The sequence below is a fragment of the Urtica dioica genome, chromosome 8 (assembly GCF_054948205.1).
Source record: "Urtica dioica subsp. dioica isolate 48M chromosome 8, U.dioica_male_clone48M_v1_H2, whole genome shotgun sequence".
In the NCBI taxonomy this organism is placed as follows: Eukaryota; Viridiplantae; Streptophyta; class Magnoliopsida; order Rosales; family Urticaceae; genus Urtica; species Urtica dioica.
The window spans coordinates 37,415,726-37,487,814 of record NC_142763.1 but is presented as its reverse complement, the minus strand read 5'-3'; positions in this window follow the sequence as shown (position 1 = coordinate 37,487,814).

The window sequence follows — 72,089 nt, the reverse complement described above, 5'->3', positions numbered from 1 at the left end:
AAACATTATTCGATGTTTGCGGAGGACGATCTGACCATAGCGGATTTATGGGGGATTCAGCAGAAAGAGAATAAATCATTGAAGGATTTCATGGTACGTTACAAGGATGTGCTCTCTAAAATCTCTAACGTATGCCACGAATATTCCGTAACCTCTCTAAGGAACGGGTTAAGACACGAATCAACGCTGAAATTAGAGATGACTGTTAATCGTCCCCCTACCTTGGAAAATGCGATTCACAAAGCCGTGAATTACGCAAAAGTCGAAGAGGAGAACGTTTCCTATGAAAGGCAGCGTGTGTTTGAGAAGAAACCGCCCTCGAATACTTGGGTGCGGACTGTCAACGCTGGGGGAAACCCCCGCATGGCCAATCCTCACGACGCTATACCTCATGCCAGAAAGAAACACGCCCCTCCTAACTGCACCTTCAACATCGGTGAAGACAGTAAGGATGGAGGTCCCCAGACAAAGAAGTGGACACGGGACCCCCAACGCTTATTGCAGTTTCCATAAGACTAACAGCCATGACATGGTTAATTGCGAGACCATGAACAGGGCTTTAGCAGAAAAATATGCAAATGGGGAACTAAAGGACGTTGACCTAGGACCCCCACAAAAAAAGAAGGTCTTTAACAACAACAGAGGAAGGGGCAACCATTCCCCTATGAGATCGAGACCTGCCAATGAAGGGGAACCAAATTCCCCGCCGACCATCGCAAAACATAGAGTTGACTTCATAATGGGCGGTTCAAAATTCTGCAACAGCTCGGTCAACTCAATCAAATCTTACCAACGTCAGTTGAGTAACCAGACCACCAGAATCAGACCGGAACAAGACATCCAAATCTCGTTCTTCGAAAAAGAAGCCTTGGAGGCAACAAATCCGCACGATGATGCACTCGTGATCATGATCGACGTGTCAAACTGTGACGTCGCCAGAGTCCTAATCGATGGAGGAAGTTCCGTAGACCTTATCTTCAAAGATACCCTAGCTAGGATGGGAATCATCGAGGAAGAGATCGAAAGAGAACAAACCCAATTGACAGGCTTCAACGAGTTAATTACTCCATCATTGGGAATGATCAAGTTGCCCGTAAAAACGAACGAAATTAACAAGATAGTAGAATTCCGAGTGCTAGACTATCTCTCCCCCTACAATATCATTTTAGGAAGACCATCGATATATAGGATGAGGGTCGTGCCCTCAATCTTTCATCAATGTATTCATTTCCCTACGCCTGAGGGGGTAAAAGAGATCCGAGGCAATTAGGCGACCTCCCGTAGCTGCTATCTCACTAGTCACAAACATTATGTTAAAGTGACTAAAGAGGAGCAATAACAATTAATGAACGTGGAATCGGCTAAGAAGGTTGCTGACCTGGAAGAGTCCGACTCCCTCGATGCTCCGAGTACTGAGATGACAATACAAATACAGCTCGATGGCTCCGATCCCTCCAAGCGCGTTGGGATCGGAGCCGAGCTTAAAGGAAGTATCAGGCGAGAGCTGATTTGTTTCTTAAAATGAAACAAATCCACCTTCGCCTGGACGACCGAAGATATACCGGGCATTAGCATCGAAGTTACGTCTCACCAGCTTAACGTCGATCCTAGCTTTAAACCCGTAAAAGAAAAAAGACGAAAGCTCGGTCCAGAATAAGCGTCTATACCATAAAATCGATTTTCGACAGGGCACGGGTTGTTAACGACGAAGTTGAAAGACTGCTCGGTGCAGACTCAATCCGCGAAGTAAAATATCCAGATTGGCTGGCAAATACCGTCGTCGTGAAGAAAAAGAATGGAAATGGAGGGTATGCGTTGACTTCACTGATCTGAATAAAGCATGCCCCAATGACAGCTTCTCGTTGCCCCACATCGACCAGCTGGTCTAGGCAACCGCGGGACATAAGATATTTTTGTTCATGGATGCGTTCTTAGGATATAACCAAATCCTGATGCATCCAGACGATCAAGAAAAGACAGCTTTCATTACAGACCGAGGCACATACTGCTATAAGGTCATGCCATTTGGACTGAAAAACGCTGGCGCAACCTATCAAAGGTTAGTCAACGAAATGTTCAAAGAAAAGATAGGTAGAACAATCGAGGTATATATCGATGACATCCTCGTAAAATCCCTGAGGGAAAATGATCATGTAGAACATTTGGAAGAGTGTTTCGAGGTACTAAACAAGTACAATATGAAACTCAACCCCACCAAATGTTCATTCGAAGTTTCATACGGTAAATTCCTTGGGTATTTAGTTACCCAACGAGGAATTGAGGCTAATCCGGATCAACTACATGCCTTGCGAGAGATGCATTCACCCCGTAATAGGCGTGAAGTGCAAAGGTTGACAGGATGCATTGCTTCCCTTGACCGCTTCATCTCTCGATCCACTGATAAATGTCTTCCTTTCTATCGGCTTCTTAAAGGAAACAAGAAGCTCGAATGGGACAACAAGTGCAAGGAAGCATTCAAAAAATTGAAAGACTATCTATCGACGCCCCCAGTCTTGGCAAAACCCGTTGCAGGAGATCCGCTCTATCTATACGTCGCTGTTTCCTAAGCGTCCGTTAGCGGAGTACTAGTCAGAGAAGAACAAGGGGACCAACGACCAATATTCTATACAAGTAGGTCATTAGTTAATGCTGAAACTTGATACCCCGTTATGGAGAAGTTGTCTTGGGCTGTCATTTCCGCCACGCGGAAACTTCGACCATACTTCCAATCTCACGCTATAATAGTAATGATGATGCATCCGCTGAGAAGTTTTCTACACATCTCCAATCAATCCGGAAGGTTGACTAAATGGGCCGTAGAACTGATGGAATACGATAATGAGTATCGAATGAAGACGTCCGCAAAATCACAAGTTTTAGCGGACTTCATCAACGAATTCCCGAGGGAAGATCCCGTCGTGACTAAAGTCGAAGGAACCTAGACACTTAAAATGGATGGGGCATCGTCAAAACAAGGGGCATGAGTAGGAATACACCTGAAATCCCCTCAAGGTGAGATCATAGAACAATTGTTCAGGCTTGACTTCATTCCATGCAACAACAAAGCCGAATACGAGGCACTAATCTCCGGTCTTAGGTTAGTCACAGTGGTCGGATCAAAGAAAGTGGAAGCCTTCTGCGATTCTCAGATCATAGCAAACCAATATTCCAGAGAATACGAGATTAGCGACGAGCGAATGGAAGCTTACTTGAAAGTTGTAAAGGATCTTACGAAACATTTCAAGGAATTCTCCCTAACGCGAATCCCTCGAGGCGAGAATACTTCGGCAGACGCGTTGGCTGCCTTGTCATCTACCTCGGATCCGGACCTCAAAAGGATCATACCACTTGAAACAATCAAACAACCTTCTATAAACATGAACGTTGTCACAATCATAGCAATAGAATGGGGGATTGGAGAAATGAAATATTGCATTACATCACAACTGGTATGGTCCCGTCCGAAAAAATGGCAAAACGCAAACTCGTGCTGAAAAGCGCGAGATTTTGCATCATAGACAGAAGCCTGTTTAAGAGAAGCTTCGTAGGACCATACCTTAAGTGCATCAGAACGGAGGAGTCTAAACGAGTCCTAAAAGACGTACACGAGGGGGAATGCGGAAATCATGCAGGTGGACGTGCACTCGCCATTAAAATAAAAAGGCAAGGTTACTTCTGGCCTACCATGCTGGCAGATTGCGAGGCGCATTCACATCGCTGCAATCAATGCCAACGGCATGCGCCCAATATAAGAAAACCCGCAGAAGAGTTGTCCTTCAGATTTGCTCCATACCCATTCATGAAATGGTCAATGGACATCGTGGGACCGATGCCGATCGCTCCTAGCGGTTTTAGGTACTTGCAACTTTTAACAGACTATTTATCCAAATGGGTTGAAGCTGATGCCTTCCTCTTAATAAAAGATGTCGACGTCACAGCATTCATCTGGAAAATATAATCTGTCGGCATGGAACTCCCCACGAGATCATAACGGACAACGGATCACAGTTCATATAAAAAAAATTAAGGAATTTTTGCTTCCACAATAACATTGAGGTGATGATGTCAACACCACGATACCCTCAAGGAAATGGACACGCGGAGGCAGCAAATAAGACCATAGTAGATTCCATAAGGAAAATGCTCGATGCTAAGAAATGACGATGGATAGAAGAGCTACCTAGTGTGCACTGGGTCTACCGAACTAGTCCGCGAAGGCCGACAGGGGAAACTCCATTTTCCCTGGTCCATGGAGTCGAATCAGTCATCCCAGTCAAACTCCAAGTGCAAACCCTTAGACTGATGCATGCGCCTAGGGATGAGCAAAAAAATGATGAATCACTATGCGACGCCTTGGATCTTGTAGAGGAAAAGCGGGATTCAGCCCTGGTACGGCTATCCCACTATAAGCAATCCATTGTCAGATTCTACAATAAAGGCGTTAACACGAGAAGATTTGATGAATGGGACTTGGTCCTCCGAAAAGTCTTCCAAAACACTGCTGAGGCTAACGCCGGGAAACTAGGCGCTAATTGGGAAGGCCCTTACAGGGTCACCAAGGTTGTGCGTCCCGGAGTCTATGAACTTGAAACGCTGGACAGTGTCCCAACTTTAAGATCATGGAACGTCTCGAACCTCAAGAAATACTATTGCTGAAAGCAATAAGAATCGAACTACGACCGACTTGATCCATGTACAAGGGTACGTAGGCAGTTTTTTCTTTACAAAAAGCACAGTCCCCACACAACGAAAACATGCACTTCATCTCAGATTACGGACCCTGGACTAAGCCCGCAGTGTACCCATTCATGACTTAGGCGAGGTCCGAAACTTCACCTCGTCATTCCACGTAACGCCTGAATAAGTGGTCGTCCCCTCGATAGGGCCGACCTCGCCCAAGTCGTTCTAAGTGAAACATCTATGGATCTCGGGCACCTAAGAGACTTGACTACGTAAGGGTAAAGTTCGGTTGATTACTCGAGCCTAAGTGAAACATTTTAGACGTCTGGCGACCTAAAAGACTTAGCAAATATTATGTTTCGGCCTAAGGACACGTTTTAGATTTTGACGATCTAAAAGACTTAGCGAATTCTAAAGATAAACATAATAAAGTGACTTTGGCCTAAATTTATAAGGGAAACATTTTAGATACTGACGATATAAAAGACTTGACAAAATTTAGATGGATCCTAAGTTATTTCACACCGCGATCGAATGTCATTTCAAGGTATCCTAAAGTATAGTTAGGCAACCTGAACGACTTATCAGTATTATGAACATTCATTCATTCACGAGTTTTGGGCGAGGTAATATGCTTGACAAAAAATATCGAAGAATAAAAGCATGGAATAAAGCATAATAATAATAGGGGTACCGAAGCCCCCTATAATTGTTCAAAAATATTAAAAAGGTTTTGCCTAAAACAAACGGACCCGATAATGAGAATAAGAACATAAAAGACGAAATAAAAGATAGCAAAAAAATGATAACTTCTTGAAAATGGCGAGCTTGGACTTAGGTCTGCCTAGGGGCCGGGGTTTCTCGCTCGGCGCACTCGGGACGTTGTCATTCTCGCAGATCTTTGGGATGTTGGCGAGGACCTCTTCGGTCGAGTCCATCATCGAGCCGTGCTTGTCAAAAACAGGCAGTTCAGGGCGGACCTCAGGGTCGGTCGGGGCCTCGGGGGGCGAACTGTCGTTGTACGGGGTAAAAGAGATGTCTGTTGGGGAATCAAGTGCGTATCAGACACGAACAATCGCTCTGATACGGCTCGTTGGAGATGATTCTCCCATATAACCATATTAATGCGGAAAAATAATTAATTATGCTGATCATAAGCTAATTAAATAATGGTTATAATTAACAAGATCTAGTTATGTTTAATTAATTTAATTCACGAGAGCATATTTATCAAGCAACCGATTTGAGCAAAAACGAATACTTACATTGATATTCGGTTCAGCTACAGAACGCTCCTAACCCAATCGCGTACTCCTTGCGTCGTCTTGATGAAGGACTCGAGGATGACACCTTAGTCTTCCGAAACGTAATCTCCGAAACGAATAAGAAAGATGAGTGGGCAAAGTCTTTATCTCACTAGATCACGAAACTAGGTGTTTCGAGATCTCGCTCTTATTTTACTAAGCATGGAAACGAATTTTCGAGGGGAAGGAGAGACAGAAGTGCAAGGCCAAGGGAGGCTAGAATGCACGAATTTTTCACAAATTAATTGCTTATTTTTGCCTTCTCATGAACCCCTATTTATAGTAGTAAAATAAGATATTAATGGAACCTTCCAGAATATTTTATTTCCTTTTATTGTGTTCACACTAGTGGATTAAATCTAGGCCATCAGATCTCAACAAGTGAATCCTACTTTTTCTCTCATCCATCAGATCAAGATCTATGGGATATTATTCTCTATTTAAATAGAGAATATTTTATTTAGTGAGATAATAAAGGAGAATATATTATTTCCCTTTTGAATATATTCTCATATATTCTCCTAAATAATTTCCTTTAAATAAGGAGAGAATAAAAGACAATATCTTATATTATTCTCTCTCCATTATTTAAACAACTAAAGAGAAAATATTGGTAAATACCAATTTGAAATTTTCAAACTTGATGGCACACGACCAAGGTGATTTGCGCAATCCCTAGTGCTAAAAAACCTAATTCGACTTTTCTATGTGTGCAAGGCCCAATTTCTTAAAACTCAATTAATCATTTATTTACTTGGTCCAACAATAAACAAATAATTAATAATTGTTTATTTACTTGATCAAACAATAAATAAACAATTCTACCATAAATATTTATTTAATTCTGCGAATACTCATTTTCCAGAATTAATGCTGTCAATCACAATTACAGCAAGTGAGATCAATAATGATAAACATTATTATAAGAAAGTTCTTATCCGCCTTTATCAGAGCCGAATCGGGGACTATGGACCTAGTAATAGAAGCTTAACAAATCCGATGAAAAAGACGAAATAGTCATTTCTCTTTTTCCATCGGTTCGTCTAATCTTGGTCAAGTACTCCACCTTGTAATCCAAGACTGAACTCTCCTTTATACTAGAGTTATATTTACTCATCGTGACAAGTGTCCACGGATATAGTCAGTTCGTGATCAAGATCCTCCAGGTTCAACCCGTGTCGAGAGAAGTCAATTTATCCGTTATACTTCTCTTGATACATATCAGCCCTAAGCATTGTTGCTTCCCCAGCGAAAGATTCTTTCGAACGTTACTTACTTCGAAAGTGCTAGCAATCTATCGGTTCTGGAATCAACCCTTAGGTGAGTGAACATTAACCTTCTTTCAGGAAGGCTGGATTCCGTATCTGTAAATCACTTCCCACTCGAATCATGCTCTGAGAGACTCCCAAGACATAAGCTGTGATTAGCATGCGAATACCCGTTTTCCAGAATTAATGCTGTCAATCACAATTACAGCAAGTGAGATTAATAATGATAAACATTATTATACGAAAGTTCTTATCCGCCTTTATCAGAGCCGAATCGGGGATTATGGACTTAGTAATAGAAGCTTAACAAATCCGATGAAAAATACGAAATAGTCCTTTCTCTTTTTCCATCGATTCGTCTAATCTTGGTCAAATACTCCACTTTGTAAGCCAAGACTGAACTCTCCTTTAATACTAGAATTATATTTACTCATCGTGACGAGTGTCCACTGATATAGTCAGTTCGTGATCAAGATCCTCCACGTTCAACCCGTGTCAAGAGAAGTCAATTTTTTCGTTATACTTCTCTTGATACATATCAGCCAGAAGCATTGTTGCTTCCCCAGCGAAAGATTCTTTCGAATGTTACTTACTTCGAAAGTGCTAACAATCTATCGGTTTTGGAATCAACCATTAGGTGAGTGAACATTAACCTTCTTTCAGGAAGGCTGGATTCCGTATCTGTAAATCACTTCCCACTCGAATCATGCTCTGAGAGACTCCCAAGACATAAGCTGTGATTAGCATGGATATCCATTTAGCGAATGAGTCAAAGAGCTCAGTAACATGACCCAGTGTTCATGATCACTTCAGGATTCAGATCAAGTCTCACTGTGACCATCATAGCGACCTCGGTTAGTGTGTCGTAACGGTCCTTAAATGACACATCTACAACCAAGACATGTCCAAGTCGTACACTTACCACAAGTGTAGAATGCTCCCACATAGTGATCAGCCTTCACCTATGTGTTCCACATATATGACTTTAGATATACTTTTCCAGGCGAATATCAGTCATCGACCTCGTTTTACCTCACCGCCCGAACTCAAGTGCCCAGCACGTAACTCACTTTAATACGGAGGCTATGGAAGATAGTTGTTATTGATTCTAATTGTTTAGAAATCAACCCACTAATCATATAATGCTAATAAAGTAATCTTATTATCGAATTTAGTAATCATTTGTTCATTATCTTCAAGTGGGCAATATTCCCAACAATGTCATCGACATCCGGAATGACAACGACGGCGTACTCCTTCTCATAGTCGGCGATATCCGCTTTGGTATATGCCAGCTCGCTCGACTAGTCAGGGGCTGAGTTATGGATGACTTCGGTGATCAGCTCCTTATTACCCCCGACACTGCTCCAACCTCTTCAAGATCACGACCGCCACTTCGATCTTTTCCTGTTGAGCACGATACTTATATCTGCTCCCGGTTCTTCATTGACATCGCCTTCCTCACCGCCAGGACCGCCCTTTCCTTCTCGGCCTTGGTCGTTCTCTTCATCTTGGCGATCTCTTCCCTGGCACTGGCGAGATCCCTGTCCCTGTTGTTTACCCGAGCTTTGGCCACCGCGAGCTCCTTGGAGAGCGCAGCCGAATGGACACCCCATTTGTAGATGGCATTTTTGTCCTTCTCGACTTGGGCCTCGAGCTCCTTAATCCTCGTCTCCGAGGCTGCCTGCACCATCTTCGACCTCACCAGAAGGGCATCCTTAGCCAGGACATCCTCCTGGAGCTCGGTCACCTTCTCCCCCATTCCTTTGAGCTCGGTGCAAAGGGAGTCCGTCTTCTTCTTCTTTGCCTCTTCAGAGTTGGCCACTGCGGCCCGAGCTCTCTTAATGTGTTCCTCATAACGGAACACACCGCGGTTGAACTAGTGAGAGAGCTGCAAACACAAAAGTAAAATCAAAATCTATACAAAAATCCCCAAGTTTTTCAGTCCGCCTATTTTGAAGCCTTTCACAAACTTACTGAGATGATCTGTTGGGCCATGACACGATACCAGTCCACCTCGACGAGCAGGGGCACCTTGGGTAGCGGCAAGATGTCTATAGTGAGCTGCCTGATGAGCCCGGTGGACGATTACAAGTCATCGCAGAGTAAGGTGTCGCGGTTATATTTGAAGTGAATGTTGTACTTCTTCTTCGGTTTCGAAGAAGAACCCACCTCATTCATGGACTTTGTCGTGGTCGCCCCGCTCGAGTGAGTCTCCACCAGACTCCTCTCACCAAGCGTCGGCCTTCTCCTTTCTTGGGCCGCCCGAGCCGTCATGGTCAATGACTTTCCCTTAGCCACAGTAGTCGCGGGCGCCGATTTGGTCACCCCGTCCCCATTCTTCGCGGCCTTTCCAACCGCGCCTTTCCCATCTCCGCTCTTCTTTTTCTTCTTCCTCTTCTTCTTGGCTCCCTCCTCGCCAGGCAGTTCGCCTTCTTCTTCTCCTTCTTGGCTGTCATTTCGACGAGCCGGATCCTTATTTTTCCTGAGACCCCCAGAGGGCTCAGCCGATATGTCCATCTCCCCGACCGGTGCAGTCGGAGCAGACTCAGGGGCTTGACCGCCCTGGGAAAATTCGGTGTTCGCCGCCACCGGGACCGCGTTGTCTTCAACCTCGACGATCGGGATATCACCGGGGTTGCGGACCGCAACCCCGGTGATCAAAACTTTGGGCTCCTTCGAAGGACCCGATGGCGTGGTGGTTGAAGAAGAGACTCCGGCAGCAGCCTTCTTTTGACGCCTGGCGTCACGAGCAGAGACGTTGGTGTTCATGTTATCCCAGACGACTAAAAAAAGAGAGGAAACGAACTCTCAGACAAAAAAACTAATAAAATAAAATAATGAAGATAAATAAAGATTTTAAACTAATGACGAACTAACCTTCTAGGGTTGCAGAGGAGGTCTGCCAAAGTCCAGCTGAAATGAATCTGTCTTGGGTGATAGAAGTCCACTCACCGCGTCCTTCATGTAGAAGTGCGAGCTTCTCGTCAAAGAAAGGACTCGGAGGTGCTTTGATTTTCTCTTAAAAAAACAGATAAAAAAAATCACAAAGTATAATACTACGACCCCTATAAATATATAAACAATAAACATAAGTTTAATCGGCATACTCGAAGAGCTCGCCCACTTCGACTTGAATCGAGGAGCTCGGTCCCCGAGAGAATGCTCGTTGGCGATAAAGTAAAAATATCGCCGACCCCTATACTTATCCTTCGAAGGGAGGGCTGAGATCACTCCATTGCCCGCCGCCTTCGAGAGATAAAAGCACTTGAGGTCGTGCTTCAAGTTCGTCTTTACGACGCAGAGACGGACGAGGTCCATCACGTCAAGGTCAACACTCTTTTCGTGGGCCACGACCATCAGACCTAGAACCATCTGAACGAAGTTCGGGCACATATGGGGAAGGGTCAGCCCCAAGGTTTCGACATAATAAACAAGAAGTACCGGGATCGGGAACCGAACTTCGTATATGCAGCATCAGTTATCAAGAGTAGTCTTCGCCGTCGCATAGTGCTGAGGAAGAATAAGCCCTATTTTGGGAGAAATTTGATATTTCTGTCGAAAAAGGGCAAGATCTCTACTCTTGACAGACGACAGCAGGCATATGTCATCAAGATTCGAAGGGTTGGACCCCGATGGAGGTATTTATGAGGATGACATTTTTGTTTTGAAGAAAAAGTGTTTGAAGAAATTTAAAAGATTTGAAGGTGTTTATGTTCGCAGGCCGAACTAAAAGGAAAAGCTTGGGTTCGTCTGACGAACTGAAGCGAAGTCAGAAAAAATATGAATGTCTTTGGAGTTTGCTAGCCGAACTGAAGAGACTCGAAGTCGAAATCGTAAAAAGAGTTTAAAATTTTAGAGAGAAAAGTAAGTTTTTTTGCGAAGAGAGAGAAAGAAAAGTTACCTTTTTGCACCCAGTTCGCTGAAAGTTATAAGTAAGTGATGAGTCTTTCCGAATTTCCCTTATTTATAAGCTTTTATATTAAATCGAATTCCGTGAAAAGAGTAATGATTACGGGTAAAATAATGTAAAATCGGTTTAAATTCTAAGTGATTCCCTGACCCTTCGACTTCGTCTTGCGTAAGGCACGTGATAGTGTGCCACGTGTCCAAAGTGAACACCGAGAACGCGACACGAGTCCATGCCGCGTCAGACTCTCGTTTTTACGTGCGAATTCAAAAAAAAAATTAATTTAAATTTTTCCCCCTTATATTTCAGGAACCCTAAACGATTTCGCTCCAATATTTAAAAAAAATTATTCGGAATATTTTCAAAATATTCGGCGGCTAATTGTGGGGGTAAAAAATCAATTATTAAAAATATTTATCTCGATTGGGCTTTAGTCCGACCAAAGCCCAATACCCTCTTTGTATATCAATTCACGGGATCAATTTTGGGCCTAGTTCGGTCTCGACAGATCGGCCCAAGCCGAATCGCACTTTCCAACTCTTCGAAGGACTCCAGCTCGACTACGTCCACCTGGCCAGAAGAATCGGTCACAGTCAAAGAGGCGACCTCGCCGCGAAGACCGGATCTGAGACGACTTCAACCCCGACGAGGAGGACGGATCAATCAGCACGAGTCTTCAGCAAAGGAACTCCGCCTCGTCTATAAATAGAAGATCATATGTCGATTTTCACACACGCAAGCTTACTATTTTTTTTTTCTATTATTCATATTCTTACATCGCTTCCGATGTTGAGTTCGCCTGCTAGAGCTCGGCATTTCTCTCATTTGTAATCCAATTTCACAATCAATAAAGTTTACTCTTCGCCTACTTTTATTACAGCCTTGCCATTTCTAAATTGTTTCTTATACGATGTCTTCTGAGACATTCATTAATAAAAAATCAAATCTATATATATATATAATATATATATTATTATTTGTGATTGTTGATCGATCCAGAAATCGACATCAACAATTTTTTTTTAAAATTTGTGTAATAATTGAAAGTTAATAATAGTTAATAGTTTTTAATATCAGTTAATATTTGTTAGTGTTAGTTAATACTTTTTAATATTAGTTATTAATAGATGTGTTTGATAAGCATCCTCTCTAGAAGTTACATCCGCCAAGAGATCTTCGACGAGACGCTGCCGCTGAACACAGTGGCGATGAAGAGTGTCCGCCGGAGCGGGAAGATTTCTTCAATATATTCTACAACTCCGTCACCGATCTAGAATGATGTAGAAAAACTAGGATGCAAAATCAGAGGAGATTCAATTTCCATGAAAAATAAATAAATAAATCTCGTATATGATTTTTTAGAAAAGAAAGAAAATGCTTGAGATCACCAAAATCATCATCTTCATACATAAAAACAGCGTTTATTGAATAAAAAAAAAACGTGTTCAAAAAAGTTGTTATCGATTCCTATAAAAATAAAAATAAAAATAAATCAAATTCAATAAATATCTAATTCTCTAATTATTTTAACTTCCAACCGTTATTTCAGAAAAGAAAAAAAAAAGGTAAATATGTAAACGAAAACCAATTTATTAAACAAAGATTAAAAATGAAATTTCAACCTCCTAAATCAAAGCCACGTCAACACAGCGATTATTATCTAAAGAATTTGAGACGTTGACCGCAATAAAATTCACAAGTTTAAGCAGGTATACTTCTTTACAAATTTCTTTATTTTTTTTAACCATAAGATATTTACTTTTACGCCATTCACATTGCCACATGTATGTAGTTGATGACACAAATTATAATGTATCAGCTAAATAATGCTCCTAAAACAAAATTTGGCTTAAACTATTCATGTACTCTCTCTCCCTCTCATTTTTTTTATTGACATTATAGTATGATTGGAATTTTTATCCAGTGTCTTAGAAGAGCTCCACGCTTTTGAAAAGAGAAATTTCATTTTGTAAATCTCAAAATTATGAAAATATCAAGATTAGACTTATTAAGTGAAAATATTCAAAATTGGAATTTTGACCCAAATTCGGACCAAAAATGCCCTTTAGCCAATTTAACCTCTAATTTCTGATGAATTTCATCTGAATTCTTCGGAACTAATCATAACTTACCGGAAATTAAATGAGTTCCGATGATTTTGGCTAATTTAAAAAAAAATGGTCTTTAGACGTCACTTTATAATAAAACGACGTTAACTCTTTGTGAAACATAGAATATAAAGTTATAATTAACGTCACTTTCTTAAACAGTGACTTCAAATAATCAATTATGAATAAAAAAATCAATACAAACAGTAACTAAAAGAATTATTTCTTCAAATATAAAAATCTTTAAACATCTACATTCATTTTTTAAAGTATCTTCAAGTAAATATTATAAGTTTTAAATTATTAATTTCATGAAATGTGTCTACTTTATTATTTTCACGAATTGAATAATTCAAAACTTATAATATTTATTTAATAGATGTTTTAAAAAATGAATGTAGATGTTTAAAAAAAAGGGCAGTGTAACAAAATAGGCAGTTTGACACTATAGATTTTGTTTTTAGCCTATGTTTCATAACTTTTAGGGAAATAGCTAACGTGCTTAGGTGTCAATAATTAATAGACTAATTTTCCCTTTTACTTAATCAAATGGAAATAAAGAATATAATTATATTAAATAATAGGCAATAACGATATAAAATAACAGACAATTTCAAAATTGTTATACGTAGCCTTTAACCTCTAACAAATCTCAACAAAAAATTATATCAAAGATATCATTAATCACGCGGCGCGCTAATCTAGAACGGCTTCACCAAGACTGACGTTACTGTGTAAGAACCTGTCAACACAGATAATAAACGTAAATTACTGGAAATTATCTCATTCTCCACATTTAAGTAATTTGAATGGAAATAAATGGAAATAACTGTAAATAAATAATCTGTACCTCTACATTTTTCCAAAAACTGACATTCGAAAATCTTCACTGTTAAAAAAAAATTAACAGTGAGAGTTGGGCCAGCTCTAACCAAGCTCCGATCGTCTCTCCCGCCAACCACCACCGTGAGGCTTGTCGCGACCCCGTCTCCAAGCTCTCCCTCCCCTACGTTCTCGTCAACCGCCTCCTGTGGGCGTTGATCCGGCTCCGACGAGCCTTCGCCGACCTCCTCCGCCCCCTCCGGCCGATCTGCGTCATCGGCGACAACTTCTTCGGCTGGACTGCCCCTTGGCCCGCGACCTCGGCGTCTTCCTCGTCATCTTGGCATGTTGAAGGTTAAAAAAAAACCTAGATCTGATTTTGTGGAGAGAGAGAGAGAGAGAGAGAGAGAGAGAGAGAGAGAGAGAGAGAGAGAGAGAACGTGGTTAAAAAAACGCAGATCTGATTATTTGGAGAGAGAAAGAGAGAGAGAGAGAGATATAGAGAGAGAGAGAACGTGGAAGATAGAGAGAGAACGTGGATTGGTAACTACCTTCTACAAAATAGGAATTTAACATGCACAAAAAAAGGAAAAAAAAAGTAACGTGATTTTAAAAAATTGCTTTAATTATTGAAAGACAAAAAAGTAAAAAATATTTTGCCACCTAATACGTTTGACTATTTCCCTAAAAACCTCCAAACATAGGCTAAATCTCAAACCTAATGTCTACTTTATTATTTTCACGAATTGAATAATTCAAAACTTATAATATTTATTTAATAGATGTTTTAAAAAATGAATGTAGATGTTTAAAAAAATTATTTGGAGGAATAATATTTTTTACTTACTGTTTGTATTGATTTTTTATTCGGAATTGACTATTTGAAGTTAATATTTTTTGTATTCAATTAACGTCGTTCTTTTATGGAGTGATGTCTAAAGAATTTTTTTTTTTTGTAAAATTATCCAAATCATCAGAACTCGTTTAATTTCCGATGAATTCAGATGTAATTCACCACAAATTTTAGTTTAAATTGGTTAAAAATTGTATTTTTTGTCGGAATTTAGATCAAAAATCCAATTTTAAATATTTTTCAATTAAGAAGTCTAATCTTAATATTTTTATAATTTTGAAGTCTATAAATGATATTTCTCTTTGAAAACAACATTTCAAAATCTAACATACTATGGTTAGAAATGATGTCTGTGGAGTACGGTCCAGGATTTTTAGGCCCATTTATGATAAAGACTTGTTTTAGGAAAACACAAACAGAATTTACTTACTATTATTTTCCCGAAAATTATTATAATAGCGTTTCAATCGCAATATTTATAGAATAGAGGCTAATTAAATACTTTAAAAAATAGTGCATTAATACAATAGACAGTTATTTTTCTTAAAAAAAATAAAAATTTAAACAGTAAAATCGAGGAAAATGACTGTTTATAACATAAAATCGTTATTTTTGTAATAAAATGCATAACACGTTAGTCTAGCGATAAAGTACAAAAAAATAGCTAACCAGAAGCGATTATCACATTATTTTATAGGCCCAGTTATATATGGGAAATTTGCGTCAATGTCACAAATTCGTCGAGTTTTTGCATTTGTGTCACAAAGTTGTCAAAATTGCATTTGTGTCACGTATTTACATTCGTGTCATATGTGCAAATTTCAAATTACTCTCTCTCATCATTTAATTTTTTTATTAGTTATTCCATATCTTCTGAATTTTTACAATACCTCATTAAAAATCACTTCATCTTTCGCTAAAACTTTCTAAAATTTTTGCTTGTGACTTATTTGCAATTGGATTACCAATTTGTGACATAAGATGCAAATACCACGTTATATATTAAGTGTGCCAGACAAGTCCAGTTAGCCCAGTTCCCAGCTTCCACCTCTCAACAAAAAAATCTTTGAAAAAGGAAATATAGGCACGGAAAGGATGGAATGCATAGTTTAAGACCAAAAGTTACTCTGAACGGCTGTTTATTTTAGGGTGACGTAGTTAAATAAATATTTGTATTAATTTAGTGAAATAACTAAGAATATAAAGTAATCTGATTTTAAAAAAAATTGACCCCAAGATTAATTTTTTTGAAAGTGATAAATTATTTATAATAATCATCAAAAAATTTAATCTTGGTTGTCAAAATTTTCTTGAAAATGTAAATTTAGTTATTTTGCTGAAAACTTGAAACTTTGACTATTTTGCTAATCAATAAACTTTAAACGGATATTTTGTACTATTTTTCTTTATTTTATAAAATAAATTAGAAACAATTTGTTCACACTAATGGAATTAGTTTTAGAACATTTCAATTAAATTTAAATTGAAGTATTATACCCAATTTGCCTGATTTTGAAATCTTTCATTTTTCTTTTTGGTTTAGTAACATAATTAAGTTTAATATAAAAAAGTATTGAAATATTGTTGAAGGGTCCTCTGTCAACCCTAGAAGATTATATCGGCCAATAAAATATTAAAATTATGAACAGCTACAATGTTTTTTTTTATTTTTTTATTTTTTTTTAAAATGTTTTAAATAGTCAGAGTCATGAAAATATCATATTATTAACAACTAAAGTCTCTGCTTTCTCTCTAAAGAAAAAATAAATCAAATGGTTATCGAACTATTGCTTAGGAGATTTTATCTTTCATCTTCTTTATAAGATCAATTGTCCTCGATAATTTTTTTTTTTTTGGGAAAAATTAGTCCCTCTCGTCGATTTAACGTACGCATTTATCGCACATATCTCCCAGAAAGTTTGTCTCTTCTTCTCAATTTTGAAAGCCACAAATTTATTTTTAGGTTTCATGAAGAAGAAAGCCATATTGAAGGGGATAGCTCCACCTTTAGGGCCACTTAGCTTTAAATTCTTCTTATGTCTCAAATGTTCTCTCATTTTTCTTCAATTTATCTTATTGTGAACGTTCAAGATAACCCGATTAACGAAACAAATTCAAAGAATATGACCAAGGCTGGGACCTGGTAAAAAATACAGTGAAATCTCATTTCCTATTCTTTCACCGGACCCCGCCACTAAGAAAGAATGATGTTTTTCCAAAATAAAACTTTGTTGTTCAGCATCTTGGACTAGCCACCCTTTAGAAGGTATTTAATAGCCGGGACATTGAGGAATATCCAGAACGGCATTTCAATAGACTTCTTTCTAAAAACATTAAAGATTGACAGGAGGACAAGCAAAATAACAAAACAGAGTTCCGATAAATAAAACCTAAATACAAATAAAATTGTCGAGCATGATGGGAAGATCCCGGTGCCCAGGATCTCGGCACCCCTCTCACCTTTCGAAACGACATGCATTAGTTCATCATGAAAGTTAATTGTATAACTGCCAGTGTGGATTTTCAAGAAAGAGAATCTTATGATATGTTAGGAATCTCTTTTGATAATCATCCGGGCCCCAAGCGGAAGGCCCGCACGACGGGCCCGCCATCCAAGCACGAATACCCTCGTTTAAGAGTATATTTTTGGTATAGAAAGTCTTTTTAAAGGATAAAACGATCCATCTGTTGGGGTTCCTTGGAGGTGTAAAATTCGATCACCAGGTTTTATTAATTTGCAAATTCTTCCTCTTGGTTTCATGGCATTAAATCTTGCACTCTCATCCTTAATTACTTTATATTTTCAACAGTAAAAAGAAAAAAAAGGAAAAGATCGTCTTATGAATTGGCTTATTCGAAAAAAAACCTTGTTCTTTCCATCTTTAAGAGAGAAAGCTCCCCGCCGCTGAAAGAGACCGAAGAAGGTTTGAGTCGTCAAATGAGCCACGTTAAGAAAGCCCAAGCTTATACATATTGGCAGGTGCCCGAGTCAAATTGCAATCATTCGAAGCACTTCTTTTTACACTATTTCGGAAACCCAAGGACTCAATCGTATGGATATGTAAAATACAGGATTTCAGTTGTACTTGATGAAGCCTAGTGTTGTCGCTCGTTTTCGGACAACGATTTAGGAGCCCCGAACGGTTCGACCCAAGGCCGGACCAAGTGGTCACGTTCGGGCTCGAGCGTGTCGGACTTGGTGGCCCAAGTCGTCCCTTAGCTGTCGGTGATGTCTACTTCGTCCAGGCGCCTAAAAAAGCAAGCGGGAAGGTGTGAACTACAAAGGGGAAACAGGGGGGTTGCCCCTCTTTACCTCTCCGACGCTCAACATTAGCAGGATTGAGATGGATAAAGAGGGTTTAAGTGTTTAGGGGCCGAGACTTGAGAGAAACAAGCGAGAGGTGAGTTCGGCAGCGTTTCAGTACTCAAGAATGGATTACCTTTTGAAGAGGGTGGGCCTCTTGTATTTATAGGCGACCAAGGGGTCATTGGTGGGCCCCTTGGCCGAGGATACCATAGGCTCGGCCGAGGATAGCATAGGATGGCCGAGGATAGCATAGGATGGCCGAGGATAGCAGAGGCTCGGCCGAGGATAGCATAGGATGGCCGAGGATAGCATAGGCTCGTGAGGCCGAGGTCGGGCTCGTGAGGTCGAGGTCGGGCTCGTGAGGCCGAGGTCGAGCTCGTGAGGCCGAGATCGAGCTCGTTAGGCCGAGGTCGAGCTCGTGAGGCCGAGGCCATCGGGCTGATGGCCGTGGATAGCCGAGCTCGGTCTTGGGCCGAGGCTATTGGGCCGGCCCTTGGCTGAGCCGGCCCACGGGCCGATCAATGGCCGGGGTAAGTCTGATCGCTGTTTTGCCTCTGATTGGTCCCGATCAAAGGTCGGGCCGATAACATTAGCCCCCCGAGTTTATCGTCGAGTGAAGCTCGTGCGGTAAACTCAAGATTCCCGTCATCGTCGGCCCACCGGAGCGACCCATCGAGAAAAGGTTTGACTCGAGCCTCTTTTTCTATTTATTTTTTATTTTTCTGGTCACTTTTCGTCTTGCCTCGCCACACGTGCCAATGGACCCTACTAACCACCTGTCGGGGCGTGGGTCCGTTGAAGATGACCTCTTCCCTCTGCTCGGGAATCAAGATGTAAACCTAGACGACTTTTGGGCGCAATTCTCATCCCCTGCGGCTACCCAAAACGCAGCGCCCCCATTATCGCCTTCGGGCAACAGGTCGGTTGAGATGGCTGGAGGCGATCTTCGCTCGGTCGATGCGTGGCTGGTCGACGTGGAGGAGGGTACGCGCACTGGAGACGTCGCCAGAGGGGACCCCGACGTCGTCGGGGACGCGCGCGGCCCGGGGGAAGGTGCGCCCGCCGAGGTGAGTCCGCGTGAAGGTGGGCCGACCCCCGTCGGCCTTGTCTGTGCTGGAGGCGTTGCCGGGAGGGGCCCAAGCCACGCTGGTGGAGCGCCCGCCCTGGAAGGAGTCGCGTCGGCCGAGCCGGGCGCAGAGAGAGTCGCGTCGGTCCCGGGTGGCGATGTCGGGACTGTCTGGCAAGCGGGCGGCGGCGAGGGAGGCCCGGGTACTCTGGGCCCGGCCTCCCCCGAGGAGGGATGCGTCGGTGGAGGTCGATCGGAGGCGGAGGGGTGCCGATGGAGGGCCGCCGGAGGCGGGCGGCGTCGTTGGCGGCAGCGCCGGCGCCAGAGACGAGGAGCGCCGGCCGGACAGCGCCGTCCAGGGGGCGGCGGCCGAGGCGCTGGTTGCCCTAGCCCTAGGGGTTGGTGGCGTCCCATCTGGCGAGCCGGGCCACGCTGCCGGGCTAGGCGCAAGCGCCAATGGGCCGGACGAGAGCCTAAAGAGCCTGGGTGATCTGGGCGCGCGAAGGGACTCTCCGACCAGGCCGGGCACCGACGGTGGGCCCGCTGCCGGGTCGGACAAGGGGAAGACAAGGCCGGCTGGCTCGGGTGGCCACCGTGAGGGGTCTGCAATCCGTGATGACCTGGACTGTTCGGGCGTTGATGTCCCGAGCTCGATCTCGATCGTCAGTTTCACGAGTTTGAGGAAGCGTTACGGCATACCGGATTCGGTGTCGATCCTGAGGCCGTTGCCTGACGATCGCCAGACTCGCCCTCCGAAGGGACACGCGGCCATTCACGAGGCGAGTCTTCGCGGGGGGCTACGGTTACCCTTTCAACCGGTGATCCAAGAGCTATTGATTCGGTTGGGGGTGCATGCGTCGCAGATGTCTCCGTCCTTCTACCGGGCGGTCGCCGCATGCCATATGATGCTCTATCGAGCAAAGAAACGGGCAGTCACCGCAGACGATATCCAGGATCTCGTGGTCGTTCGCGGGGTCCCGGGGAAACCGGGGTTCTACTGCGCGTGCCCTCGGAAGCGCATCTCCATCGTTACCAAGGTTACCTCGAAGCATCGGTATCCTTGGGTGTGGGTTTCCGAGTCGACCTTCGGGACGGCGCCCTTAACGTTTGGGCCCGCGGTCGACTTTCCCTCCGTCGGGGACGCAGAAGATTCTGAACTCGTATCCGTGATCAAAGCGATCCCGGATTCGAGGCGGCAGGGGTAACTGTTTGAGTCCCCGGACCTAATGGCGAGGACCGGGTGGTTCGTGCCTTGTGACAACGCCCCTCCGTGTCTTGGTCTTGGCGTGGAGGTTACGGAGGTCCCTGTATCAGAGGCGGGGGGTTCGTCCGCCCCTCCCCCCGACGCGGGGGGTACTAGTCGTTCACATGCTCTCGCGTTATCGCGCTTTTTGTTGTATTACGCTTATCGTGTGTGTTCTAACTTACTGTCGTCTCCCTCTCTTTTAGATACCATGCCCAGACGACATCGGCCGCGCACACACGTGCCGAGAGTGGCACCTATCGCTGAAGCTACGACCGCGGCTTGCCCCCGAGCTGAGGTTCGCCACCGAGGGTCGCCACCGCGGGCGGGGAACGAGGCAATCTCTTCTATCAAGCGATCGTCGTCGTCGACTTCCTTCGGACCACCCTCTGGCCACAAGCGCGCCCACACATCGATGGTGCCGGATAGCATGGATTCGATGCTCCTGGCGGAGGCGGCGAAGCTGAGGGATCAGTGCTCCCGAGAGATTCTTGGGACCTCTCTGCGAGACTTCAAAGGTTTGCTGACGACAAACGATCTGGAGAATTTCCAAAACGGGATCGGCGATGCCCGAAAGGTACGATCCGCCTGCTTATCTCATGCGTAACCATTATGCTTATTTCGACTATACGGACATCACTTGTCTCTGCAGATGCTCGCACGTCAAGAACGAAGCGGTCGCATTCTCCGGGACCTGCTGCGGCGCATGCAGATCATGGAGAAGGACAAGGAGAGCACGGCGGCCGCCCACGCTGACGCTCTAGCGGGAGCCCGCACCGCTCGAGAATTTCAAGCACTCGAGGAGGAGCTGAAACGAGCTCGCGAGGAGTCGGCGACCGAGAAATCGCTTCGCACAGCCGGGCAGACGTCTCGGGAGAAGGCGGAGCAGGCGGCCGACACCTTCTTAGGGGAGACGAAGAAGCTCCAGGCGGCGCTCTCGAGCCGGGACGAGGAGCTGAGCATCGTCCACGCTCGACTGTCAGTGAGCGAGATCTCCCGGGTCAAGGCCGAGAGGGAGAGGGATACTTTACGGGCAGAGGTGCAGATCCTTACCGAGGAGAAAGACGACGCTGTGCAGTCCAAGACGGACTTGGAGGATGACTGGGACCTCGCGCTGGAGGCGGCCCATTATGAGGCAGCCAAACGGGTCCGAGATGCGACCGCGAAGGAGAACGTGTCTCGTGGGACCACATTTTCCTTCTTCGACGTCATGTTTCCTCCTCTAGACGACGAGCCGCCTGAGGACGACCTGCGCCCCCAAGCCCCCGTGGAAGCCGCTCAGTCGACGAACCGTCAACTTGACGGAGAAGCCATCGGCGGGTTTGGCGCCCCCTGCCCCGAGGACGACGAAGAGCAGATCGACTTCGGCTCGGAGTAGCCGAGTTTTCTTCGGTTTTCCGCGCACTTGTTTAGTGCTTGCGTCATGCTTTCTTCCGGGATTTTGTTATGTCTTTCTTCCATTAGAAGCTTGTCGTACTCTCATACTTTCTTTGTTGGATTGCTCGTACAACATTGTTTGCTTTAGTTAAAGCTTTTTCGTCTGTTATGCGTTTTATTTTCTCGACTTGCTATGCTTAGCGTAATCGATTCGCGCGATGTGATTGGTGCGTGTCTCACGAGCCCGGCTTGCCTTACCTAGCGTAACCGGTTTGCACGGCTTACTGCCGCACTCGGCGGCGAAGCTTCCCGCGGACGCTGGCTAGACCAGATTCGCCCGGCGGGTGCGACCTTCGGCCATCCATTCGTGACTCGTTGCCTATCGGCGTGTGCGAGCTGGGTGGCCGTCGCGCTCATCTTCCGGCGAGTACGCTACATATCGGCGTGCGTATCAGGACGAGCTTGCAGTTTCCAGTGAGTGTGGTACTTGTCAGTACGCGCGTCACGTGTTTGGGTTTTGACTGCCGAGATCGACGGTCCGGTGCGCGGACGCGATCTACCGGCGCCCCGTTGCCTATCGGTGTGCGGGGTGCGGAATTGTGTGAGAGCGTCGCGCGGGGGTTGGAGGTCCGGTGCGCGGATCCGACTTGTTAATCTTTAGCTACCTTTCGGTGCGTAAAACGTGTCATCGTGCGAGCTCGACTAGACGAGGTGACGAGCTCGACTAGACGACGTGACGAGTTCGACTAGACGAAGTGACTAGCTCGACTAGATGAAGTGACCAGCTCGAAGTGACGAGCTCGACTAAGCGAAGTGACGAGCTCGACTAGACGAAGTGACCAGCTCGAAGTGACGAGCTCGACTAAGCGAAGTGACGAGCTCGACTAGGCGAAGTGACGAGCTCGACTAGACGAGGTCAAAGCTCCAAAAATCCGTTAGCCCCCCGAGTTTCTCGGGTACTCGCAGAGAAGACGAGAAATTGTTACAAAATAAGGCAAAGGTTTCGAAGCGAAATGTAATTCGATTACAATGTTGAAATAGTTAAAAAAATTACATTCCCAGGCCGTTTGGCCATACTTGAGATTTAAAATTGTCATTGCAAAAATCGAAAATGAAATGACATAACAAAACATAGAGTAAGCGGGAACGGGCATCTATTGGTAGTATCGCCGAAGGTGCTTCGCGTTCCAAGGGTGCGTGAACAGGAGCCCTTCCAGGTTTTTGAGCTCGTACGTGCCGTTGTGGATGGCTCGGAGCACGCGGTACGGACCTTCCCAGGTGGGCCCCAAAACTCCCGCTCCTTGCACTTTGGTGTTTTGGAACACCCTCCTAAGGACGAGGCTTCCATCGGCGAACTGTCGCAGCTTGACCTTGGAGTTGTAGTATTTTTCGACCTTCCTCTTTTGTGCCGCAAGGCGGGTGAGCGCGTTTGCCCTCTTCTCATCTATGAGGTCCAGCTCGAGCCTGATCGCGTTGTTGTTGGCGGCTTCTTCGTATTCCTCGATGCGCAGGGTCGGCAGCTTGGTCTCGACGGGCACCACGGCCTCGACGCCGAACGCGAGAGCGATAAGGGTTTCGCCGGTCGCGTTTCGTGCGGTGGTTCGGTACGCCCATAGGACCATGGGGAGCTCGTCGGCCCAAGCCCCCTTTTTCTCCTCCAACTTCTTCTTCAGATTCTCCTTGATCGTTTTGTTGACCGCCTCTACCTGACCGTTGGCTTGAGGATGGCGGGGGGAAGAGAAAGTCTTGCTAATGCCCAACTGCTCGCATACTTCTCGGAGGCGCGCGTTGTCAAATTGCTTCCCGTTATCGGTCACAATCGACGCGGGGATCTCGAAGCGGCAGACAATGTTCTTCCAGATGAAGTTCGTTGTGTTTTTCTCGGTGATCTTTGCCAGCGGTTCGGCCTCTACCCACTTCGTGAAATAGTCGATCGCCACGATCGCATGCTTGTATTGCCTCGGAGCCACATGTAGCTCACCGATGAGATCGATTCCCCACTTCGCGAAGGGTCGCGGCACGATGATCGGGCATAGCGGGGCAGGCGCTTGGCGCGGGATGTGAGCGAACCTTTGGCATTTGTCGCATTTTTTGGCCCACTCGTGGGAGTCCTTTTTCAAGGTTGGCCAAAAATAGCCGAGCCTTAGAAGCTTCAATGCCAAGGATTGTCCGGCGGCATGGTTTCCGCACACCCCTTCGTGCACTTCACGGAGCGCTTTCTTCGCCTCGACCTCGGTCAAGCAGCGGAGGAGGGGCATGGAATAGCCCCTCTTGAACAGGTTATCCTCCCTCATTGCGTACTTCGGCGCTAAGCTTCTTAGCTTTTTGGCTTCTTCTTTGTCTTCGGGGGTGACTCCTCGCTTAAGGAATTCCACGTGCGGAGTCATCCATGAGGGGGGCGGAGTCTCGTCGACTACCCATACGTCGCCTCTCGAGATGTAGGGTCGGGTCAGCACTTCGATCGTGACGCTGCCCTCGCCCTCCTCGTCTATCCCGGACGCGAGGCGAGCCAGGGCGTCAGTGTCGACGTTCGCCTCCCGAGGAACTTGGACGATCTCGAACCATGATAGGGGCTCTAGGTTCTCTTGGGTCTTGGACAGGTGCGCGACCATGTTTGGCTCTTTTACGGCGTAGTCGCCCTTAACCTGGTTCACAATCAACTGCGAGTCGCAGTGGATGCGCAGGTTTTGGATGCCTAGCTTGTTCGCTAGCTCCAAGCCAACGATCAGAGCCTCGTATTCTGCCTCGTTGTTGGAAGCCTTGAACTCGAACCGCATGGCGTATCTTAGTTTTTCCCTATCGGGATTTGTGAGCACAACGCCGGCGCCAGCCCCCCGGGCGTTTGACGCGCCATCCACGTGCAAGTCCCAGACCGGCCCTATCGGGTTGTTGGTCCTCTTCTTCGACGCTCGCTGTGGTCGTCCTCCTTGTCTTCTCTGCCATCACCGCCTTCGTCCCCCTCGTCAGTCGAGGGCGCATCTGTGAACTCGGCTACGAAGTCGGCGAGGGCTTGGCCCTTGATGGCGGTTCTCGGTTGGAACTCGACCCCGTACTCGCCCAACTCTTGGGACCATACGGCCATTCGAGAGGAGGTCCCTTTTTGAAGGGCCTTCTCGATGGGATGCCCCGTGCGGACCACAATGGGGTGCGCTTGAAAGTAGGGTCGGAGTTTTCTTGCGCTCATGACAAGGGCGAGGGACAATCTCTCGATTTCCGGGTATCGAGTCTCGGCGTTGAGGAGTGCCTTGCTAACATAATAGACCGGCCATTGCACCTTGTCTTCTTCGCGTAAGAGAACCGCGCTCACGGCCCTGTCGGAAACCGCGAGGTAGATGTACAAGGTTTCGCCATTCTTTGGCTTTGCAAGGAACGGGGGGGAGGCGAAATAGGCTTTCATTTCGCGGAATGCTTCCTCCACTTCTCCGTCCACACGAACCCGTCGGTCTTCTTCAGTGCCTTGAAAAACGGTTGGCACTTGTCGGTGGCTTTGGACACGAATCGCATCAGGGCGGCGATCCTTCCTGTCAGACTCTGAACTTCTTTCACTTTCTGCGGCGACCTCATCTCTAAGATCGCCCTAATCTTCTCAGGGTTAGCCTTGATCCCGCGGCGGCTAACCATGTAGCCCAAGAATTTTCCGGACTCGACCCCAAAAGCACACTTGTTGGGGTTGAGCTTCATCTTGTAGCGTCGCAGGATCGTAAACATCTCTCTCAGGTCTCGAACGTGGTCGTGGGTCTTGAGGCTTTTGACGAGCATATCGTCCACGTAGACCTCCATGGTTTTGCCAATTTGATTGGCGAACATTCGGTTTACCAACCTTTGATACGTCGCTCCCACGTTTTTTAGGCCAAAGGGCATGACCTTGTAAGAGTAGAGTCCGCGGTTCGTAACAAAGGTGGTCTTGATCTGGTCCGGCTCGTGCATGCGGATCTGGTTGTAGCCTGAGTAGGCGTCCATGAAGCTCAACAACTCGTGGCTCGCCGTAGCGTCCACAAGCTGCTCGATCCTCGGGAGGGAGAAGTTATCTTTTGGGCAGGCCTTGTTGAGATCTTTATAGTCGATACAGATCCGTCATTCCTCGTTCGGCTTCTTGACCATCACCACATTGGACACCCACTTGGGGTGTTCCGCCTCCCCGATGAAGTCGGCGGCAAGAAGTTTGTCGACCTCTACACCGATGGCTTGGTATCTCTCTCCGCTGAACGTCCGCCGCGGTTGAACGCGTTCGGCTACTCTCTTGTCGTCGTTGAGACGGTGAACCATTATCTCGGGGTCGATCCCCGGCATGTCGGCGTGTGTCCACGCGAAGACGTCCTTGTGCTTGCGGAGGAAGGTGGCGAGCTGGTTTCGGACTTCGGATGGGAGCTGGGCGCCTACCTTGACTACCTGGTCGGGTTTGGCGTCGTCCAACACGACGGGAACAAGGTCGTCCGGTGTCTCCACCTTTCGACGCCCGACATCGTCCCTCCGGTCCAGTTCTCCGAAGATTCCTCCTTCCTCTATTTCGCACGGGAACTTGTCCCCGAGCTGGAAGACGGTGCTCACCATCTTTCCCTTTTCTTTCCCGTCCACGCCTTGGATGTAACACATCCTTGCCATCGATTGGTCTCCCAACATCATGGCTATCCCCTTGTCAGTCGGGAACTTCATCATCAGGTGGTAAGTGGACGTAATGGCCTTCAACCGATTGAGGGTCGGGCGGCCAATTATGATGTTGTAGGCGGCGGGTTGGTCCACGACCAAGAACGATACGATGTGGGTGACCTCGAGCCCCCCCGGTGTCCCGAAGGTCACCGGGAGGTCGATGGTTCCCTCCGTCATGACCCTCTCCCCGGAGAAGCCGAAGAGCGGAGTCGATATTGAGGTCGGTCTCATCCCAGATAGTTTCATCCTGTCCAGTGCCGCCTTGAAGATTATATCGGCGGAGCTCCCATTGTCGATTAGGATTCTCCGGATGAGGTTGTTGGCGACCGGGGCCGAGACGACTATCACGTCGTTGTGTGGGTGGAGGACTCGCGCCGCCTCTTGGCCAGTGAAGAACATGGACTCGAACGGGGCCGGAGGAGAAGCCTCGTACGTATGGTTGATGTAGTGCGCTATTTTCCCTTGGGAAACTTCACGCGCGTACTTCTTCCTTTGCGTGGACGAGTCCCCAAACTCCGGGCCGCCCATGATTGAGCCCACGACGTGCTGTTGTGAGCCCTCCGGTTCTTCGATTACTGCTCGGTCCGTGACGGTCACCGTTGCCGGACCCTTCCTTTCCTGCCGCGGACGCTCACCGTGCGCCGCGGCCGTCCCGATCGTTCTAAGGACGTACTCTTTCATTTTCTCGTCTTGAATCAAGGCCTCGATCTGACGGTTGAGTTGATAGCATTCGGACGTCAGATGCCCGTGATCTTGGTGGTATTCGCAGAACTTGTTTCGATCCCTCTTTGCAGGATCCTTTGAGAGAGGAGTGGGGCTCCCTAGCTTGTCGCGGTGCAGCGCTAGGATCCGCTCCGGTGGGGTGTTCAAGGGGGTGAACGTCGAGAACTTTCGGAAGCTATCGACGTGTGACGGTCTCGGCCCGGGGAGGGAGCGGCCGTTAGGGGCCTAGCCTCCATTGTTCCTCCTCTTTCGAGGGTCGGGACGATCTCCATCTTGGTCGTCGCGGCGTCGACTACCTTGCCCCCTGACTTCCGGCCATCTCAGCCATCGAGGTAATCCTCGATTCCCATATACCGCCATGCACCGCGGGACTTTCCCAACAATGGACTTGAGGAAGTCGCTCGTGCGAACTCCCTCGGTGATCGCCATGATTGCGTCCTTGTCGTCGAACCCCTCGACTTTGTGAGACTCATCGGTGAAGCGAGCGAGGTATTGCCTCAACGTCTCGTCTCTCCCTTGCCGAATGGAGAGGAGATGGGTCTTCAACTTCTTTTGCGCCACGAACGTGGCAACGCGGGCAAGGAAAGCCTCTTGCAAAGCCCGGAAAGACGGGATGCTCCCGGGTCTCAAGCTCCGGAACCACTCAAAGCCCGACCCTGCGAGGGTTAGGCTGAAGGCTTGGCATAGGGTCGCGTCCGGCTGCCCTTGCATTGTCATCCACGTCTCGTAGTGTTGGATGTGGAAGTTCGGGTCAGTCCGCCCATCATAGGGAGGGATGGACGGCAATTTGAAGTTCCCCACGCAAGGTTGCGCGAGGATTTGCGCGACGAAGGGAGAGTATGATTCCTCGATCCCTCCATACGGCCTCTGCCTCCCCAACTCCCTCATCTCGATGATTTGGTTTTGGAGGCTCTGAATCATCGTGACCATGTCAAGCCCGTTAGCAGGGCTGACCGCCGGGGCCACGGGAGTCGCCGGCTGGCGCTCGTTGGACGCTTGGTCCACGATATTGGCCTGAGGTTGGCCGAGAGTTACGGCGGGGAGCGCGTCCCTCCGAGAGTTAAGCCTTTGGCGGAGATCCTCCCCTCGGGAGTTTCTCTGCACCGTCAAGCGCTCTCTAAGGTCCACGCTCGGCGCGTGGTGGGGCGAGTTCGCCCTTGGTCGGGCCGTGCGGCGAGCGCTTCGGCTATCGGCCCCATCATTGCCCAGAGTCGCTCTTTCCTCGTTGAGGAGCCGTGTCCGGCCATCTCTTGAAACCGAGGGGGCGAGTCCCCGGGAATGTGACCGTTCCTGTCGTCGCGCCGGACGCGACGGACCGGCCAAAGCACCATCGGGCCTCTCAGGTCGCGAATGGACGAGGCTAGGAGTCGCCTCGTCGGTCCTCGACTCCCCCACATAGTCAGGGCCGGAGTCGTTACAGGCGGATCGATCCTCGACATCGTAGCCGAGGAGATCGGCAATGAGCGAGCCGTCGACGCCGGGACGGTCTAGAAGCTCTGCGAGCCGCCGAGCCGTGTCCTCTCGGAGCGCGGCCTTGGGGTCGTTCGTCGGGTCTTGGGGCTGGCTCTCGTTATCACGAGGTTGCCCTTCAAGACGGTGAGCGAGGCTCCGGAGACCGTACCTTGGGCTCGTCGCTCGAGTGCCGGCGGAGGCCGCTGGAATGCGACTCATCTCTCGAGAGTCGTAAGAGTAGTGAGAGTGTGGAATGGAAGGGAGAGCGTGCTAATGTCGGTTGTCCCCTCCTTCTAGCGCCAAAATTTTGTCGCTCGTTTTCGGACAACGATTTAGGAGCCCCGAACGGTTCGACCTAAGGCCGGACCAAGTGGTCGCGTTCGGGCTCGAGCGTGTCGGACTTGGTGGCCCAAGTCGTCCCTTAGCTGTCGGTGATGTCTACTTCGTCCAGGCGCCTGAAAAAGCAAGCGGGAAGGTGTGAACTACAAAGGGGAAACATGGAGGTTGCCCCTGTTTACCTCTCCGACGCTCAACATTAGCAGGATTGAGATGGATAAAGAGGGTTTAAGTGTTTAGGGGCCGAGACTTGAGAGAAACGAGCGAGAGGTGAGGTCGGCAGCGTTTCAGTACTCAAGAATGGATTACCTTTTGATGAGGGTGGGCCTCTTGTATTTATAGCGACCAAGGGGTCATTGGTGGGCCCCTTGGCCGAGGATAACATAGGCTCGGCCGAGGATAGCATAGGATGGCCGAGGATAGCATAGGCTCGGCCGAGGATAGCATAAGATGGCCGAGGATAGCATAGGATGGCCGAGGATAGCATAGGCTCGTGAGGCCGAGGTCGAGCTCGTGAGGCCGAGGTCGAGCTCGTTAGGCCGAGGTCGAGCTCCGAGATCGACCTCGGCCATCGGGCTGATGGCCGTGGATAGCCGAGCTCGGTCTTGGGCCGAGGCTATTGGGCCGGCCCTTGGCCAAACCGACCCACATGTCGATCAATGGCCGGGGTAAGTCTGATCGCTGTTTTGCCTCTGATTGGTCCCGATCGAAGGTCGGGCCGATAACACCTAGCATTATTAAGCCCATGCACTCTTCATTTTTTTAAGACTAATTGATGACTTTTAAAAGTTGTGACGTTGACGTATGAACCAAATCATAAGGTCCACGAACTCCTCTTCTGTCCTTCGACCTTGAGTCCCCTTTACTATAAGAACAAAGCCTTCGCAAGCATTAGTCCTAAATCCGTTAAATGTATAGGAGAACATACGTAAGAAGCTCAAACTTTAGGGTCTTGATTTTCTCATTGTTGTATCGTAGTACAACTTGTGCAATGCATCGTTGGCGCAAATTAAGTTGCCATAAAGCCCCCTCACTTCTTGACGAACATACAACCCATTCATAATTGTATAATTCATATAGCCCATTCATAATTCATACGTTAAAATTCTAGTCATTAAAATAATGGGAGAGTTAGACATATAGTCCATTCATAATTCATACGTTAAAATTCTAGGCATATTATTTGAAAAATTAAAAAGTAGTTAAATTTAAAATAAGACGCATGTATTGTATAATGAAGACATATGCATATGATGTTGGACTATTTTTTTTTTAATTCTTTAAATAATTTATAATTTTAATGGAGAATAATTATTCGATTTATGGATATAGTTTTTGTTAGCTGTATGAAATTTATTCTTAGATTCTTTTAGAATTCCGAATTCCTTTATCGGTGATAATGCAAATGACTTTTGGAAAAATGGTATGAAGTAGCCAATTCAAACTATGACTTTTGCAAAATAGCCATAGTTTCATTAGGTATAGCAAAATAGCCAATTAAAAGTACTATGACTTTTAATCCTGTCTCGATTAATTTTAATCAAACCTTCATAAAGCTTACATTCCGTCTTCATAATTCATTGGGATTAAATTTAATCCAGCCTAGATTAATCTTATTTAGGTTAGTTTGCTTATAGTTGTCAAACTATGGCTATTTTGCAAAAGATTAAGTTCTATTGGACTATATAGTCGTTTGACCCATGATTTTTCCTCAAAGGAAAAAAAAAAGTAAATGATTATAGTTGCCGTACCATGGTTGACTGAGTCAAAGAAATCAGTTTGAGTAAACTCTCACTAACTCGACAAAACCCATAACAAAATCCAGGGCTCTCAACCTCGGACAACCAACCATGCACCAACTACTAACAATATCATCTTCTACAAAAATTATTTAAAATATCCGACAAAGCTCACACATGCAAGGAAAAAAAAAATTAGAGCAATGACGTCAGCTAAAAGAGCATAACTCAGAGAGGCAAAAAGCCCAGTGGGAACTCATTTTCACAGCGTATAGATATGTATGATGATAAAGATGAAAATGAAATCACGTCCCAAGCACGCGATAATTGTATCCAATATCCACCGTTTATCAGGATTATAGATGCCCACTCTACTCTATGATGTCTTAGAATTAGAAGATCTAATAATCACCATCCGATCGAGACCAATGAAAACATCTGACGTGGCGTTACAATATATCTGGAACACCTGGGACCACCGCCAGAGACTCGTGGTTCTGTTCTGTCCCCTGTTTCTCTTTTAATGCAAAGAAACAATACAGAGACTGTGGCTCACGCGCCAGAATGGTCCAATATATAACTGACCTAAATCTAACAGTAATAAAATTACTTCTCTAATATTTGGTGAAATGAATTGTGCTCTCTAATTGGCAATTTTAAACAGGAAAATTTATTAAAAATGGTTTACAATGTCCCAATTTTAAATGCTAAATTATATTAAAAATGTTTTTTTTAGACAGCTCTAATAGAGTTTTGTTTTGCTCTATAGGGTTTTGGTTCACGCCTACTAACAATCACGATGGAAACAATGCTCGGACAAATGTTGTGGAATCCCAAAAATTTAATCTATTTATAATTTAAAATTTCGTAATTATATACGTAAATTTAAATTAGAGTTTGAAATATGATTATAGAGATTTTTTTTCCCTGTCTAATCTTTCCTTTGGAATTAAATCCAATGCAATATATCTTAAGTTTATACATATATACTTACATATATACATATATAGATATATAATTATTACATAGGTACAACATATGATTAAATAAGAAGTAAAAATTGTTATATTAGGAATATCTATATAGTTTAAGCTATATATGTATAATGTGTGGTAACTTTTTGGTTAAACGATTTTGGAATATTGTATATATATATATATATATATATATATATATATATATATATATATATATATATATATATAAGAAATAAAAGAAAGGAAGTCAGCGTGTGTATATATATGTATATGCGTTTTTTATATATGAAATTATACATATTTTGTTATGTTGTAGCTGATTTTTTGCCATATTTTTTTAGCTCTTTTTTTGCAGCAAGGAAAACAAATGTAGTTTTTAACAATAAAAAAAATATAGAAATATATTATTAGGTTCAGAATCAGTTTTACGGTTAGAATTAGTGTTCTATTTGTTCTACGCTCAACTTTCTCTCCCTTTTCATCCTTCGTCTCATTTATTTTCTGTTTTTTCCTTCTTAACAAAAAAAAAAAAAAAAAGAAGCCCTAAACACCATAAATCTCCATTATTCTGAGTTGTGGCTATTCTAAAAAGCTTATTAGAGTTCTTTTATTCATCTTTATCAAGTTAATTCATTTTCCACATTAAGTTATTAGAGAACTTCATTGTTTTATTATCTTTTTTATGAACAACAATTTTTTTAAAGCCATTTATGGTTCAAAGTCATTTTCGAAACGTTTATCTGGACTACAAAAATTATTATTTGGCGTTGATTCTTTTAGAAAAGGTTAATGTTACATGTCTTATGTTTAAAAGTTAAATTGAATAATATTTTTTTTTAAATAAAAAACATAATATTTACTATTAATTTTCAAATCAGTGTACATGCCAGTTGCATTGATTCTTACCTAGTTTCAAAATAAAATTTAAAACACTTAGTATGGACTCTTCGTTTGAAATTTTAATTCAAATTTTTTTTAAATCTTTTGTATTAGATGTTTTGTTTACAAACATGTAATTTATTTTTGTTTCGATAAACCAATTTTACGTTTCAGTTGTTTTGAACCTACTCTCTATTCTCGAATCCCTAATCACGTGAACACGACTTTGAAGTGCTCGAATGTTCCACCTGAGGTACGCGACAGCTACACTCCCCCTTCCCTGGCAATGGCGACGATGGCCAGGTGGATCTGCTGCTGCGACTAATGATGTGACTCTCATCTTCTTCGTTGGCACGCTGTCAGCAGCTGGGGAAAGTTTTGATGGGTCCCGCTCTGCTCGACTCTCTCCTCCGCGTCTCGGGAGTGAGAGTGGTTTTGGGGGTGGCCAGTCTAGTTTCTCCCAGCTCAAAGCCCCATCGCCGATGGGTGGTTCTTTTGAGATAGGCTTGTGCTCCAATGGTCTGTGTGTCCGACAGAAAAAACGGATGAAGCTGGTACCGGAGAAACGATAGGTGAAGAAGGGACCGTAAATACAGACCATTGTTTTCAAGAGGAAGGTGGAAAAAAGTTATGCGGAGACAAAAGATTACAAAGTGAGGAGGATTGCGAATGATGTTAACATCTCCACATCAGGATCGGCGGCGGAGTCAATAATCCACGATGATACATTATCAGCTACTAAACAAACTTCAGTAATAAGTACAATACCTTTTACTTTGGTTTTGAGGTAGGCAGGACAGTTCCTTTGCAGTGACCAGGCTCATTGCAGTGGTGGCATTTGTCGTTAGACTTATCCACCTTCGGAGCCTTTGGCGCCTTCTTCTTCGTTTGAACCTTAGGTTGGTTCTTCTTCTCGGCCTTGCGAGGTCTCTTCTTAGATCCACAGGTGGAGGCAGTAACATGTACCTCTTCTAGAGCCCTCTTTTTCTTAGTGAGTGCCTCAGCGGTTTGAAGTTCCATCATAAGCTTGGTAACAGTGTACTCTAGCTTGTTTATGGAGTAGTTCATCTTGGAGGTATCAAGAGATGTGGGGAGAGTTTCTAAGATCATATCTATGACATTCTTCCCATCAATCTTAGATCCTAGGATTTCCATTTTATTCAGATAACTAATGATCAGTATCATAAAGTCTCCAACAGGAGTCCTAGCCTTCATGCGACAGGTCATAAACTGTCGGACTGCTTGTTGCCTTACTTGACGCCTTTGCCCTTCAAACATTTCAAGGAGATTGTTGAGCATGTCGGCGGCAGTCTCGATGTCACGATGTTGTTGTTACAACACATTGTTCATTGATGCTAAGATATAGCACCTCACAATCTCATCGGAGCAGAGTCAGGCCGCCAAGGCGTCTTTGTCCTCTTGACTTGAATCATCATTTGTCAGAGGAGGACACGGGGTGGTGAGTACCCATTTGTGCTTGTTAACGGTAACTATTATGTCGAGGTTATGTTTCGAATCTACGTAGTTTGTTCGAGGAAAGGATGATTGAGGGATGTTTGCGAGACATGTTGCTTATAAAAGTTTAAACAAGTTTATGATTAGTCTTTGGTTTAGGATTTAAGTTTTGTTTAAGACTTGATAAAATCCAAAGGTGTTATAAACCAAATGATAATTTACTCCTTCGAGGGAAGGCCGCAAAAAACTCCATTTATAAGTAAATGACACATCATTAATGCTTAGCCAAGATGTCAATACACCAATTTTGAACAGCCACCTTTTAAATTGGTTTGATCATTCACATCCTTTCGCAGGGCCTCGAGGGAGGATTACTAGGGATTGAGTCTAAGTGTGTAACCAACCACTTAGTACAAAAGATTGACTTTGAAAAACAATCCGCCGAGGGGAGGTCTTGTCTCATTGTCTCACATTCGGATTTAGCTCATTGAGCAATGATTAGTGCAAAACGCCCTTGAGTACTCTCATTTAAGAGAGGGTCACGAGGGTGACTCTTAGTCTAGCGACAATTGCACTTTTCATTAGTGTTGGGGATCATGGGTTACAAACAACAGATATAACCCTCCCACTTAGTTTTTGGAGTTGGTACATCGACTCTTATAAGTTCGGGAACGGTTTTCCTAGTTATAGAGCGATAGAGCGGACAACTAGAAAATAATCCTAGATTTTCATGTTCAGAGCAGTGTTAACTTCAACTCACTCGAACACTTGAAAGTTTGAGATTACACATCTTTTTATTTTTCGGCTTGTCTACAAAGAGACCTCCTACTCAAATTTTCAAGAGCATATAGATTTTGAACATAATGTGATACAGATATAGTTTTGAAAACGTTTTGAAAACTTATTTTATTTGGATGACAAAATATTTTCAAGTTTGAAAACGAAAACGGTTTTTCAAAATTCAAACTAGTTTTGTAAAAAATTCAATTTTCAATTAAACTTTCAAAATCAAAACATTTTAATCTTACACATCATGTTTATAATCTTATGAAAAACATTTTCGCTCAAGAAATTTTTCTCATTAGAGTTCTATAACTCATGGTAGTGGGGCTGAAAATCCGGAATTCTAAAAACTAGAGTTTCAGCACAGCTGCGTACCTCGGAGTAAAATCACCATAACTGGCGGCACCGATGTCCTTTTGACCTGAGACCAGTGGCATTGGACAGAGGACAGACAGAGATTTAATTTGATTCAAGAATCATTAAATTTCGATTTCTGACCAGAGAGTTATGCCACTTTTACTGCGGGTTTTACTCCAGCTCGAAGAAAAAGAAATAATTAAAGTTTGGTCGTTTTTAGGTGCGAAAAAGAATCGTGTAACCGAACGTTTTAGGATGTTGTTAAAGATTTTATTTGTGTTTTATTAGCAAGGTAATAACATGGTATAAAAGAAATAACAACAAGCATAAAACGATTCAAGTAAAAATAAGAAACTAGTAAGACAAGAAAACTAGTCACAAAAAATTACTCGAAATTTCTCAAACCTTTAAAACACGTTTTTCAATATAAAAAATTAAAAACTTTTAGAAATGATTCTAATGTGTTTTAATAACATCCCAAACTCATAGAAAATCAACATGATTTTTAATTTAAAGGCAAGAGCAATAAATTAAAAAAAATCTAAGATAACAATTTTAACTTGTCACAAAATTAGTAAACTTTCGAAAACGATTTTCAAGCTCATATTTTTAAATACATGTACATGCATATCTTTGACCATAGCTCTGATACCATTTGTTGGAATTGATCTAGGATTTAAGAAAAAGTTTAACGCTTCGTTAAGCGGCGGAATTTTAAAAATTTTCTTTTTCAAGTAAAACAGTTTTTACTAACCTAGACAAAGAGCAAGCACATGTAAATAAAAACTAATATGAGCATAGAAGTTTACTAACCTTTTTAGATGCTTGAATGTTGAGAAGCTTTTGGAAAAAGGTTGCAACGTTCGTCTTGTTGGAATCGATCTAGGGTTTGAGAAAAAGTTTAACGCTTCGTTAAGCGGCGGAATTTTAAAAATTTTCTTTTTAAGTAAAACTAGTTTTTACTAACCTAGACAAGAGCATATGCATGTAAATAAAAACTAATATGAGCTATTAAAGTTACTAACCTTTCTTGAAGCTTGAACCTTGTAGAAGCTTTTGGAAAGTTGCAACGCTCGTCTCCCCTCGCAGCACGTCTCTCTTTCTTTCCTCGGGAACTCGAGCAACCACGATAGTTTCTATCACTAAATCACTCGAAAAGAAGGAATTAGTGAGTGGGCACTTTTAAACACTACGACTTGAGAACGAGTCTCGAAGTCGCAGAGCTAAAGACTAGGTCGAGTGAGGACCTAGGTGCCAAGACAAGAGAAAACCGAAAATAAAATAGAAAGAGAGAGAGAGAGGATTTCGGCCACCACAAGGTCTAGAGAGAGAAGCTCTCAATCTCTAACTTATGTGGAATGAATAGAATGAGAGGAATGAGGGTCCTATTTATAGGAGAAGGGTTGGCCTTGGAAAGAAGTAGTTTCCTCTTATTTTCCAAGCCTTTATGAGCAATCTTTATTACCCATTCCCATCCAAGTCACACGGCCAACATGTGCCCTAATGACACCTTGGATTTGTTTCCTCTTTTATTCCTTGCTCTCTCCAAGCTTGTTTGGCCGAAATCCCATGTGCATCCATATGCAAATTTGTTTCCTCTTCTTCTTTTGGCAAGTATCTAAATACATTTATGCACAAAATAAACTCTCTATCTTGGGTATTATGGGCGCCCAAGGCCTTCTAGAAAAGGCTTCTAGAAGCTTTTCCATTTGTTCATGACAACATGAAAAAGGCCCAATAAGAATTTTCAATAAAATTCTTATGAAATGAAATTAATTCACAAGGCCCAATGATCAAGTCATGGCCGAGTGAAACATGTCACAAAATGACCTTGTCAAAAAATTTATTGACATTCATTTCATCCTTTGTCTCAAAAGACAAAAATACCCTTTTAACTATTTTCGTTCTTGTTTTGGCTTAGCTTCCAGTTTAACTATTCCTATCGATGTGATTCGTGACAGTGACCTCATGGACCCAAATGAACAAAGCTTTAGCTAAACACTTGGACTCAAAAGTTCACAAACCTTTTCCAAGTTTAGCTTAATGCCAGCTGACTCCACTAAAGAGCTGACACTGAAAATCTCTCGGTTCAAATGAATTTGTTTTCTACTCAAGAATTCGACCTAATTATAATGAGCGGATCCACTGGATATTATCTATGTTTACCCTTCATGAATGTCATCAGCTAGTCGGGATTTACTAAATTACCATTTTACCCTTCTAGCTGTTATTTCCTCAACTCCTTTGTCGCTTGTGAATAAGTTAGAAACAATGTATTGACGAGGAGCTAACAAGTCACATTGTTTCATCCAAAAGAGTCAGGACTCAATTTGGACACTGGCCAGTTCATTTATTCACACTCCAAGGAACAAAGCATGAGGTGACATACATTGCATTTCAGCAATCTTGTACATGAATTCCATATCTATGAGATCTTCACAAAGTTACTCATGACAGACTCACAACTTAGTACCTCACCAATAGGCCTTGTTCGGAATCACATAGTGAGTCCGAAATTTGACTTTCTCAAATGAGAATACTAAGGTATGAAATGGCATGTCTCATTTCAGGATTAAGGTAAGCATGATGCAATTCATACATAGTGACTTCGAGACATAAGAGGTTAAATGGTTTGTTCTTATATTGTCTCTAGAAGTGCACTGGTCAATTCAGTACCTTCGGAAGATACCTAGAAGAACTATAGAGTCTCCAACTCTCAATGCCTCATAACCAGACATCATAGATTCTTCTAACAATCATACTGAGGTCAATAGTCCTTTGACCCTAAGATTGCGAATATATCGTTTTAAGCAAACTACGAAGAGTTTGTTCATGCAAATCTACATTTGTCTCTTCGTAAGTTGTTAAGTTTGTTTATGGACTAAAAGACTATGGTTTTATCATAAAGCTTCAGACAAGGAAGATTGAATGAACGTTTCAACTTTATTAATGAATGAATAGGCAATTACAAGCAAGAGTCTTCATGAGACTTTATTACATCAAATGTTCAAAATAAAGACTACAACTCTTCTTGTGGGCACTATTGACAACAAACTCCCACTTGACTCAAAGAAGGTGTGTGTAGTCCTTCATGCCTAATCCCTCACGATGTTGGTCGAAGACCTTGTTCGCTAGGGCCTTGGTGAATGGATCTGCGAGGTTGTCCACCGTTGAGATCTTCTTCACTTCCACGTCTCCGCGCTGCACGATCTCTCGAATCAAATGGTATTTCCTCTCAATATGCTTAGAGCGCTTATGGCTTCTAGGTTCCTTTGAGTTAGCGACAGCCCCACTATTATCACAATAAAGGGTCATGGGCTCGTCGACGTTTGGAACAACTTCCAAATACTTAAGGAACTTTCTAAGCCATACAGCCTCTTTGGATGCTTCACAAGCAGCCACATATTCTGCTTCCATTGTGGAGTCAGCAATGCAAGATTGCTTAATACTTCTCCACACAACAGCTCCACCATTAAGGATGAACACAGATCCCGAAGTGGATTTCCTGGAATCCTTATCCGCTTGAAAATCGGAGTCGGTATATCCCGTCATAGTCAGGTCAGTACCTGAGTATGTAAGCATCAAGTTCCTAGTTCTTCGAAGATACTTAAGAACATGCTTAACAGCAATCCAGTGCTCGGGTCCAGGGTTGGATTGGAAACGACTAACTACGCCAATGGCGAAACATATATCAGGTCTAGTGCAAAGCATAGCATACATGAGGCTTCCTACGGCAGAGGCGTAAGGAATCTTCCTCATGTCTTCAATCTCTTGTGCAGTCTTGGGAGACTGGTCCTTAGAGAGTGAAACTCCATGCCTAAAGGGTGTTTGACCCCTCTTGCAGTCTTGCATCGAGAAGCGATCCATCACCTTATCAATATAAGATGCTTGAGAGAGCGACAGGGTCCGGTTTTTCCTATCTCGAAAGATTTGGATCCCCAGAATGTACGCGGCTTCTCCTAGATCCTTCATATCGAATTGCTTTGCTAGCCAGACCTTAACCTCAGATAACTTACCCACGTCATTACCAATGAGTAGTATATCATCGACATATAGTACCAGAAACACAACTTTACCTTCGTGTATTAACTTGTAAACACAAGGCTCATCTATTGACTGTTCAAAGCCAAACTCTTTACAGTTTCATCGAATCTAATATTCCATGACCTAGATGCTTGCTTTAGTCCATAAATGGATTTAAGCAACTCACAAACCTTGGTCTCTTAACCTTTATCCATGAAACCGTCTGGTTGAGCCATGTAAATGCGCTCGTCAAGATTGCCATTCAGAAAGGCTGTCTCGACATCCATTTGCCAGATCTCATAGTCGAGAGCTGCAGCTATGGATAGGAGTATGCGGATGGATTTAAGCATCGCGACTGGCGAGAAGGTTTCTTCATAGTCAATCCCTTCTTGTTGGGTATAACCCTTCGCCACAAGTCGTGCTTTGAACGTCTCAACGTTCCCATCAGGACCCCTTTTCTTCTTGTATATCCACTTACACCCTACGGGTTTAATCCCTTCAGGAAGGTCTACAAGTTTCCAGACTTTGTTGACACACATCGAGTGCATCTCAACTTTCATGGCGTCAAGCCAAAGGTTTGATTCAGAACAAGCCATTGCTTGGCTATAGGAAACAGGATCATCCATGTCGGAGACGGCTACAAGAGAGTCTCCATAAGACATGTACCTGTCAGGCTTTTGAGTAGCCCTCCCATTACGTCTAAGTACTACTTGACGAGATTCTGATGAGTTAGGTTGTGTTTCAGTTGGGGTAAGAACAGTTCTTACAGATGAGGTAGAAGCTTCCTCACCCAACTTTTCTTCAAGCACAATTTTGCTTCTAGGTTTCGCATCCTTCATAAAGTCCTCCTCAAGGAAACGAGCATTCGTGCTAACGAAAGTCTTATCGTCCTCGGGACTATAAAAAGTAAAACCTTTGGTTTCCTTCGGATATCCTACAAACAGGCACAATTCTGACCTACTAGCCAACTTGCTAGTCTTTTGCCTTAGCACGTGTGCAGGGCAACCCCAAATTCGGATGCGGCCAAGATTCACTTTACGGCCAGTCCATCGTTCATAAGGAGTACCAGGAACCGTTTTGGACGGAACTTGGTTCAGAATATAAGCGGCTGTTTCGAGGGCATATCCCCAAAAGGAAAGCGGGAGTGATGAGTAACTCATCATTGATCTAACCATCTCCATAAGAGTTCGGTTTCTTCTCTCTGACACTCCGTTTTGTTGAGGTGTGCCAGGCGCGGTAAGCTGAGAAGCGATACCTTCTTCTTTAAGAAAGTCATCGAACTCTCCAGACATATACTCACCACCTCGATCAGATCGAAGGGTTTTGATCACTTTGCCAGTTTGCTTTTCCACTAAAGCCCTAAAGACCTTAAATACGTTAAAGGTCTCGGATTTGTGTTTAAGCAAATAGACAAACCCATATCTTGAGTAATCATCAGTGAAGGTAACGAAGTATTCGTATCCTCCACGTGCCTGTTGGTTGAGTGGACCACATACATCAGAATGTATTAGTTCCAGCAACTCAGTGGCTCTTCGACCCTTATCGGAGAAAGGTCGCTTAGTCATTTTTCCTTCTATGCAGGATTCACAAGTAGGTAGTGAACCTATTGCAGAGGCTTGGAGTGGACCATCCCTCACAAGTCTCTTAATCCTATCTAGACTGATATGACCAAGTCTTAAGTGCCAGAGGTATGTTGATTTTGTTAGATCGGAGGATTCAGAAAGTTTGATCCTCTTTGGCTCCCTAAATAGATCGTTATCTATTTCGGTGTCTAAAAGAGAAGATTGAGTGAGATAGATGTAGAAAAGACCATTCTTCATACATGCATCAGTGACAAAAGAATTATCAGGAAACGAAATACGAATTCCATTCTTAATGAACTTTAAACAATAATCTTGCTCAAGAAGACGAGCAACGGATATTAAGTTCTTACCAAAGGTAGGAACAAAATAAACATTATTCAAGTTTATGGTGCGGTCTTCAAAAGACAATGTCACGGATCCCACAGCCTTCGCAGACACCAGGCTCCCATCACCCCATTTGAAACAGAACTCGCCTTCCTCTAAGCCTTTGGTTTTCTTGAAACCATTCAAGGAACAACAAATATGGTTAGTAGCAGCGGAGTCAAGAATCCACGTTGATACATTATCAGCTACTAAGCATGCTTCGGTAACTAGTACAATACTATGTTCCTTTGCTTTGAGATAGGCAGGACAGTTCGTTTTATCGGCCTTGTAAGGTCTCTTCACAGTTCCAGAGGCGGAGGCTTTTTGCTCAGTAGCATGTGCCTCTCCTTGGTTCCTCTTTCTCTTAGTGAAACCTACAGCAGTGTGAAGTTTCTCCATAAGTTTGGTAACAGTGTACTTTAGCTTTGTAATGGAGTAGTTCAGCATGAAGGTATCAAGAGACTCGGGGAGAGTTTCTAAGATCATATCTATGATATTCTTCCCATCAATCTCAGATCCTAGGATTTCCATTTTATTTAGAAAACTAATGATCAGTATCATAAAGTCTCTAACAGGAGTCCTAGCCTTCATATGACAGTTCATAAACTGTCGGACTGCTTTTTGCCTTGCTTGACGCCTTTGCCCTCCAAAACTCTCAAGGAGATTGTAGAGCATGTCAGCGGCAGTCTCGATGTCACGATGTTGCTTGTTCAGCATATTGTTCATAGATGCTAAGATATAGCACCTCACAATCTCATCGGATCGAAGCCAGGCCGCTAAGGCGTCATTGTCCTCTTGAGTTGAATCATCATTCGTCAGAGGAGGACACGGGGTGGTGAGTACCCATTTGTGCTTGTTAACGGTAGGTATTATGTCGAGGTTACGTTTCGAATCTACGTAGTTTTCGTTTTCGAGTTTGATCGAGGAAAGAAAGATTGAGAGATGTTTGCGGGACATAAAGCCTATTGAAGTTGAAACAAGTTTATGATTAGTCTTTGGTTTAGGATTTAAGTTTCATTAAGACTTTTGTAAAATCCAAAGGTGTTATAAACCAAACGATAATTTACTCCCTCAAGAGAAGGCCGCAAAAAATCTCCATTTATAAGTAAATGACACATCATTAATGCTAAGCCAAGATGTCAATACATCTATTTTGACTAGCCACCTTGTAAATTGGTTTGATCACTCATATCCTTTCGCAGAGCCTTAAGGAAGGATACTAGGGATTGAGCCTAAGTGTGCAACCAACCACTTAGTCCAAAAGATCAGCTTTGAAAAACAATCCCCCAAGGGGAGGCCTTGCCATCATTGCATCATTCTCGGACGTAGCTCATTGAGCAATGATCGAAGCAACAACGCCTTGGAGTACTCACATTTAAGTGAGGGTCGCAAGAGCGGCTCTTAGTCCCACGTTATTGCATCTTTCACTAGTGTTGGGGATCGCGGGTTACAAACAACGAGTATAACCCTCCCACTTAGTTTTTGGAGTTGGTTCATCGACTCTTTTAAGTTCGGAAACAGATTTCCTAGTTAGAGAGCGACAGAGCGGACAACTAGAAGAGAATCCTAGATCGACATGTTCAGAGCAGTATTAGTGCATAAAGGCACAAGGGACATACTCGATCTTTTCCTATTTTCTATTTCGGGAAAGTGCGTGAGGGAAGTGTGAACTTCAACTCACTCGAACACTTGAAAGTTTGAGATTACACATCTTTTTATTTTTCGGCTTGTCTACAAGGAGACCTCCCACTCAAATTTTCAAGAGCATATAGATTTTGAACATATGTGATATAGATATAGTTTTGAAAACATTTTGAAAATTTATTTGATTTGGATGACAAAATATTTTCAAGTTTGAAAGTGAAAACGGTTTTTCAAAATTCAAACTAGTTTTGTAAAAATTCAATTTCAATTAATCTTTCAAAAAACAAAACTTTTAATCTTTACACATCATGTTTATAATCATATGAAAAACATTTTTGCTCAAGAAAGTTTTCTCATTAGAGTTCTATAACTCATGGTAGTGGGGTTTGAAAATCCGGATTTCTAAAAAAAAACTGGAGTTTCAGACAGCCGCGCACCTCGGAGTAAAATCGCCATAACTGGCGGCTCCGATGTCCTTTTGAGCCGAAACCGGTGGCATTGGACAGAGGACAGACAGAGCTTTAATTTGATTCAAGAATCATTAAATTTCGATTTCTGAGCAGAGAGTTATGCCGCTTTTAATGCGGGTTTACATTCCAGCTCGAAGAAAAAGAAATAAATTAAAGCTTTGTCCTTTTAGGTGCGAAAAAGAAACGAGTGTAACGGAACGTTTTATGAGGTTGTTTAAAGCTTTTATTTGTGTTTTATTAGCAGGGTAACAACATAGAATAAAAGAAATAACAACATGCATAAAACGATTCAAGTAAATAAACGGAACTAGTAAGAAAATAAAACTAGTCACAAAATTTACTCGAAAATTCTCAAACCTTTAAAACACGTTTTTCAATATAAAAAATTAAAAACTTTTAGAACTGATTCTAATGTGTTTTAACATCATCCCAAACTCATAGAAAATCAACATGGTTTTTAATTTAAAGGCATGAGCAATAAATTAAAAAAAAATCTAAGATTACAATTCTAACTTGTCACAAAATTAGTAAACTTCCGAAAACGATTTTCAAGCTCATAATTTAAAAACATGCACATGCATTCCTTTGACCATAGCTCTGATACCATTTGTTGGAATCGATCTAGGGTTTGAGAAAAAGTTTAACGCTTCGTTAAGCGGCGGAATTTTAAAAATTTTCTTTTTAAGTAAAACTAGTTTTTACTAACCTAGACAAGAGCATATGCATGTAAATAAAAACTAATATGAGCTATTAAAGTTACTAACCTTTCTTGAAGCTTGAACCTTGTAGAAGCTTTTGGAAAGTTGCAACGCTCGTCTCCCCTCGCAGCACGTCTCTCTTTCTTTCCTCGGGAACTCGAGCAACCACGATAGTTTCTATCACTAAATCACTCGAAAAGAAGGAATTAGTGAGTGGGCACTTTTAAACACTACGACTTGAGAACGAGTCTCGAAGTCGCAGAGCTAAAGACTAGGTCGAGTGAGGACCTAGGTGCCAAGACAAGAGAAAACCGAAAATAAAATAGAAAGAGAGAGAGAGAGGATTTCGGCCACCACAAGGTCTAGAGAGAGAAGCTCTCAATCTCTAACTTATGTGGAATGAATAGAATGAGAGGAATGAGGGTCCTATTTATAGGAGAAGGGTTGGCCTTGGAAAGAAGTAGTTTCCTCTTATTTTCCAAGCCTTTATGAGCAATCTTTATTACCCATTCCCATCCAAGTCACACGGCCAACATGTGCCCTAATGACACCTTGGATTTGTTTCCTCTTTTATTCCTTGCTCTCTCCAAGCTTGTTTGGCCGAAATCCCATGTGCATCCATATGCAAATTTGTTTCCTCTTCTTCTTTTGGCAAGTATCTAAATACATTTATGCACAAAATAAACTCTCTATCTTGGGTATTATGGGCGCCCAAGGCCTTCTAGAAAAGGCTTCTAGAAGCTTTTCCATTTGTTCATGACAACATGAAAAAGGCCCAATAAGAATTTTCAATAAAATTCTTATGAAATGAAATTAATTCACAAGGCCCAATGATCAAGTCATGGCCGAGTGAAACATGTCACAAAATGACCTTGTCAAAAAATTTATTGACATTCATTTCATCCTTTGTCTCAAAAGACAAAAATACCCTTTTAACTATTTTCGTTCTTGTTTTGGCTTAGCTTCCAGTTTAACTATTCCTATCGATGTGATTCGTGACAGTGACCTCATGGACCCAAATGAACAAAGCTTTAGCTAAACACTTGGACTCAAAAGTTCACAAACCTTTTCCAAGTTTAGCTTAATGCCAGCTGACTCCACTAAAGAGCTGACACTGAAAATCTCTCGGTTCAAATGAATTTGTTTTCTACTCAAGAATTCGACCTAATTATAATGAGCGGATCCACTGAATATTATCTATGTTTACCCTTCATGAATGTCATCAGCTAGTCGGGATTTACTAAATTACCATTTTACCCTTCTAGCTGTTATTTCCTCAACTCCTTTGTCGCTTGTGAATAAGTTAGAAACAATGTATTGACGAGGAGCTAACAAGTCACATTGTTTCATCCAAAAGAGTCAGGACTCAATTTGGACACTGGCCAGTTCATTTATTCACACTCCAAGGAACAAAGCATGAGGTGACATACATTGCATTTCAGCAATCTTGTACATGAATTCCATATCTATGAGATCTTCACAAAGTTACTCATGACAGACTCACAACTTAGTACCTCACCAATAGGCCTTGTTCGGAATCACATAGTGAGTCCGAAATTTGACTTTCTCGAATGAGAATACTAAGGTATGAAATGGCATGTCTCATTTCAGGATTAAGGTAAGCATGATGCAATTCATACATAGTGACTTCGAGACATAAGAGGTTAAATGGTTTGTTCTTATATTGTCTCTAGAAGTGCACTGGTCAATTCAGTACCTTCGGAAGATACCTAGAAGAACTATAGAGTCTCCAACTCTCAATGCCTCATAACCAGACATCATAGATTCTTCTAACAATCATACTGAGGTCAATAGTCCTTTGACCCTAAGATTGCGAATATATCGTTTTAAGCAAACTACGAAGAGTTTGTTCATGCAAATCTACATTTGTCTCTTCGTAAGTTGTTAAGTTTGTTTATGGACTAAAAGACTATGGTTTTATCATAAAGCTTCAGACAAGGAAGATTGAATGAACGTTTCAACTTTATTAATGAATGAATAGGCAATTACAAGCAAGAGTCTTCATGAGACTTTATTACATCAAATGTTCAAAATAAAGACTACAACTCTTCTTGTGGGCACTATTGACAACAAACTCCCACTTGACTCAAAGAAGGTGTGTGTAGTCCTTCATGCCTAATCCCTCACGATGTTGGTCGAAGACCTTGTTCGCTAGGGCCTTGGTGAATGGATCTGCGAGGTTGTCCACCGTTGAGATCTTCTTCACTTCCACGTCTCCGCGCTGCACGATCTCTCGAATCAAATGGTATTTCCTCTCAATATGCTTAGAGCGCTTATGGCTTCTAGGTTCCTTTGAGTTAGCGACAGCCCCACTATTATCACAATAAAGGGTCATGGGCTCGTCGACGTTTGGAACAACTTCCAAATACTTAAGGAACTTTCTAAGCCATACAGCCTCTTTGGATGCTTCACAAGCAGCCACATATTCTGCTTCCATTGTGGAGTCAGCAATGCAAGATTGCTTAATACTTCTCCACACAACAGCTCCACCATTAAGGATGAACACAGATCCCGAAGTGGATTTCCTGGAATCCTTATCCGCTTGAAAATCGGAGTCGGTATATCCCGTCATAGTCAGGTCAGTACCTGAGTATGTAAGCATCAAGTTCCTAGTTCTTCGAAGATACTTAAGAACATGCTTAACAGCAATCCAGTGCTCGGGTCCAGGGTTGGATTGGAAACGACTAACTACGCCAATGGCGAAACATATATCAGGTCTAGTGCAAAGCATAGCATACATGAGGCTTCCTACGGCAGAGGCGTAAGGAATCTTCCTCATGTCTTCAATCTCTTGTGCAGTCTTGGGAGACTGGTCCTTAGAGAGTGAAACTCCATGCCTAAAGGGTGTTTGACCCCTCTTGCAGTCTTGCATCGAGAAGCGATCCATCACCTTATCAATATAAGATGCTTGAGAGAGCGACAGGGTCCGGTTTTTCCTATCTCGAAAGATTTGGATCCCCAGAATGTACGCGGCTTCTCCTAGATCCTTCATATCGAATTGCTTTGCTAGCCAGACCTTAACCTCAGATAACTTACCCACGTCATTACCAATGAGTAGTATATCATCGACATATAGTACCAGAAACACAACTTTACCTTCGTGTATTAACTTGTAAACACAAGGCTCATCTATTGACTGTTCAAAGCCAAACTCTTTACAGTTTCATCGAATCTAATATTCCATGACCTAGATGCTTGCTTTAGTCCATAAATGGATTTAAGCAACTCACAAACCTTGGTCTCTTAACCTTTATCCATGAAACCGTCTGGTTGAGCCATGTAAATGCGCTCGTCAAGATTGCCATTCAGAAAGGCTGTCTCGACATCCATTTGCCAGATCTCATAGTCGAGAGCTGCAGCTATGGATAGGAGTATGCGGATGGATTTAAGCATCGCGACTGGCGAGAAGGTTTCTTCATAGTCAATCCCTTCTTGTTGGGTATAACCCTTCGCCACAAGTCGTGCTTTGAACGTCTCAACGTTCCCATCAGGACCCCTTTTCTTCTTGTATATCCACTTACACCCTACGGGTTTAATCCCTTCAGGAAGGTCTACAAGTTTCCAGACTTTGTTGACACACATCGAGTGCATCTCAACTTTCATGGCGTCAAGCCAAAGGTTTGATTCAGAACAAGCCATTGCTTGGCTATAGGAAACAGGATCATCCATGTCGGAGACGGCTACAAGAGAGTCTCCATAAGACATGTACCTGTCAGGCTTTTGAGTAGCCCTCCCATTACGTCTAAGTACTACTTGACGAGATTCTGATGAGTTAGGTTGTGTTTCAGTTGGGGTAAGAAGTTCTTACAGATGAGGTAGAAGCTTCCTCACCCAACTTTTCTTCAAGCACAATTTTGCTTCTAGGTTTCGCATCCTTCATAAAGTCCTCCTCAAGGAAACGAGCATTCGTGCTAACGAAAGTCTTATCGTCCTCGGGACTATAAAAAGTAAAACCTTTGGTTTCCTTCGGATATCCTACAAACAGGCACAATTCTGACCTACTAGCCAACTTGCTAGTCTTTTGCCTTAGCACGTGTGCAGGGCAACCCCAAATTCGGATGCGGCCAAGATTCACTTTACGGCCAGTCCATCGTTCATAAGGAGTACCAGGAACCGTTTTGGACGGAACTTGGTTCAGAATATAAGCGGCTGTTTCGAGGGCATATCCCCAAAAGGAAAGCGGGAGTGATGAGTAACTCATCATTGATCTAACCATCTCCATAAGAGTTCGGTTTCTTCTCTCTGACACTCCGTTTTGTTGAGGTGTGCCAGGCGCGGTAAGCTGAGAAGCGATACCTTCTTCTTTAAGAAAGTCATCGAACTCTCCAGACATATACTCACCACCTCGATCAGATCGAAGGGTTTTGATCACTTTGCCAGTTTGCTTTTCCACTAAAGCCCTAAAGACCTTAAATACGTTAAAGGTCTCGGATTTGTGTTTAAGCAAATAGACAAACCCATATCTTGAGTAATCATCAGTGAAGGTAACGAAGTATTCGTATCCTCCACGTGCCTGTTGGTTGAGTGGACCACATACATCAGAATGTATTAGTTCCAGCAACTCAGTGGCTCTTCGACCCTTATCGGAGAAAGGTCGCTTAGTCATTTTTCCTTCTATGCAGGATTCACAAGTAGGTAGTGAACCTATTGCAGAGGCTTGGAGTGGACCATCCCTCACAAGTCTCTTAATCCTATCTAGACTGATATGACCAAGTCTTAAGTGCCAGAGGTATGTTGATTTTGTTAGATCGGAGGATTCAGAAAGTTTGATCCTCTTTGGCTCCCTAAATAGATCGTTATCTATTTCGGTGTCTAAAAGAGAAGATTGAGTGAGATAGATGTAGAAAAGACCATTCTTCATACATGCATCAGTGACAAAAGAATTATCAGGAAACGAAATACGAATTCCATTCTTAATGAACTTTAAACAATAATCTTGCTCAAGAAGACGAGCAACGGATATTAAGTTCTTACCAAAGGTAGGAACAAAATAAACATTATTCAAGTTTATGGTGCGGTCTTCAAAAGACAATGTCACGGATCCCACAGCCTTCGCAGACACCAGGCTCCCATCACCCCATTTGAAACAGAACTCGCCTTCCTCTAAGCCTTTGGTTTTCTTGAAACCATTCAAGGAACAACAAATATGGTTAGTAGCAGCGGAGTCAAGAATCCACGTTGATACATTATCAGCTACTAAGCATGCTTCGGTAACTAGTACAATACTATGTTCCTTTGCTTTGAGATAGGCAGGACAGTTCGTTTTATCGGCCTTGTAAGGTCTCTTCACAGTTCCAGAGGCGGAGGCTTTTTGCTCAGTAGCATGTGCCTCTCCTTGGTTCCTCTTTCTCTTAGTGAAACCTACAGCAGTGTGAAGTTTCTCCATAAGTTTGGTAACAGTGTACTTTAGCTTTGTAATGGAGTAGTTCAGCATGAAGGTATCAAGAGACTCGGGGAGAGTTTCTAAGATCATATCTATGATATTCTTCCCATCAATCTCAGATCCTAGGATTTCCATTTTATTTAGAAAACTAATGATCAGTATCATAAAGTCTCTAACAGGAGTCCTAGCCTTCATATGACAGTTCATAAACTGTCGGACTGCTTTTTGCCTTGCTTGACGCCTTTGCCCTCCAAAACTCTCAAGGAGATTGTAGAGCATGTCAGCGGCAGTCTCGATGTCACGATGTTGCTTGTTCAGCATATTGTTCATAGATGCTAAGATATAGCACCTCACAATCTCATCGGATCGAAGCCAGGCCGCTAAGGCGTCATTGTCCTCTTGAGTTGAATCATCATTCGTCAGAGGAGGACACGGGGTGGTGAGTACCCATTTGTGCTTGTTAACGGTAGGTATTATGTCGAGGTTACGTTTCGAATCTACGTAGTTTTCGTTTTCGAGTTTGATCGAGGAAAGAAAGATTGAGAGATGTTTGCGGGACATAAAGCCTATTGAAGTTGAAACAAGTTTATGATTAGTCTTTGGTTTAGGATTTAAGTTTCATTAAGACTTTTGTAAAATCCAAAGGTGTTATAAACCAAACGATAATTTACTCCCTCAAGAGAAGGCCGCAAAAAATCTCCATTTATAAGTAAATGACACATCATTAATGCTAAGCCAAGATGTCAATACATCTATTTTGACTAGCCACCTTGTAAATTGGTTTGATCACTCATATCCTTTCGCAGAGCCTTAAGGAAGGATACTAGGGATTGAGCCTAAGTGTGCAACCAACCACTTAGTCCAAAAGATCAGCTTTGAAAAACAATCCCCCAAGGGGAGGCCTTGCCATCATTGCATCATTCTCGGACGTAGCTCATTGAGCAATGATCGAAGCAACAACGCCTTGGAGTACTCACATTTAAGTGAGGGTCGCAAGAGCGGCTCTTAGTCCCACGTTATTGCATCTTTCACTAGTGTTGGGGATCGCGGGTTACAAACAACGAGTATAACCCTCCCACTTAGTTTTTGGAGTTGGTTCATCGACTCTTTTAAGTTCGGAAACAGATTTCCTAGTTAGAGAGCGACAGAGCGGACAACTAGAAGAGAATCCTAGATCGACATGTTCAGAGCAGTATTAGTGCATAAAGGCACAAGGGACATACTCGATCTTTTCCTATTTTCTATTTCGGGAAAGTGCGTGAGGGAAGTGTGAACTTCAACTCACTCGAACACTTGAAAGTTTGAGATTACACATCTTTTTATTTTTCGGCTTGTCTACAAGGAGACCTCCCACTCAAATTTTCAAGAGCATATAGATTTTGAACATATGTGATATAGATATAGTTTTGAAAACATTTTGAAAATTTATTTGATTTGGATGACAAAATATTTTCAAGTTTGAAAGTGAAAACGGTTTTTCAAAATTCAAACTAGTTTTGTAAAAATTCAATTTCAATTAATCTTTCAAAAAACAAAACTTTTAATCTTTACACATCATGTTTATAATCATATGAAAAACATTTTTGCTCAAGAAAGTTTTCTCATTAGAGTTCTATAACTCATGGTAGTGGGGTTTGAAAATCCGGATTTCTAAAAAAAAACTGGAGTTTCAGACAGCCGCGCACCTCGGAGTAAAATCGCCATAACTGGCGGCTCCGATGTCCTTTTGAGCCGAAACCGGTGGCATTGGACAGAGGACAGACAGAGCTTTAATTTGATTCAAGAATCATTAAATTTCGATTTCTGAGCAGAGAGTTATGCCGCTTTTAATGCGGGTTTACATTCCAGCTCGAAGAAAAAGAAATAAATTAAAGCTTTGTCCTTTTAGGTGCGAAAAAGAAACGAGTGTAACGGAACGTTTTATGAGGTTGTTTAAAGCTTTTATTTGTGTTTTATTAGCAGGGTAACAACATAGAATAAAAGAAATAACAACATGCATAAAACGATTCAAGTAAATAAACGGAACTAGTAAGAAAATAAAACTAGTCACAAAATTTACTCGAAAATTCTCAAACCTTTAAAACACGTTTTTCAATATAAAAAATTAAAAACTTTTAGAACTGATTCTAATGTGTTTTAACATCATCCCAAACTCATAGAAAATCAACATGGTTTTTAATTTAAAGGCATGAGCAATAAATTAAAAAAAAATCTAAGATTACAATTCTAACTTGTCACAAAATTAGTAAACTTCCGAAAACGATTTTCAAGCTCATAATTTAAAAACATGCACATGCATTCCTTTGACCATAGCTCTGATACCATTTGTTGGAATCGATCTAGGGTTTGAGAAAAAGTTTAACGCTTCGTTAAGCGGCGGAATTTTAAAAATTTTCTTTTTAAGTAAAACTAGTTTTTACTAACCTAGACAAGAGCATATGCATGTAAATAAAAACTAATATGAGCTATTAAAGTTACTAACCTTTCTTGAAGCTTGAACCTTGTAGAAGCTTTTGGAAAGTTGCAACGCTCGTCTCCCCTCGCAGCACGTCTCTCTTTCTTTCCTCGGGAACTCGAGCAACCACGATAGTTTCTATCACTAAATCACTCGAAAAGAAGGAATTAGTGAGTGGGCACTTTTAAACACTACGACTTGAGAACGAGTCTCGAAGTCGCAGAGCTAAAGACTAGGTCGAGTGAGGACCTAGGTGCCAAGACAAGAGAAAACCGAAAATAAAATAGAAAGAGAGAGAGAGAGGATTTCGGCCACCACAAGGTCTAGAGAGAGAAGCTCTCAATCTCTAACTTATGTGGAATGAATAGAATGAGAGGAATGAGGGTCCTATTTATAGGAGAAGGGTTGGCCTTGGAAAGAAGTAGTTTCCTCTTATTTTCCAAGCCTTTATGAGCAATCTTTATTACCCATTCCCATCCAAGTCACACGGCCAACATGTGCCCTAATGACACCTTGGATTTGTTTCCTCTTTTATTCCTTGCTCTCTCCAAGCTTGTTTGGCCGAAATCCCATGTGCATCCATATGCAAATTTGTTTCCTCTTCTTCTTTTGGCAAGTATCTAAATACATTTATGCACAAAATAAACTCTCTATCTTGGGTATTATGGGCGCCCAAGGCCTTCTAGAAAAGGCTTCTAGAAGCTTTTCCATTTGTTCATGACAACATGAAAAAGGCCCAATAAGAATTTTCAATAAAATTCTTATGAAATGAAATTAATTCACAAGGCCCAATGATCAAGTCATGGCCGAGTGAAACATGTCACAAAATGACCTTGTCAAAAAATTTATTGACATTCATTTCATCCTTTGTCTCAAAAGACAAAAATACCCTTTTAACTATTTTCGTTCTTGTGTTGGCTTAGCTTCCAGTTTAACTATTCCTATCGATGTGATTCGTGACAGTGACCTCATGGACCCAAATGAACAAAGCTTTAGCTAAACACTTGGACTCAAAAGTTCACAAACCTTTTCCAAGTTTAGCTTAATGCCAGCTGACTCCACTAAAGAGCTGACACTGAAAATCTCTCGGTTCAAATGAATTTGTTTTCTACTCAAGAATTCGACCTAATTATAATGAGCGGATCCACTGAATATTATCTATGTTTACCCTTCATGAATGTCATCAGCTAGTCGGGATTTACTAAATTACCATTTTACCCTTCTAGCTGTTATTTCCTCAACTCCTTTGTCGCTTGTGAATAAGTTAGAAACAATGTATTGACGAGGAGCTAACAAGTCACATTGTTTCATCCAAAAGAGTCAGGACTCAATTTGGACACTGGCCAGTTCATTTATTCACACTCCAAGGAACAAAGCATGAGGTGACATACATTGCATTTCAGCAATCTTGTACATGAATTCCATATCTATGAGATCTTCACAAAGTTACTCATGACAGACTCACAACTTAGTACCTCACCAATAGGCCTTGTTCGGAATCACATAGTGAGTCCGAAATTTGACTTTCTCAAATGAGAATACTAAGGTATGAAATGGCATGTCTCATTTCAGGATTAAGGTAAGCATGATGCAATTCATACATAGTGACTTCGAGACATAAGAGGTTAAATGGTTTGTTCTTATATTGTCTCTAGAAGTGCACTGGTCAATTCAGTACCTTCGGAAGATACCTAGAAGAACTATAGAGTCTCCAACTCTCAATGCCTCATAACCAGACATCATAGATTCTTCTAACAATCATACTGAGGTCAATAGTCCTTTGACCCTAAGATTGCGAATATATCGTTTTAAGCAAACTACGAAGAGTTTGTTCATGCAAATCTACATTTGTCTCTTCGTAAGTTGTTAAGTTTGTTTATGGACTAAAAGACTATGGTTTTATCATAAAGCTTCAGACAAGGAAGATTGAATGAACGTTTCAACTTTATTAATGAATGAATAGGCAATTACAAGCAAGAGTCTTCATGAGACTTTATTACATCAAATGTTCAAAATAAAGACTACAACTCTTCTTGTGGGCACTATTGACAACACGTCTCCCCTCGCAGCATGTCTCTCTTCCTTCCTCGGCAACTCGAGCAACCACGAAAGTTTCTATCACTAAATCACTCGAGAGAAAAGGAATTAGTGAGTGGGCACTTTTAAACACTACGACTTAAGGACGAGTCTTGAAGTCGCAGAGCTAAACACTAGGTCAAATGAGGACCTAGGTGCCAAAACATAAACCGAAATTGAATAGAGAGAGAGAGAGGAGTTCGGCCACAACGTCTAGAGAGAGAGAGTCTCTCAATCTCTAACTTATGTGGAATGAATGAAATGAGAGGAATGAGGTGGGGTATTTATAGGAGAAGGGTTGGCCTTGGAAAGAAGTAGTTTCCTCTTATTTTCCAAGCCTTTATGAGCAATCCCTTATTACCCATTCCTCCAAAATAGGCGCCCACCTCATGCAAATCCCCAAGGGATTAGTTTCCTCTTTTGTTTCTCTCTTGGTTGCCTTGGCCGAAATTCCCTATGCATGCATGGGAAATTTGTTTCCTCTTTTTCTTTTGGCAAGTATCTTGATACATTTATGCACAAAATATTCTCTCTTTCTTTAGGGTAGTGGGCGCCCAAGTGGCTTTCTAGAAGGGGCTTCTAGAAGCTTCTTCATTTGTTCATGACAACATGAAAAAGGCCCATTAAGAATTTTCAATAAAATTCTTATGAAATGAAATTAATCCACAAGGCCCAATAAAACTAATTTTGGTCGAGTGGGTTTAAGTCACCAAATGACCTTGTCAAAAAATGTATTGACATTCATTTCATCCTATGTCTCAAAAGACAATATACCATTTTGACAATTTTCGTTCTTGTTTTGACTTAGCTTCTAGTTTAACTATTCCTACTCGATGTGATTCGTGACAGTGACCTCATGGATCCAAATGAACAAAGCTTGAGCTAAATACTTGGACTCAAAAGTTCACAAACCTTTTCCAAGTTTAGCTTAATGTCAATGACTCCACTAAAGAGTTGACACTGAATATCTCTCGGTTCAAATGAATTTATTTTCTACTCAACAATTCAACCTAATTGTAATGAGTGGATCCACAGAATATTATCAGTGTTTACCCTTCATGAATATCATCGGCTAGTCGGAATTTACAAAATTACTTCTAGTTGTTATTTCCTCAACTCATTTGTCGCTTGTGAATAAGTTAGAAACAATATATTGACGAGGAGCTAACAAGTCACATTGTTTCATCCAAAAGAGTCAAGACTCGATTTGGACACTGGCCAGTTCATTTATTCACACTTCAAGGAACAAAGCATGATGTGATATACATTGCATTTCAGCAATCTTGTACATGAATTCCATATCTATGAGAACTTCACAAAGTTACTCATGACATTTTCACAACTTAGTACTTTGCCAATAGGCCTTGTTCGGAATCACATAGTGAGTCCGAACTTTGACTTTCTCAAATGAGAATACGTAAGGTGTGAAATGGCATGTCTCATTTCAGAATTAAGGTAAGCACGATGCAATTCATACGTAGTGACTTCGAGACATAAGATGTTAAATGGTTTGTTCTTATTTTGTCTCTAGAAGTGCACTGGTCAATTCAGTACCTTCGGAAGATACCTAGAAGAACTATAGAGTCTCCAACTCTCAATGCCCCATAACCAGACATCATAGATTCTCCTAACAATCATACTGAGGTCAATAGTCCTTTGACCCTTAGATTGCGAATATATCGTTTTAAGCAAACTACGAAGAATTTGTTCATGGAAATTTACATTTGTCTCTTCGTAAGTTGTTAAGTTTGTTTATGGACTAAAGACTAATGTTTTATCATAAAGCTTAAAACAGACAAGGAAGAATGAATGAACGTTTCAACTTTTTATTAATGAATAAGCAATTACAAGTAAGAGTCTTCATGAGACTTTATTACATCAAATGTACAATATAAAGATTACAACTCTTCTTGTGGGCACCATTGACAACACCCACTGGCTTGGTTTTCCTCAGGAAACTCATCTCTCCGGCACTAAGGCTCAAAACTTAGGTGAAAGAGTTGGATTTACGAATTGTTTTTTTTTTATTAATGCCATTGGATGTAGTAGGGACTTGCTATGCTATTATAGGGCTCATGGGGCGTGTCTGTCCATAATTTCTCCAATTGGGACATTGATACCGTGGTGACCAACCCCGAGAAACGGCTCTGGTGTTTCACAGGGTTTTATGATAATCCATGCACTAATGAACGGAAACACTCTTGGAGCCTCCTACGACGATTGACTTGTCTTTCTGGACCCCGTAGGTGTTGTGCTAGGGATTGCAATGAAATATTGGTGTTCCAGAATAAGTGCGGGGGTCTGATCGTCCAAGAGGAGGCATGTTTGACTTCCGGGATTGCCTTAAGGAATGTGGTTTGCGAGATCTCCAGTTCTCCGGAGACAAATTTAATTGGGACAACGGGTTCTCTGAAGCGGCTAACATCCAAGAGAGAATCGATCATGCAGCTGCGTTACACAATTGGATCAGCCTAGTTCCACTCTCTGAGTACATTCACTCGGATTTATCGGCAGGCGACCATCGCCTAATCTTGATTCTACTGGATCCTGTGTCCATACCTAGAGCCGTTAAATTTTGTTATTTCCGCATGGAACAGTGGTGGTTTCTAGAGGATAGTTGTGTTGATACAATCATGGATGCTGGGCTAAATGGCATCACGATGGTAGCTCATAGTCTCTGGTTGACTTGGCTTGTGCGCAACGTCTTTGAGGCAATGGGGGAAGAGTAATTTTGGAGTTGTTCCCAAGAAAATAAAAGAGACGCAAGCCATCCTCTTCTCCCTTCAAGGGGGAGATGTATCCGAAGTCAACATCCTACGTCTTCGGCGAGTTGAGAATGAGTTGTCCAAGTTGCTGATTATGGATGAGTATTACTGGCGACAGTGAGCGCGGGTAGAGTGACTAAAATCTGGAGATATGAACACAAATTTTTTTTTCGTATGAAGACATCAAACTGAAGAAAGAGAAACACTGTCAAGGGTTTCAATGGTGGAACATGCAGAATCACAGGCGACATTGACGAGATATTTGGCATTGTTGAAAAGTACTTCAGTGACATTTTCTCATCGTTGCTCTTGAAAGAGGATGATCGGTCAGACTTGTTGGTGGATATTGATGCTCCTCTCTCTCCAGACTAGTGCACAATGTTGGGGATCGACTTCGAGGCCATTGACGTCAAAACAACAGTTTTTAGCATGAGACATGACAAAGCCCCTAATCCAGAAGGATTCCACTGCATGTTCTTCCAAAAAATGTAGGACACGGTTGCAGAAGATGTTTATAGAGTGTGCATGCCCATCCTGAATGGAACAGCCTCTGTTCGTGCCTTCAATCACACTACGATGACCTTAATTTCCAAGGTAAACTCTCCCACTAAAAGATCCAAATTAAGGCCTATTAGCTTATGTAACGTGATGTATAAAATCATGAGAGAAGGGAAGATTCTCGGCTTTAGGCCCATAGAGCGTTTTTTGGCTCTCCTTAACAATTCGGTGAGAGAAGGGAAGATTCTCAGCTTTGCTTGCAAGCGTGGAAATCTTCGGGTCAGCCACTTGTTTTTTTCGGACGATTGTCTACTTTTCTTCCGTGGTCGCCAGTGTGATATCACGGAAATTAAGAGGATGCTTGAGGTGTACGAGTCGCTGTTCGGGCTAAAAATAATTTTCAGAAGTCTTCTATGTATTGTCCAAATGTGGACTAACCGAGTAGCGATGAGTTGTGGGAAATCTTAGGTATCTTAGCCTTGAATGTCCAGGATAGATATCTTGGCCTCCCCTACCTAGTCGGCCGAAAAAAGAATGAGATTTTTCGAATGGCACGTGATCGAGTTTGGTCTAAGATTACTCAGTGGCGTAGTCGGCTCTTTTCTCAGGTTGGAAAGGAAACCCTTACCAAGGCGGTGGCGTTGGCTCTCCCAACGTACTCAATGAGTGTTTTTCACCTCTCAAAGACGATGTATGACGATATAGAGGTTCTTATGGCACGTTTTTTTTTTGTGGGATGACGACTCAAAGAAGCGAAAACTCCATTGGAAAACCAAGAGTTTCTTGTCAAAGCCAAAAGGAATGGGCGGTTTGGGTTTTAGAGACATGAGCGAGTTTAATCATGCGATGGTGGCCAAGAAAAGGGTGGAGACTTATTTCAAATTCGGAATTGCTGGCAGCTCGGATTCTAAAAGCAAAGTGCTTCTATTTGATGCACTTTTTGGATGCGCAAATCAAAGGCGTGTTATTTTTCTCTGGCGTTTCCTATTATGGGGGAAGGAGCTGCTTGAGAAAGGGTGTCGATAGAGAGTTCAGATGATGGAGAATATACGTGTCTTCAATGATCGATGGCTAGGCCGTTGTTGGTGATTACTGCACTTTGATAACCATATTAAGTGCGGAAAAGATTAATTACACTAACAAGAGGTAATTAATATTATGGTTATCTAAGAAGATCTAGATTTACTTATTAATAATTCATGAAAGCAATTTCAAACAACCCATAAGAGCAAGGTTCAGAGATTCAGTAATACTTACATGTTTTGGATCAGCTACTGAATCTTCAAGCTTTGACACATCCGTCTTCGGTATTAAAAGACTGTCTTCAAGCTTTTCGCTCATCGACGCTCTGAACTCGTCAGTGATGACACCGTAATCTTCCGAGACGTAATCTCCAAGATGAATAAGAAAGATGAGTGGGCACAATCTTTATCTCACTACGATCTACAGCGAGGTGTTTAGATCGCACCGTATTTATGGGATTGGAATCACGGAGTATCAAGATGAAGAGAGAGAAGTCGGTCAAGAGAGAGAGGGAGAGACTCTTGGCGAATTTTCTGAATGCAAAAGTGTGTTTGTTGCCTTCTCATGAACCCCTGTTTATAGTAGTGAAAATAATATATTCTTGGTAGTTTCCAAAATATATTATTTCTTTTTATTGTGTTCACAATAGTGAATCAAAGCTTGGCCCTTGGATCTCACTCATATTCTTGGTAGTTTCCAAAATATATTATTTTCTTTTATTGTGTTCACACTAGTGAATCAAAGCTTGGCTCTTGGATCTCATCTCATGAATCCTACTTCCTCTTAGCCATCAGATCAATATCTATGATATTTTATTTCATGTTTAGATAGAGAATATTTATTAATTAGAGAATAAAGAAAATATCTTATTTTCTTTTAAATATTATTATCTCATAATATTCATGAGAGATAATAAAGGACAATATCTTATTTCCTTTTAAATATTATTCTCTCTTAATATCCATGAGAGATAATTTATTTTCCCGAGAATAAAATGACAATATGTTATTTCTTTTTAAATATTATTCTCTCTTAATATTCATGAGAGAGAATAAATGACAATATCTTATTTCTTTTTAAATATTTTTCTCTCTCCTTTATTTAAACAACTAAAGAGAAAATATTGGTAAGTACCAATAATAGCATGGACGAATTTCGGCACACGACCAAGGAGGAATTTGCGCAAATCTTGTGCCGGGATCCTAAAAAATTCGTGCACCTCAATATGTACAAGGCCCAATTGCTTAAAAAAAATAATTATGTATTTACTTGGTTCAACAATAAACAAATAATTAATTAATTATTTACTCGATCAAACAATAAATAATTAATACCACCATATATAATTATTTAATTATACAAATACCCACATTTCATAATTGATATTGTCAATCACAATTACAGCTAGTGAGATCATAAACATTATTATTCGAACGTTCTTATCCGCCTTTATCAGAGCCGAATCGGAGACTATGGACCGAGTATTAGAAGCTTATCAAATCCGTTGAAAAGACGAAAAAATCATTTCTCTTTTCTACATCGATTTATCTAATCTTGGTCAGACTCCATCTTGCAAGTTAAGACTGAATCCTCCTTGGTACTTGGATTATATGTACTCATCGTGACGAGTGTCCACTGATATAGTCAATTTGTGATCAAGATCCTCCAGGTTCAACTCATGTCGAGAAAAATCAATTATTCCGTTATACTTTTCTTGACACCTATAGGCCCTAAGCATTGTTGTTTCCCCAGCGAAAGATTCTTCCGAACGTATAAACTTCGGAAGGGCGCACAATCTATCGGTTCTGGAATCAACCCTTAGGTGAGAGAACATTTACTCTTTCAGGAAGTCCGGATTCCATATCTGTAAATCACTTCCCACTTGAACCATGTTCTGCAATGCTCCCAAGACATAAGCTGTGATTAGCATGATAGTGGCCTTTTAGCGAATGAGTCAAAGAGTGCGGTAACATAATCCAGTGTCCATTATCACTTCAGGATTTAGATCAAGTCTCACTGTGACCATCATTTGTGATCTCGGTTCGTGTGTCATAATGGTCCTTAAACGACACATCTACATGCAAGATTTGTCCGGGTCGTACACTTACCACAACTTTATAGAATGTTCCTACTAACTGATCAACCTTCACTTGTGTTCCACATATATGATTTCAGATTCATCTACCCATGCGTGAAACAATCATCGATCAGTTTTAGTTCACCGCCCAAGCTCAGATGTCATGCATATGACTCAGTTCGATACAGAGACTATGAGTTGATGAATGTTTGCTATAAGAAATAACATTTTCGATTCGAATAACTTATAAATGTCAAAACTTTATTTTATTAATATTTCAGCGGGAATTTACAAAAGTATCTTCTTGTGGACAAGAATTCCTAATAGCCGTCTCTAGTCTATGAGACCAATCACCATCCTGAAAGATATATACCAAAGTACCAGGGTAGTGGGGTTCATAAATTCGGTAACTCGCTAATGGAATAGAGAGACGGTGCGAGAGTTGTTGTGGCCGGACGATACTCTGGATGTGCTGAACATTCCTCTCGGACTCACGGCCTGCCTAGATAAGCTGATTTGGCAGCTTTACCCATCTGGTCATTACATGGCAAAAACTAGGTATAGGATGTCGGCTGACCTGGGTTGGCTAGGCGATACGATGTGCTCTCCGGAAGGCTTTTGGAAATAGCTGTGGCGGGTCAAAATTCAACAAAAAGTTAAGGTGTTCATGTGGCATATGTTGAACGACGCGCTGCCATCATTTACTGCTGTCGTGAAAATAGGCGCAACCTGATCGGGACAATGTAAATGGCACGGCAACAATGAGTCCACGCTACACGCGCTCTTCCTTTTCCGCAAGGTCAGGAAAGTATGGAAATCAACCATGTTGTCCGGTCGGTTACAACTGCATGAGGATCGTTCTGTTCTTGATGTGTTGTTGAAGCTTGGTTGAAGTTATCGCCAACGGATATATATTTTTTTTTGTCGAGTGCTGCTTTCTTATTTGGAAGGACCAGAACAACATGGTTCATCGAAATAACTCATCTCCTCGGTATGAGATTCTGATGTTGGCATCCCAATGGATGGTTGAGTTTCAGGAGGCTAGGTATCCTGCTGCAACTCGAGAAGTTATTCGACAGGTAGATATCATCAAGTGAACCCTTCCGCATCAAGGTAATCTTAAGCTAAACACCAACGTTGCTATTCCGGTCGACGGGCATGGCTCGGGGTTGGGCAGTATTATTCAAAATTACCTTGGTGAGGTCTTGATGGCTTTCTCAAGCTTTACTGATGCGACCTTTGATCCTCTTACGGCAGAGGCATTGGATATAAGGGAAGGTCTGATGGCTGCAAAGACGCATGGTGTCAACCTGGAGAGCGTGGAGACAGATAACTTAGCAGTGACCAAACCTGTGAGCATGCGGAGTGTATCAGACATATTGAGGATATTTGATACCTTACTAAGCTTGACGGTGGTACTTGTCATTATATTTCTCGCACGAACAATGTGATGACCCACACGCTAGTTCGGGAACCTTTTACTTTGAAAAAAGATGTTTATTGGTTTTTAGAAAGTCTGTCTTGTATTCAAAGTTTTGTTCTTGGTGATTTGCCAAGTTCTATCTAATGAGGAGTTCTTCCTTTAAAGAAAATTATATAAAGAATATTCTTATGAGTGTGAAAGAAATTATTTGAATAGTAAGGATAACAAATTATTAGTCTTTGGAAAAAATTGTACATATAAATGCAAATATAATTATTTCTTATTATATTTGGAAGGGCATCGTTATTTATTTATTTTATATTTTATTTTTCTTATTATATTTTATTTGACTTATTATATTAGGTGAAGCTTTCTCGTCAAGTTTTAGTGTAAAATTTGGTGTATCCTTGATTATGTCACTTCCTCATCTATTTATAGAGCTTGGAGCCGAATACGTGGGGTGATTAAGCCCACATTCTGCCAGTTTTTGAATAACTATTCTCAAACATGTCTAGTGGGTAGCTATTTCCTTGTGTGCTCCGAATAACCGTCGATGTGTGCATTTTAGTTAAGTTTGTATTTAATTACACGTGTTTTATTTGTTTGACTAGACTTTGACCTATCAGTTTCTCTTCTCTTTGAAGTTCTGCTCGATAGGGTCGTTCTTGCCTTATGAACGGGTCATTAAATATCTTATTTGTCCCTCAGGCCTATTTGATTCGGGCTCAGTGTTGGATTCCTTATGTTTTCGGAGCATCCGAGCTCTTGCTTGGAGTAAGCAAATTATATGAACACTAGCCTTCCAGTTTCTTAGTATTTTAGTAAAAATGGTAAGGAACTATATAGTATAATCTTCAATTCAATTATACCTCAAACAATTTTACTGATTTCATCCTCGGCATGTTTTGTGAACGGCTTGCTCGAGCCTTCTTTAGAATAGAGTTATTAGTACGGTGTCATTTCGGTAACTTTTCTTTTTGAATCGATGCGACCTTTCGTCTATATTGTTGGGTCGAGAAGCTTCTTGGACACACTTTATCTCGTCCGTTGATTTTGAGTATAAATACGCTTTCCGAATTTTGAACTTATTTTGTTTCTCTTTCTTCGAATTTTCAGCGCCTTTTCCGTCTTTTCGACTTCATGGACGTGTTCTTAGCGTATGCACTTTTCCAATTTCTTTAACTAAAATTATGTTTGGGCAAGTTTCCTAATCTTTCTAATTGCTTATATACTCAATGCATGTTGGTTTCTATCTTGTTTTTCATGGATTTTGAGTTTTTTTTAATCATTTGCATTTCCACGATGCTCGGACCAGTATCTTTTCCTAGTTCTTAGGATTTTTAGTTCTCACTTTGTATTTACTAGGGAATAGGTTATCGTAGATTATCAGATTTGGACTTTGATTACAACTTGATTGAGAGATCGGATCTAGATCCCGAGATGGTTACTCTTCCATGTGGGACTTCAGTTCCATTTTTTTGAAGTCATCTCTGGTACCATATACCAGGGGTCGGATAGGATCATCCAGTATATGCAATTCCTTTGTCCGAGGTTTATCATCGGCCACTGGGACTTTCCTAGTCTAACGCCAGAAAACTTAATGATAGGATTTTTGATCCGTTCTCGCTATTGTGTAGGGAATAGATGTCTTCTTCGGAACCTGATGTGTCAAAGACTGTGGAAACGATTGAGATCCCAGGTCAAGTCTCGGATAGGTATCTTCATTTGCTATTCAGTATACGGAAGCGAGTAGCGTCCAATCTTCAATTCCTGGCACTGGTTCTGCACAGATTAGTGGTCAGGCTTTTGAGATGGATGTTGCCCCAGAGGGCTTCGAGGATGAGTATTTTGAGCGCACATAAGGTAAATGGTTGGCCACTCATTAGACATCCTTGGTCAAGGCTAAGTACGTGGAGAGTATTCGCCGAGAATTTAAGATCCCGGGAGATATTTTTGTTGTCGGTCCTAGAAAAACATGAGTGAACCTGTTCTCCTCAACCTGGGAAGGTGGCCTTTAATAAGGTCATCCTGAAAATGATCGGAGGATTGGTCATGCATCCTCTGATTGCTCAATTCCTCAACCGGTTTAGATGTGCCCTAACCCAACTAGTCCCTAACATTTATCGAATTCTTGTAGAGATGACTAGTACGTACGCCAAATTTTATGATGCGTCCCTGATTTCGGAAGAATTTTCACTTTTCTAAAGCCTGAAGACCATTTCGGATCAGTATGGATGGAGCAACCAGAAAAAATGGATGGACTTTCGTTTGGGTGGAGGTAGCTTATGGCTACCACAAAATTTTCATTTCTACCACATTTACTGATATTGGTGTGGCTCGGAGCTTAGTTATGTTTCCTACATGTTTGACCAAATGACTAACCATGTTTGCTTTTTGTAGGTCCTCTGACTTATTATTCGGAACAAGATCTCTCGAAGTTTTCTCAAATCCCTGCATTATCGGGGCATGATCATTCTACGAACACGTTATCGAACCCTGACTTTCTAGATGAATATGGTCTTTTCCTTATTCGAGTAAGTCCTTTCAATATGTTTTACTTTGTATTGTTTGATTTTAAATGTATTATTTAATCTGCTTGGCTGTTAGTGAGGTTTACTTGGTCTCTTATAGATATGACGAAGAAAGGAAGTGCTCATGTCGTGGTCCCCTCGGACCCAAAATGACGTAGAGCTCCGAAGACTCCGGCTTTGACCCCTCCCAAGGCGTCGGATTTGACCAAGTTCCCCCGAGGGAAGGCTGTCTCTTCAAGACAATCTGGGGTCAGGGACCATCTGATCCCGACCTTTGAGCTCTTAAGCGATCACTTCTCAGTGGAAAACATTAATGTGGTCCACTCCTGAGCTTCCGTCGGTAGCCTGCTTATTGCCGCTGAGACATCTGCCTCGATACGTTGTTTCTTAATTGATTGCATCCTTTCTCTTTTTTAATCTCTCACTCATTTTTCTCTTTTCAGGACTTTCGCCAGCCTCGTGACTCTAATCGGTGCCATTGGTGTCCAGCTCACTTCGCTAAAGAACTCGAACGAGTGCTACATGTTGGGAATATTGCCCACTTGAAGATAATGATTGCTAAATTCGATAATAAGATTACTCTATTAGCATTATATGATTAGTGGGTTGAGTTCTAAACAATTAGAATCAATAACAACTATCTTCCATAGCCTCCATATCTAACTGAGTCACGTGCTGGGCACCTGAGTTCGCGCGGTGAGCTAAAACGAGGTCGATGACTGATATACGCCTGGAAAGCTATATCTAAAGTCATATATGTGGAACACATAGGTGAAGGCTGATCACTATATGAGAGCATTCTACACTTGTGGTAAGTGTACGACTTGGACATGCCTTGGTTGTAGATATGTCGTTTAAGGACCGTTACGACACACTAACCAAGGCCGCTATGATGGTCACAGTGAGAATTGATCAGAATCCTGAAGTGATCATGGACACTGGGTCATGTTACTGAGCTCTTTGACTCATTCGCTAAAGGGCTATCCATGCTAATCACAGCTTAATGTTCACTCACCTAAGGGTTGATTCCAGAACCGATAGATTGCTAGCACTTTCGAAGTGAGTAACGTTCGAAAGAATCTTTCGCTGGGGAAGCAACAATGCTTAGGGCTGATATGTATCAAGAGAAGTATAACGGAAAAATTGACTTCTCTTGACACGGGTTGAACCTGGAGGATCTTGATCACGAACTGACTATATCAGTGGACACTCGTCACGATGAGTAAATATAATTCTAGTATACAGGAGAGTTCAGTCTTGGCTTACAAGGTGGAGTATTTGACCAAGATTAGACGAATCGATGGACAAAAGAGAAAGGACTATTTCGTCTTTTTCATCGGATTTGTTAAGCTCCTATTACTAGGTCCATAGTCCCCGATTCGGCTCTAATAAAGGCGGATAAGAACTTTCATATAATAATGTTTATCATTATTAATCTCACTTGCTGTAATTGTGATTGACAACATTAATTCTGGAAAACGGGTATTCGCAGAATTAAATAAATATTTATGGTAGAATTGTTTATTTATTGTTTGATCAAGTAAATAAACAATTATTAATTATTTGTTTATTGTTGGACCAAGTAAATAAATGATTAATTGGGTTTTAAGCAATTGGGCCTTGCACAAAATATGAAAATCGGATTTGGGAATTTTTGGCACTAGGGTTTGCGCAAATTCCCCCTTGGTCGTGTGCCTAAAATTCGAATTTTATAATATTGGTATTTACCAATATTTTCTCTTTAGTTGTTTAAATAAAGGAGAGAAAAAAATATAAGATATTGTCCTATATTTTCTCATTATTTAAAGGAAAGTATTTATGAGAATATTTAGGAGAATAATATATTCTCCTTTATTATCTCACTAAATAAATTATTCTCTATTTAAATAAAAGAATAATATCACATAGATATTGATCTGATGGATGAGAGAAAAAATAGGATTCACTTGTTGAGATCCAATGGCCTAGATTTAATCCACCAGTGTGAACACAATAAAAGGAAATAAAATATTCTGGAAGATTCCATGAATATCTCATTTTACTACTATAAATAGGGGTTCATGAGAAGACAAAAATTAAAGGTTTTAACCTAATAATTTCGTGGCTCTCCCTTGGCCGTGCGAAATTTTCTCTCCCTCCCCTCGGAAATTCGTTTCCATTCTTAGTAAAATAAGAGAGAGATCTCGAAACACCTAGTTTCGTGATCCAGTGAGATAAAGACTGTGCCCACTCATCTTTCTTATTCGTATCGGAGATTACGTTTCGGAAGACTAAGATGTCATCCTCGAGTCCTTCATCAAGACGACGCAAGGAGTATGCGATTGGATTGGAGCGTTCTGTAGCTGAACCGAAAATCAATGTAAGTACTCGTTTACTCTTATATCGGTTGCTTGACTTATATGCTGTCGTGAATTAAATTAATTAATTAAACATAACTAGATCTTGTTTATTATAACCATAATTTAATTAGCTTATGATCAGCGTAATTAATTATTTTTCCGCATTAATATGGTTATATGGTGGAATCATCTCAAACGAGTCGCATCGGAGCGATTGTTCGTGTCCGATGTGCGCTCGATCCACCGACACTACATGCGAGAGCGGGATGCTGCTCGGACTGAGGTGGAGATGATTCGATTCGATCTTGAAAAGAAATTCCAGGCTGATCTTTTGACAGCTCAGGCCTCTGCTATTGAGGAGTATAAGTCTTCTGACGAGTACACCAATATGCGATACGACCTCTTCTCTGTGGGTATGGACAATACAATCAGACTCCTTGGCCCAAAGAATCCTAATCTGGATACTTCGGACCTTAACGAAGAGAGTGAGACTATCCGAGGCGACAGAGCAGTGATGGGATCGAGAAAGTTTTATTTTTTTTTTATTTTTTTCCTTTTGTTTTCGTGTAACCCGAAAGGGTTTGAAAAGCAGATCCGTGTTCAGATATTTAATTTGTAATATTTTATTTCTAGTTGTGTTCACCCATTTGGGTTAAGTACAATTAATTCGTGGTCGGTACATATATTTAATATTCTTGTATTCTTTATGAAAAATGTGGACGAAACAATTTTCCAGCTTTGTTTACGTAATTCTTTTACTTATAGAGCTCGGTACTTTCGACATAAAAATAATCAAAATTGCTAACAATAATGGCTTAATAAAGTTTCTAAGTATTTTTCAGCATGGATGACTAAAAAAATTTCTAAGTATTTTCTAAACAAGTTCTGAGGTATATAATTCGTTGAAAACTCAATATATATATATATATATATATATATATATATAAAAGTATTTTTTCGGTGGGTTCTGCAGCTCTTTTGTGTGCCGATGTATATAACTCCTCTCCCCGTTGTTTTATTTTTTATTGCGAATAAATAAAGAAACTAAGAAGTTTGTCTAGGTACCGAGAAAACATTAAAGATAAAAGTTATAAACTTAAATTATCAGATATCAAGACATGATTTAGCTGATAGCGAGGAATTTCATTAACTGAATAAAAGGTTCCGAGTAGGGATTAACGAAACTATGACCATGCCGCTTTTTGGAATTTAGAAAACATTGCGACAAAGCCGCTTTTTGGAAAGCTAAGAAATTACAACTTTTAGACGTAAATTACCTAAGATGCTCGGCATTCCAATGATTTCATTCCATCTTTCTGTTTAGATTTTGTAGTCGGTATGCTCTGTTCTCGAAGTCTTCTTCGATGATGTAAGGTCCTTCCTAGTTGGCACCGAGTGTTCCATCTTGTGGCACTTTGGTGTGGAGGAAAAATTTTCAGAATACCTTGTCGGCGACGCTGAATATTCTCGGACGAACTTTCCTGTTGAAGTGTCAAACAGTACGTTGTTGGTTAGCTAGATTTCTTAATCGTGTTTTTTCTCGCTTTTGTTCCAGAAAATCGAGTTCAAACTTTTGGTTTTGGGTGGCTACCTTGGTTGAGTAGTTTTCTCATCGTCTGGAACCATAACGTCTATTGGGATAACATCGTCGGAACCGTGTAAGAGAGAGAAATGCGTTTCGCCAGTTGCAAAATAAGGAATGGTTCGGTATGACCAGAGGATCTCCGGGAGCATTTTCACCCATTCGCCCTTGTGCTCGTCCAACTTTGTCTTTAGACTGCTAATGGTCTTGTTGACTGCTTCTACACTAACCCACTGGAGTAGAAAAAAAACTTTATTAATATATTATTTGTCACAGAAAGCTCGGAACGACTCCGTGATCTAATATTTTTTGGTTGGTATACCAAACCTTGATATTATATGTTTTTCCATACAATTTTTTCAATGTTCCGAGCAGTTACTTTATTTATGAGTTCAACTTCGACCCACTTGGAAAAATAATCGATAGCTACTATTTCATATCTACAACCTTTTCTCATGGGTAATGCTACAATGAGATCTATTCCCCCATTTAGCGAATGGTATCGGGCATGTCAAGGTGATGAGGTTGGATGGAGGGATTCTCAGAATGTTGGAGAATTTTTTACATTTGATGCCTCTGCTAACCATGTTCTAAGCATTCGCTATGAGGGTCGGCCAGTAAAGAGATTGGCAAAAAGTTTTTTTTTTGTAAGACCTCTGCTCTGATGTGTCTTCCACAAATTCTTTCGTGGATTTCTCGGAGTACTTAGCCGGCTTCATGTTCCTCCAGACATCTCATAATAGGGCTTGAGAAACCTCGTTTGTAGAGGGAATTACCTTCCACAATGTAGATGGGATTATCTTATTTGTCCCTGGACTTATTTGACCGATCTTAATTTCTTATATTCTCGGAGCAAGCAAATTATATGAGTAATATATATATATATATATATATATATATATATATATATATATATATATATATAATGTCTAAATCACTCAAACGACATTATTGAATCCATAATTACATGATCATGAAATGGTTCACAAAAGCAGTAGGTGAAACGCTCAATGTTCATGTACAAGAATTTCGAAATGACGAGTTCATGAACTCTGTCATTAGTTTTAGGAGCTTGCATTTTAATGACCCACACTTTGCGTCAATATGTAACTAAATAGTGTGCATAATCAAGAGATTAATAATAATTCGTCTGATTATTTGTAGTCATTGTTAGTCAAGCTTTATTACCTATATTCAAATTCTTGTCCATCAGACACTATGAAATCGACCCATTAATTATATTTTTATGCATGATAAGTGATAACATATGCTGTATGAATACATTTGAAGCTATTGAGATTGCATTTCTTTTCCTGAAAATGCGTGCATGCGATTTACTTCAACCCCCGTTATATATAATATGCATATATTTTTTGTTATATATTTATATTTTTAATCAAAATTAACAGTTGATATTATCTCAACGGATTAGTTAATCTTTTTTTTTTTCAAATTTTAAACGGTAAATATCTTGGTTAACCGAAGTTAACTAAAAAATTAAAATTTAATTAATTGAAAATATTAATTGAATTAGCCAATCAAAATTATATTGAAACTAATAATGAAATAAGTAAACCAAATTTTACAAAGTTTAATATGCAAATTTTAGATAAATTTATGAAAAGATATATCTTTTCTAAGTAATTTGACGAAATAAAGTTAAACCTATCAATTTTTAAGAAGGTGAATGTTTTAATATTGCACCGTTGATTTACAACATTGATGTTGCACTGTAATGATCTATTGCTTTCAAATACAATGAACATAGACGACTTATTTTAAATAGGCTTGTTCACACTCGATAATAAGGTAATCGTCACATCCAATGTGTTGAATAGATATTTTGTTCAAACACTTGCCCCTTGAATTCTCCCACTTCTAACGGAAAATTTAGTGACAAAGATAATCGCCATTGTCGGCGACGCAAAACGTAGAAACTCTCCAAAAAAAAAAACAAGAATATCAATGAGGGTATTATTTTGTTAAAAAAGAGAGGATATTTAAAACATATAATCACCATTATCTCTGCCACGCCAAAAACTTCATATCCATGCTAAATATGAATCAACCGTTTCCGTCACCCTCTCCCCCTCAGCTCGACCTCACTCGTCACCTCAACATCATTCCCTAACCTCCTGCTTCTCTCAAAAATGTCATTTCTTCATCACATCACCTTATCTCGTCAACGGTACATATGTAATCCAAACATTTAGGTGGCATAGTCGTAGTTACCGGGGTGCAACAAACTGAGATGAGTTAGGATACATAAGGAAAGAAATTTGAGTACTGGAAAAGTATTACGTTCGTCTTCGGCCGAGTAAGAAAGAAGTTTAGACATATCTCAATCGTGTGGAAGAGTGGCCATTTTGTTCTCAGGCGAGAAGAGAGAAGCTAATCTTAGATTGAATAATATCATGAAGGAAGAAAAACCAAGAAATATTTTGTATAAAATATATTTACTTCGAAAATGAGATTGTGCTTAAAAAAACTATATGTCTAATATAAAATAATCGCCTATATCCGATCATATTTCTAGTTGTAAGTCCAAAACAACGATAACTGTTAGATTCTTATGGTGCGACCCATGATTTTTCAAAATTACAACACTAATTTTGTAGAATACGCTTACAACATTGGAGAAGCCGCCTTTAAGGCAAATGTTTTAATGTTGCACCATTGTAAGTTCAAAAGAAGGATTACCATTATATTCTTATCGTACGATCCATAATTTTTCAAAATTACAATATTAATGCTGTAGAATAAGCTTATAACATTGGAGAAGCCGTCAAAATTTAAAAATATGATTAAAAATAAAATAAAATAATTGATTAATTGGTTAACTTAACCGATATATATATATATATATATATATATATATATATATATATATATATATATATATATATAAACCCCTGTGATATTCCAACCACCCCAGGAATTGGTTATTCCTAAACGAGTCATAAAGGGTATAACGAACATACCCTGTCTCCACATTGGATTAAGAACATGGTCAGAAGGATCAAAAACCGCTAATTCGTATAGAGCCATGGACCCGGCCAAACCAGCAACCAGAGCAGTATGCATTATATGGACAGAAATTAAACGGCCGGGATCATTCTAAACAAATAATATAATTTGTTGACATCTATATGTTAACAAATCGTCAAACTTTCCAGTGTTGTTATTTGTTGACATATATGTGTCACCAAATTTGATCAATTGTTGACATATATATTTGTCTACAAATCATAAAATAAATCCAGATTTTTTTTATAATAATAATAAAAAAACCCAAATTAGAAAAAAAGGGGTAAAAATGGATAAAAAAAATTCTCTCTCATCCCTTTATTAGTAAAATGATCCAAATTATGATTTTGGTAAAAAATGAAAAGTGAGTTATTAAATAAAAACACACAACAACAGCAAGAAGATTCCCTTAACGATCATTACGTAAAATAAGACTACTTTAAGATATAATTTAGAGAACTTAAACCGTAGTAATATTTAAACTAACAAATGATGTGAGTAAGTCTAATTTTTGTTTTTTGGGGTGTATGAGTCTTTGTCTTTAAGAAAAGTAAAAATTACCGACAAATTTCGGTAGCAATAATAAAAGAAAAAGCAACTTGATTTTATCACTTTATGCTTTTTCCTTAATGTGACAAAATAGGGGATTTTTTTTAAAATTTAATGGATAGGTTCTAATGAATTCTATGTTAGGGTTTTATATAAATATTAGTTAATGTATACATATGGTATATTTAGGTAATAATTTAAACATTTTTTTTTATTCTTTTTAAATATCTGCAAATTATCCATGTAGAAACCTAAGATAAATTAAGCCTTGCA